General features: G+C 42.5%; 2 protein-coding genes and 1 long non-coding RNA gene across 8 annotated transcripts; 2 read left to right on the forward strand and 1 right to left on the reverse strand.

Annotated features, from left to right (window-relative positions):
- Nucleotides 1–1,758: 1,758 nt before the first annotated feature.
- LOC124692031 lies at nucleotides 1,759–6,470 on the reverse strand. 6 transcript variants are annotated; one of them, XM_047225330.1, is made up of 5 exons: nucleotides 6,205–6,470; nucleotides 5,986–6,053; nucleotides 5,264–5,394; nucleotides 4,218–4,349; nucleotides 2,394–3,194 (listed from the first exon to the last, which is right to left on the reverse strand). In XM_047225330.1, the coding sequence occupies exons 1-5, from the start codon at nucleotides 6,252–6,254 to the stop codon at nucleotides 3,186–3,188; spliced, it is 390 nt and encodes a 129-aa protein (XP_047081286.1). In that variant the 5' UTR covers nucleotides 6,255–6,470; the 3' UTR covers nucleotides 2,394–3,185. The 6 variants fall into 6 exon arrangements, 2 of the variants coding, with proteins under 2 accessions (XP_047081286.1, XP_047081285.1); XR_006999271.1 differs by adding an exon at nucleotides 1,759–2,044 and having other exon boundaries at nucleotides 3,051–4,349; nucleotides 5,264–6,053; nucleotides 6,205–6,467; XR_006999269.1 differs by having other exon boundaries at nucleotides 2,394–4,349; nucleotides 5,264–5,877.
- A 15,503-nt stretch (nucleotides 6,471–21,973) lies between these two features.
- LOC124692032 (aminopeptidase M1-A) lies at nucleotides 21,974–30,938 on the forward strand. Its single transcript, XM_047225331.1, has 19 exons — nucleotides 21,974–22,307; nucleotides 23,581–23,726; nucleotides 24,195–24,297; nucleotides 24,940–25,126; nucleotides 25,236–25,329; nucleotides 25,782–25,935; nucleotides 26,746–26,850; nucleotides 26,930–27,046; nucleotides 28,232–28,345; nucleotides 28,599–28,781; nucleotides 28,900–29,179; nucleotides 29,266–29,387; nucleotides 29,472–29,569; nucleotides 29,653–29,830; nucleotides 29,921–30,035; nucleotides 30,131–30,198; nucleotides 30,281–30,358; nucleotides 30,448–30,522; nucleotides 30,624–30,938. Exons 1-19 carry the CDS (start codon nucleotides 22,074–22,076, stop codon nucleotides 30,804–30,806), a joined length of 2,634 nt encoding a protein of 877 aa, XP_047081287.1. The 5' UTR covers nucleotides 21,974–22,073; the 3' UTR covers nucleotides 30,807–30,938.
- Nucleotides 30,939–32,195: 1,257 nt separating this feature from the next.
- Nucleotides 32,196–33,448, forward strand: LOC124686836. The gene is made up of 2 exons (XR_006997955.1): nucleotides 32,196–32,575; nucleotides 32,899–33,448. It is a non-coding gene; the product is annotated as an uncharacterized LOC124686836 (long non-coding RNA).
- The last annotated feature ends 38,641 nt before the right edge of the window (nucleotides 33,449–72,089 follow it).

Consider the following 72,089-nt stretch of genomic DNA (forward strand, 5'->3'; position numbering starts at 1 on the left):
TAGCAAGAGGTTTGAGTGTTTTCTTCCAAAATGGAAATAAAAAAATGAATCGTTGGAAATAAACATTAAGGATTCAAACCCTGTGAATCAAATGACTTCCACAGGGAAAAAACCCTTACAATTCCAATTCTTTGAAAATCAAATCCAACGGACAAACGAGCGAAACCACATAATCCGAAAGCGAATCTACCGTACTCGTCAGCCATTCCGGCGTAGGAATCGGTGCCACCGATTTTGCTGCAGGTTTGGGTCGCAGGAATCTTCCCTAATAGTTAGTTTTCTCCCTTGAACTATAAATAGACTTTCTTCTTTCTTGAGAAGGTAAGGTTAATCATTTCATTTGCTCTCTCTCATACTTAATTGTTAAACCTCAAAAGTTTACTTGGTTTTTGTTCCCTCCTATGATTCTTGCATCTTGTTGAAAGATTTAAAAGAGGGGATCTAGGTCTACAATCTTCACCAATCAATTCCTCCTCTAAGAAGGGGAATTCATTAGATCTAGATCTTGGAATCATTGTTGATTTCCACCTTTATTCTTTCTCTATAATTTTTTTCTAGCATTTGTTGTTTTGGTGGGATTTGAGTATAAAAGATTTGACCACCTTTGGCTCTCCATATCGATTAGTTTGAGTGAGAGAACGTGAGCTTGTTACTCTTGGAGAGTGATCTGCTAGTTGGCTTGGCGATTGGTGTTCCGGTAACCTTTTTGTGGACGATTGTGAAGGGATTTGGGCTTCTCCTTGATGGAATGTGTGAAGTGGTTGTGGATCTTGCCATCTCCGGAATGGAGCAAAAGCTAGCCATAAGAAGAAAAAAATGTCTTTATCCTTCGTGGTATTGGCTTGGAGAAGAAGTGAGCAACCGGCTGTATGACAACACGATCCTCTCGCTAGCTACCAATTTTAGGGCATGTTTCTCCCGACCTCTACTAGTTGTATCATTGTGGTTTCTCATGTGGCACTCCTCTACCGCTCCCCACTATCATCTCTTCCACTTGTTGCCATTTTCCTTAGCTAGGTCAAAACCAAAGCCTTCAATCATCAAGTCCACAAGATAAGGCGACCACATACCCATTTCTCATAGTCGTGTGTGCTCATACAAGCACACATGCAACATATCGTGTCTAATGTAGACTAGCAGGAATGGGCGCGGCGGCACGCCGCGCCGACCGTGTAATTTGATGGTGTTAATAATTTCAAGGTCACACTTGAATTGATAAAAGTTATAAATATTTTATTGTTTAAACAATGTGTTTCAAGATGGGTGATAACGAAATTTGATACAACATACATTGAAATTATGTGCATAAAAAGTTGATCATGAGAAATTTGTCTCATGAGTAAATAAGAAGCACCAAAAAGAGGGAGAGACTAAGTCTGCTAACAATAACTGGTACTGCATATTGATCATCATATTGTACGTAAGCGTGACACGCCTGTGAAGATGCATTGGTGGTTGTAAGGAGTTTTTTTTTGTAGGATCGGTTAGTCGTGACACATAGTAGGGAAAATCCAGTTATAAAACAGAAGTTAGCCTATCATATTAATATATACTTGAAACTCAATTCTATAGTTCGCGGAATTGCTTGGTCCTTTTTAGTAATGTGATAAGCACTTCTTAGATACATCAGTGTATCATATTGAGAGCCAATAAACACACACAATGATGCAAAAAAAAAAAAAAAAGCTTCGTTCTCCACTTCATCTATGATATTTTCATTAGTAGTAGACAAACGAATGGTCATATCCTTAAAATAGATTGAAGCAGAATTCTCATACACCTTGGCATACCAATATGCTTTTCAAATACCATTTGGTCGTTGCCCACTCACATCATGCTTTATATCAGGTCTTAGCCCACCAATAAAACAACTCATCAGGAATGCTTCCTGTAGATAAGGATGGTCTCTTTTCACCAACTGCACACATTCCTCAAATTTCTCTATGTAGTGTTGGACAGAAGAGGTTTGCTGTAGATTTTTCAACATCTCGACTGCTTCATTTGCATTGGCTTGAGTAAACCGGTCAGCAATCATCTGACAGAACTGTTGCCAGCTGATCATTTGCCAGGGAATACATATATGCGAAAGGATACCAAAGTAGTAAAGAAAATATTTGGCATAGTACAAACATTTTATAGTATAAAGGCAGTGTGGCGCACCCGTGGATGATATCAATGTCTGGGAGAGATTAGTAGTGGCATTGTTAAACCCTTTTATGTAAAACAGTAATAGTGACTGGCCAGTTATTTTTGACATTAAGAGAACCCAAACCCTTTCTGGCACGTATTCCAACCACTTTTGAAAGACGTATTCCAGCCCAAATGGCATTGCATAGCACTTCTGTAATTACTGACATGCTTCCAGCAGCAGGTTTTACGATATAAGGATATAATTGACAGGCAGAACAATACCTAGATGAAAATAACATGACACATATGTACATGATAAGTTTTTTCTATTAGTTACCTAGCAAACATACATGATTAATGTCACTTACATGGAATAAAAAAATTCAACAATCTTTGTGTTGATTCAGATGGAGTAGATGTCTTTACAACCTGAATTTCATCTTTAAAAAATACAACAGGAACTAAAATCAACCGCCTGCTTTGAAAGGATCCAGCTATCAACAAAAGAACTTCTCAGTTTAGCCATGCCAGTCTAGCAACAACACTAAAAGCACTTCTCAGTTTAGCCGTACCAGTCTCGCAACAACAGTCGCATTAAAAGGACCGGACCTTTACTTGTTGATCGTTCGGAGCCAAACTTGCTCTCTTGTAGCCAATCACAACTTCAGAAGACAGACTTCACGAATTTGTATTCAAGTGGTCAACTGAATCTATTATTATAACATACAGGCTGGTGATATTGCCATAAATATGTTCTTGAAAACATTGATGAGTCGTTGAAAAGTCAGAAATGTATTGTTGAAAAATTTGAAATGAGTCGTGCTTAGGCTCCATTTTTATCTTGCTGAGAGTAAAAAAACTTTAAAGTGAAATAAATAATCACACAGAGTTACATAAATGTGAGTTTTTAACCAACTCACTTGTTTGGATCTTCACTGTTAAGGCCAATCTGGCGAGAACTCTTGGAAAAAAGTTCAGGGAGAAACCCAGTGTATTTGAATGAATGGTGGAGTTACCTCAAAAGACCCACAGATAATGACACATTGACACCACAATTAAAGAACCTGCAACACCATTGCTATATAGTCAAGAACACTTCGGCACACTGTCTTTATGCTCCTAAATGTTAGAGAGAAAATCATTAAGCCAAGGTTTCATCTATTACTTGTCAGACCAGAACGTTATACTCCTCTGTTACTATGAAGAGCAAATATGCAGTACATATATGTATAATCAGACAGGGTCTAAATATAGTGCCATTAAATGAATTTTTACATCTCCCTTTGTGAGATCATCAAAATGGCCTAGAACAGTGAGAGTGAGATATGTTCCTACAGAGGCGCATGATCTAAGTACTTGTATAAATAAGCATAGAGGAGCATAACCAGATAGCAGACTATATGATCATATACCATATACATAATGAAATAGTAATGTTACCATTTGCAAATTGCAAAATAGAAAATTCTGAGCGTAAAAGCCATGCTCACAAAGGAATTGAATGAAAGAATAATAGAAAGAAGAATAAGGACTTTATGACATAACAGAAGGGTGATGCGAAGAAAATGCATGCCTGTTTTTTTATGAAACCTAAGACTTGTATCTCAAAGTTTTTAGCCTCTAACTGTTTGCTAGGAGGCCTTATGGAACAAAATATAACTGTTCGCTAGGAGACCCAAACAATGCTAGAAGGCCTTCCTACTGATCTATAATATAGTATGGAAAGTCATTAGAACTAAGCAACGTTCTAAGCCATGTGTCTTGAAAGATGGGTTTGCACGTAAGGGAGGCTAGGAGAATTATGCGACTGACCCTGGGTAATTTTGTATGTACTTTTAATACTAATCTATTGATTAACAAACTTCTTATTTTCATAGCTATAATTTGGTACCATTGTACAGTAGGCCGGCAGTTAGTGCAAACATGTATGGAACCGAGCGGCTTAAGTATTTTAAAATTGCAGTCCGTGTATCGTAGAAATGATTATATATTAAGATGGAGAGAAAAATTGTGAAAGTATGAATGAAAACATCTGTACCATATATGTGCCCAATAAAGTACAAACAAATAACCAGGTTTCGGGGGACCTTGCTCAGACACGGGATGAACGGCGGGCAAATGCGGCGACAGCGAGGCCACGGTCTCCCAGCTCGGAGGCGGCAGACGCAGCGGCAACATAAGTAATTGGAGGCATCACAATTCTTAAGTGTAAATAAATCCTGTAATTGAACATATTACGGAAAATTCTCTTAATTCTCGCATGTGGAACATATAAAGCAAAGTAAGAATTAGTGGAGCTAATAACAACAGAATATGTGTTCTTGCATATTCCCTATCATTTTTTCTGTGAAGACAATAACCAAGGCTGCAGTGCACAATATTCACGTGGATTATCTATTCCTAGAGGTGAGTTAACCACCCTCATGGGCCATTCTGCTTCTTGCAATAATTGGTTTCGATGAATTTATCTTTCTTCTTAGCTGATCATCTCACTAAAATAATGGTTGAATATCTGAGTTCTCCCTTTTAATTTCCCAGTTTCTATTTCTAGTTATCTCAACATCACGTGATTTCGATATTCATGTTTGACAGTTATCACCAAGGCCATTTTCTCATGTTGGTGGGCTAATCAAGGTTATTTCATTTGTTCATGATCAAGAACCTGTATATATATTCTGGGGCTCTTTCTCGCCTTTGTACATCCTATGTTGTATGGTTGCAGCATGACATAACTGCTTATATCCGACATGGCACTGTAAGAATCTGCACACCTCTTTTACATATATTAGATCCCGGGGTTTCTTTGGTTGCCCCAAATCTAAATTGGTACCAAGCAATTTCTTGTATTTTTTCATCATACCTCTAAGTTGTTTGTACCAAGCAATTTCTTGCATTTTATGTTATACAGCTAGAATCCGTTGCATTGTTTCTGGTGCATTTTCGTTTCAACAGAACATTGGCACGCCTAATTTCTAGTTGCCATGCTGTCATTTGCAAGTGTCATGTTAAGTGGACCGTACATAAACCAAACATTGTTTTGTAAAAAGGAAATATAGCAAGTACCACTATACGACTTCACACCAAAATGCTTAAGCTCGAAAAGTATCACAAAAGTAAGAAGATAGTGCATTACCTGAACAAAGTCAGGTGAAAGGAATTCCAAACTTCGAGAAACATTCTTTCTGCCTGAACTTGTCCTCCAATAGAGTATCAACAAATGCATTGACACTTCGTATGAACAACCATAGCAGGAAGGTAGTGAAGCTGCAGAATACACACACAGATGGTACAACAAAATACCAATTAAATGGACAGCTTTAGAAAAAGCTAATGTATCGAAGCACAAGCTCGAGCATAGTATGATATAATTATGAAACATTAGTTCTTACCCTTGTGTCATTACGTTGTCAAATTCTCGGGCAGAACTATGAATCACTGTTCTTGAGAACAACATTAAACTGTACATATACCTATCGCACACAAAAAGCAAAGCCCTCGCATATCCATCACAAAATTCTAATCCACAACAAGTAAATTATGTTTAACACATGACTTAAAAGAAATCAAAGAAAAGGGAAAGAGATATAGAGACATCACACATGTACAGCATGGGCACGCTACTGCCGCTCGCATAAACACTATTTCCCAATGATATTAATTCCACTCTTTTTGTAGCAAGCAAACCATTAATCTTGCCAGCTGCAGCTACACTCGTGTGACAATTCAGCCTAGAGGCAAGTAGTTTAACTACAACAAGAATAGAGGAAAAGAGCAACCAAAAAAAATGGATGTTAGCACCTGTGAGGCATTCTATCAAACATGTTCATTGCACCTACACCAACAAAGGAGTAGTACCTTTGGTTGTGCATCTGTGGCGTTCCCATTTCTGTTGGTGCTTTAGACAAAGCTGGCACAGTATGGAGCTGCAAACAATCACGAGAGAATCAATTGGGCAGAAAAAGATTAGGGAAGGTGGAGCGAGCCAGCTGCCGTTGAACACATATAGTAAGAGTCTTCCTGTCTAATTTGGGGATGTAGGAAACGGAATCCACCGCCAGCGGCCAGAGATCTCACCATGGAAGATTCCCAATTCTTTTTTGCTCCGACTCGCGCCAGCAAAGCATCACAGGACCTTACTCCGCTCCTCCTCCTGAGCTCGTCTGCGGCAGGTGTGGCAGAGCCGACGGCCTCCTGTCGGAGTCCTTCCAGCAACGCGCCTCCTCCTCACGGCTCATACTCGTTGGCCGCGAGGTGGAAGATTTTACGGCGTCCTGGTGCCGTCCTCCCCGCGACGCGCCTCCTGGTGCTCAACGGAGGCGGTTTCACGGGCCGCCGCCGCCCTGCTCCTCGTGCAGCCTCGCCGCCTGCTCCCTGAGCGCGGCCTTCTCCTTGCGCAGCCTGTCCGCTTCCGTCGTGGCCGCATTCTTTATCAACCCAAGGATGTGGCTTGGTTCCTTGCGCCGGACCGACGACCGCCGCCGTCTTCTGCTCCAAGAGGACGCCGGCCCACTCGTCCGTCGTGGCTTGGGCGAGACATGGCGCCAGTTCGTGCCTGGCCTGCTGGTCCTGGTACGCCTGCGCCCCGGAGTGGATGTCGCCGCCGGCCGGACGTCGCAAAGTAGGCCTCGAGATTGCAACGACCGGCCTCCGGAAGATGCAGCGGAGCGCGTCGAGCGGCTACCCCGCGCATGGCATGGTGTGCCGGCCGCGCTGGCTGCCGTTGGGCGAGGACGCGTTGGAGGCCGCGGAGCCGACGACGTGTCGCCCACCGCTTCCACTCGTTTTGTGCGCTCTCCATATCGTCGCCGCCGGACAAGATGTGAGACAAAGAGGAAAGATAAGAGGAAAGGACTATTCGAGAAAGCCCACGCGTGCTGCAGAAGGGCGAAAATTTAGTCAAAGCATTCCGAGTTTCTGACCGCACCGCTCAACTGCTGAGGCTGACGACGTGACGGCACATGTAATAAAACCGCTAGAAACACCCAGGCCTAGAACACCACAAGAAAAAGCAGTTCGAATCAACACAGACAAAAACTGCAAGACGTCCCCATAACTTCACACCAAGCAATAACAGAACACACTATACCACGTGTCAGCACGGGAAGTACACCGAAAATAAACCTAAAAATCTGAGAAAAAAGATGTTTGTTGCCGAATAATATAGTAGTTATATGTTTATGTTGTATACATGTGTTACCTTCTATGTTGCATGTGTGTGATGATTTTTTGCCGTGATTTTTTGCAATGATCGGGATTTGTTTTGCACTAGACAAAAATGTGTTGCATTATGTTTCTGAAGTGTTGATATTTTTTTTGGCACTGTGTTTTCACATGCTGTGTGTCGAGGCGGTTCCTCGGCAATGCCCACCATGAGGGGCTTGGGTTTTTAGAGAAAGGCGATGACGGAAGTTCCGGGAGCGAGGCGGTACACGACGTATTCAGGTTCACGTCCCCACGGTGGAGGATCGCTACGTCCTGCTAGCAATCCACTATATGAATATATGGGTACAGGGGGCCGCCATAGGCGGAGTTGTTAAATCTAGTCTAGTTCTAATCTGTGGGTTGTGATGTCTAGGCGTGTCGCCCTATGTTTTATGTTTCTCATTGTGTGTCCCTAAGGGGTGCCCCTGCCTGGCTTTATATATCAGCCAAGCTAGGGTTTACAAGAGTCCTAGTTGGATTCATATTGGAGTCTTCTTTCCTTGTAGTCCAAGTTGAAGCGCGTGTAGGTCCAGCTTGTCGAGTCCCCGTGCTGGTCCACCTTCATAGTTTGCACCGGGTATAGCAATGTCGAGTACCCAAAGGGTTATGCCCACGTCAGTAGCCCCCGAGTGTCTGGCCGAAGTGAAGCTTCGGGCAGGGACTAAAGTTGTCTTCGCCGAATGACTTGATCATCTATTGAATCTTGTGCTTGATGTAGAGTCGAAATCACTTTTGGTCGGGTGCGCGAAGCGCTCCCGATGGGAGTAGCCCCCGAGTCTATGGGCGGCTGTTTTCAGCCACGCATAGACTCAAGTTGTACTACTCGTAGATCTTGATTGTTGATGTCGACGTCTTCAACTTTATTCTTCTTTGTTGGCGAGGTTGCCATATTTTTTATCGGGTGCGCGACTAGCGCTCCCGATGGGAGTAGCCCCCGAGCCTGTAGATAAATATGAAATAGTTATGTATAGGGTGTAAAAAATGCTAAGTCAAATACCGTACATGTCCTCGCGTTTCGAGAACATGATGCCGATAAGTCTGATGATTTCACTGATAGGGGAGTTGACGATTTGGATGATATCCCAGAGGAGCCGATGATTTGGATGATGGCCCAGAGGAGCCGATGATTTGGATGATGGCCCAGAGGAGCCGATGATTCAGATGATGGCCCAGAGGAGCCGATGATTCAGATGATGGCCCAGAGGAGCCGATGATTCGGATGATGGCCCAGAGGAGCCGATGATTCGGATGATGGCCCAGAAGAGCCGATGATTCGGATGATGGCCTAGATGAACCGATGATTTTATCGGGTGCGCGTCCAGCGCTCCCAATGGAAGTAGCCCCCGAGTCTGGGCACTGATGCTTGCAACCGTGAGTAGACTCAAGTTGAGCAACCCGATGTTTATAGTTTTCTTCAGGTGCCGTTGACACATTGTTGTTTATTTCAAGGGGCAAACCGCACCTTCAGCATCGTTGATGCCATTGTTCGTAAGTTTTTCGGTAGGTACATATATATGCACTTTTACCATGTCAATGCCGTTGGCAAATTTTGAAGGAGCAAATCTTAATTGCCCGTTTAAGCGTATGTGTATTCGTTGGTCAGCAAATTGTTTGAGTGATCAGTTCGTGTTGCAGGTCTTGCTAAACCCGTTGTATGTGCAACTTTTCTTTCAACCGATGTATGTTCTGACAGCAGCTCCCGACTGTATCGGAAGCACTAACTCTGCCGATGAGCCCGTTGTTCTTTGATATTTCCATAAGTAAAATATCGAATGTGGGTTGTTTTATATGTATTTCCAGACTCTTGCTATTTACGGCGCTCGTAGAGGCATCTGTAGCAGAGGGAAAGGTCGGCGTCCTTGTTTGTTTCATGATCCTTGCTATTTGCGGCACTCTTTGAGGCATCTATAGCGAAGGAAAAGAGCAAGGTCCCCGTTGCTTCATGATCCTTGCTATTTGCGGCACTCTTTGAGGCATCTATAGCAAGGGAAAAGAGCAAGGTCTTCGTTGCTTGATGCGTGTAGTTGACACGTCCGTTGGGAACCCCAAGAGGAAGGTGTGATGCGCACAGTAGCAAGTTTCCCTCAGTAAGAAACCAAGGTTTAATCGAACCAGTAGGAGTCAAGAAGCACGTCGAAGGTTGATGGCGGCGGGATGTAGTGCGGCGCAACACCAGGGATTCCGGCGCCAACGTGGAACCTGCACAACACAACCAAAGTACTTTGCCCCAACGAAACAGTGAGGTTGTCAATCTCACCGGCTTGCTGTAATAAAGGATTAGATGTATAGTGTGGATGATGATTGTTTGCGAGAAAACGAGTAGAACAAGTATTGCAGATTGTATTCGATGTAAAAGAATGGACCGGGGTCCACAGTTCACTAGACGTGTCTCTCCCATAAGATAAATAGCATGTTGGGTGAACAAATTACAGTCGGGCAATTGACAAATAGAGAGGGCATAACAATGCACATACATGATACGATGAGTATTGTGAGATTTAATTGGGCATTACGACAAAGTACATAGACCGCTATCCAGCATGCATCTATGCCTAAAAAGTCCACCTTCAGGTTATCATCCGAACCCCTTCCAGTATTAAGTTGCAAAACAACAGACAATTGCATTAAGTATGGTGCGTAATGTAATCAATAACTACATCCTCGGACATAGCATCAATGTTTTATCCCTAGTGGCAACAAGCACATCCACAACCTTAGAACTTTACATCACTCGTCCCAGATTTAATGGATGCATGAACCCACTATCGAGCATAAATACTCCCTCTTGGAGTTAAGAGTAAAAACTTGGCCGAGCCTCTACTAATAACGGAGAGCATGCAAGATCATAAACAACACATAGGTAATAGATTGATAATCAACATAACATAGTATTCTCTATCCATCGGATCTCGACAAACACAACATATAGAATTACAGATAGATGATATTGATCATGTTAGGCAGCTCACAAGATCCGACAATGAAGCACATGAGGAGAAGACAACCATCTAGCTACTGCTATGGACCCATAGTCCAGGGGTGAACTACTCACTCATCACTCCGGAGGCGACCATGGCGGTGAAGAGTCCTCCGGGAGACGATTCCCCTCTCCGGCAGGGTGCCGGAGGTGATCTCCAGAATCCCCCGAGATGGGATTGGCGGCGGCGGCGTCTCAGTAAGGTTTCCCGTATCGTGGCTCTCGGTACTGGGGGTTTCGCGACGAAGGCTTTAAGTAGGCGGAAGGGCAACGCGGGGGCCACACGAGGGCCCCACACGCCGGGCCGGCGCGGCCAAGGCCCGGGCCGCGCCGCCCTGTTGTGGCGGCGCCTCGTGGCCCCACTTCCTTTCCCCTCGGTCTTCCGGAAGCTTCGTGCAAAAATAGGACCCCGGGAGTTGATTTCGTCCAATTCCGAGAATATTTCCTTTGTAGGATTTCTGAAACCAAAAACAGCAGAAAACGACAAGCGGCTCTTCGGCATCTCATTAATAGGTTAGTGCCGGAAAATGCATAAATACGACATATAATGTGTATAAAACATGTAGATATCATCAATAATGTGGCATGGAACATAAGAAATTGTCGATACGTCGGAGACGTATCAGCATCCCCAAGCTTAGTTCTGCTCGTCCCGAGAGTGTAAACGATAACAAAGATAATTTCTGGAGTGACATGCCATCATAACCTTGATCATACTATTGTAAACATATGTAATGAATGCAGCGATCAAAACAATGGTAATGACATGAGTAAACAAATGAATCATAAAGCAAAGACTTTTCATGAATAGTACTTAAAGACAAGCATCAATAAGTCTTGCATAAGAGTTAACTCATAAAGCAATAAATCAAAGTAAAGGTATTGAAGCAACACAAAGGAAGATTAAGCTTCAGCGGTTGCTTTCAACTTATAACATGTATATCTCATGGATAATTGTCAACATAGAGTAATATAACAAGTGCAATATGAAAGTATGTAGGAATCAATGCACAGTTCACACAAGTGTTTGCTTCTTGAGGTGGAGAGAGATAGGTGAACTGACTCAACATAAAAGTAAAAGAAAGGTCCTTCAAAGAGGAAAGCATCGATTGCTATATTTGTGCTAGAGCTTTGGTTTTGAAAACAAGAAACAATTTTGTCAACGGTAGTAATAAAGCATATGTATCATGTAAATTATATCTTACAAGTTGCAAGCCTCATGCATAGTATACTAATAGTGCCCGCACCTTGTCCTAATTAGCTTGGACTACCGGGATCATCGCAATACACATGTTTTAACCAAGTGTCATAAAGGGGTACCTCTATGCCGCTTGTACAAAGGTCTAAGGAGAAAGCTCGCATTTTGGATTTCTCGCTTTTGATTATTCTCAACTTAGACATCCATACCGGGACAACATAGACAACAGATAATGGACTCCTCTTTAATGCATAAGCATGTGGCAACAATTAGTGTTCTCATATGAGATTGAGGATATATGTCCAAAACTGAAACTTCCACCATGATTCATGGCTTTAGTTAGCGGCCCAATGTTCTTCTCTAACAATATGCATGCTCTAACCATTAAAGTGGTAGATCTCCCTTACTTCAGACAAGACGGACATGCATAGCAACTCACATGATATTCAACAAAGAGTAGTTGATGGCGTCCCCAGAAAACATGGTTATCGCACAACAAGCAATTTAATAAGAGATAAAGTGCATAAGTACATATTCAATACCACAATAGTTTTTAAGCTATTTGTCCCATGAGCTATATATTGTAAAGGTAAAGAATGGAAATTTTAAAGGTAGCACTCAAGCAATTTACTTTGGAATGGCGGAGAAATACCATGTAGTAGGTAGGTATAGTGGACACAAATGGCATAGTGGTTGGCTCAAGGATTTTGGATGCATGAGAAGTATTCCCTCTCGATACAAGGTTTAGGCTAGCAAGGTTATTTGAAACAAACACAAGGATGAACCGGTGCAGCAAAACTCACATAAAAGACATATTGTAAACATTATAAGACTCTACACCGTCTTCCTTGTTGTTCAAAACTCAATACTAGAAATTATCTAGACTTTAGAGAGACCAAATATGCAAACCAAATTTAGCAAGCTCTAGGTGTTTCTTCATTAATGGGTGCAAAGTATATGATGCAAGAGCTTAAACATGAGCACAACAATTGCCAAGTATCAAATTATTCTAGACATTTTAGAATTACTACATGTAGCATTTCCCGATTCCAACCATATAACAATTTAACGAAGAAGATTCAACCTTCGCCATGAATACTATGAGTAAAGCCTAAGGACATATTTGTCCATATGCAACAGCGGAGCGTGTCTCTCTCCCACACAATGAATGCTAGGATCCATTTTATTCAAACAAAACAAAAACAAAAACAAACCGACGCTCCAAGCAAAGCACATAAGATGTGATGGAATAAAAATATAGTTTCAGGGGAGGAACCTGATAATGTTGTCGATGAAGAAGGGGATGCCTTGGGCATCCCCAAGATTAGACGCTTGAGTCTTCTTAAAATATGTAGGGGTGAACCACACGGGCATCCCCAAGCTTAGAGCTTTCACTCTCCTTGATCATATTGTATCATCCTCCTCTCTTGATCCTTGAAAACTTCCTCCACACCAAACTCGAAACAACTCATTAGAGGGTTAGTGCATAATAAAAATTAACATGCTCAGAGGTGACACAATCATTCTTAACACTTCTGGACATTGCATAAAGCTACTGGACATTAGTGGAACAAAGAAATTCATCCATCATAGCAAAAGAGGCAATGCGAAATAAAAGGCAGAATCTGTCAAAACAGAACAGTCCGTAAAGATGGATTTTATCGAGGCACCAGACTTGCTCAAATGAAAATGCCCAAATTGAATGAAAGTTGCGTACATATCTGAGGATCACGCACGTAAATTGGCATATTTTTCTGAGCTACCTACAGAGAGGCAGGTCGAAATTCGTGACAGCAAAGAAATATGTTACTGCGCAGCAATCCAAATCTAGTATGAACCTTACTATCAAAGACTTTACTTGGCACAACAATGCACAAAACTAAGATAAGGAGAGGTTGCTACAGTAGTAAACAACTTCCAAGACTCAAATATAAAACAAAAATACTGTAGTAAAAACATGGGTTGTCTCCCATAAGCGCTTTTCTTTAACGCCTTTCAGCTAGGCGCAGAAAGTGTATATCAAGTGTTATCAAGAGATGATGCATTGACAGCGGGGTTTGGAGTTTTCTCAACTATGCATTGTATCTTATCTATGTAAGTTTCAGAGGCTCCCTTTTCATTACCCTTAGGCTTGCTACTCTCATCAAACAAATTTTCAGGAACAATCCAATGAAAATTCTTTTCTAGTGCCTCGCACATTCCCAAGAGCTTGCAAGGTATCGATGTTTTAATATCCCCCTCATAATTAACTTTATTAGTGTACTTTTGTCTATCTTTTTCCATCTTCTCAAGGGTGCTAGCAAAGTTTGTATAAGAGCCAAGCATATTATATTTAGTAAAGACCTTTCTAGTTTCTCTTGCTACATCACCAAATTCTTTAAGAAGGGTTTCTAGGACAAAATCTTTCTTTTCTCCTTCTTCCATATCACTTAGTGTAAGGAACATATGCTGCATTACAGGGTTGAGGTTAACAAATCTAGCTTCTAACATGTGTACTAAAGAAGCAGACAGCAATTTCATAAGTAGGAGCAAGTTCTACCAGGTGTCTATCTTCAAAATCTTCAACCGTACTAATATGAGTGAAAAAATCTTCTATATTATCTTTCCCGAGGATAGACCCTCGCCCTACCGGTACATCTTTAAGAATAAACTAAGGATGAAACATGATGAAGTAAGTAAAGTAAATGCAAGTAACTAATTTTTTTGTGTTTTTGATATAGAGTGCAAGACAGTAAATAAAGTAAAGCTAGCAACTAATTTTTTTGTGTTTTGATATAATGCAGCAAACAAAGTAGTAAATAAAATTAATCAAGACAAAAACAAAGTAAAGAGATTGGATTGTGGAGACTCCCCTTGCAGCGTGTCTTGATCTCCCCGGCAACGGCGCTAGAAATTTGCTTGATGCGTGTAGTTGACACGTCCGTTGGGAACCCCAAGAGGAAGGTGTGATGCGCACAGTAGCAAGTTTCCTCAGTAAGAAACCAAGGTTTAATCGAACCAGTAGGAGTCAAGAAGCACGTCGAAGGTTGATGGCGGCGGGATGTAGTGCGGCGCAACACCAGGGATTCCGGCGCCAACGTGGAACCCGCACAACACAACCAAAGTACTTTGCCCCAACGAAACGAGTGAGGTTGTCAATCTCACCGGCTTGCTGTAACAAAGGATTAGATGTATAGTGTGGATGATGATTGTTTGCAGAAAACGAGTAGAACAAGTATTGCAGATTGTATTCGATGTAAAAGAATGGACCGGGGTCCACAGTTCACTAGAGGTGTCTCTCCCATAAGATAAATAGCATGTTGGGTGAACAAATTACAGTCGGGCAATTGAGAAATAGAGAGGACATAACAATGCACATACATGATACGATGAGTATTGTGAGATTTAATTGGGCATTACGACAAAGTACATAGACCGCTATCCAGCATGCATCTATGCCTAAAAAGTCCACCTTCAGGTTATCATCCGAACCCCTTCCGAGTATTAAGTTGCAAAACAACGGACAATTGCATTAAGTATGGTGCGTAATATAATCAATAACTACATCCTCGGACATAGCATCAATGTTTTATCCCTAGTGGCAACAGACATCCACAACCTTAGAACTTTCTCATCATTGTCTAGATTTAATGGATGCATGAACCCACTATCGAGCATAAATACTCCCTCTTGGAGTTAAGAGTAAAAACTTGGCCAGAGCCTCTACTAATAACGGAGAGCATGCAAGATCATAAACAACACATAGGTAATAGATTGATAATCAACATAACATAGTATTCTCTATCCATCGTATCTCGACAAACACAACATATAGAATTACAGATAGATGATCTTGATCATGTTAGGCAGCTCACAAGATCCGACAATGAAGCACATGAGGAGAAGACAACCATCTAGCTACTGCTATGGACCCATAGTCCAGGGGTGAACTACTCACTCATCACTCCGGAGGCGACCATGGCGGTGAAGAGTCCTCCGGGAGATGATTCCCCTCTCCGGCAGGGTGCCGGAGGTGATCTCCGAATCCCCCGAGATGGGATTGGCGGCGGCGGCGTCTCAGTAAGGTTTTCCGTATCGTGGCTCTCGGTACTGGGGGTTTTGCGACGAAAGCTTTAAGTAGGCGGAAGGGCAACGCGGGGGGCCACACGAGGGCCCCACACGCCAGGCCGGCGCGGCCAAGGCCTGGGCCGCGCCGCCCTGTTGTGGCGGCGCCTCGTGGCCCCACTTCCTTTCCCCCTCGGTCTTATGGAAGCTTCGTGCAAAAATAGGACCCTGGGCGTTGATTTCGTCCAATTCCGAGAATATTTCCTTTGTAGGATTTCTGAAACCAAAAACAGCAGAAAATAGTAACTGGCTCTTCGGCATCTCGTTAATAGGTTAGTGCCGGAAAATGCATAAATACGACATATAATGTGTATAAAACATGTAGATATCATCAATAATGTGGCATGGAACATAAGAAATTATCGATACGTCGGAGACGTATCATTGCTTCATGATCCTTGCTATTTGCGGCACTCTTTGAGGCATCTATAGCAAAGGAAAAGAGCAATGTCCCCGCTGATTACCATCCATTGCAGCACTCGTATTTTCAGAGGCTGTTAGATGATAACTTCAGGTATAAGAAGTCTTCATTTCCTCTTGAATTCCAATACACCAGCGCTCCCGATGGGAGTAATAATTCCAGCACACCGGCGCTCCCGATGGGAGTAATAGTCTTTATATCTTCTTGAATTCCAATACACCGGCGCTCCCGATGGGAGTAACCGCAATAGCTCGAAGATATTCCAGGAGCCCCCGAGTAACACCAGCGCTCCCGATGGGATCGCATCGGGTCGATATTAAATAAGATGATATCCATTGAATATTCCAGATGATGAATCCACCAACCCGAGAGTGCATCGGGAGGAGATATATCCAGAGCTGAAGAAGATAAGTCCATCGAGTAATCATAGATGATGGAGAAAATAAATCCACTAATTCGGGGAAAATAAATCCACCGAGTAATCGAGAGTACTGGAGGTAACGATGTAACGGCGCCTCCCCAATCATCGGGTGTGGCGAAAGGAGGAGGAACACTTAGTTCTGCAGGCGCAGTCGAAATAATTGCACCATCCAAGATAATCCATGCGGCAGGCGCAGCCGAAATAATTCCGCGGCCAGAGATAGTCCATGCGGCAGGCGCAGTCGAAGAAATTCCGCGGCCAGAGATAGTCCATGCGGCAGGCGCAGTCGAAAAAATTCCGCGGCCAGAGATAGTCCATGCGGCAGGCGCAGTCGAAGAAATTCCACCGCCCAAGATACTCCATGCGGCTGCTAGATGACATGGCCGATGAAGAGGACGCGGTTGACATGGCCGATCCGCGGCGGGTGAGCATCCGAATATATCGGGTCCGTAATGTCGGGTCCGCGGCAGGCGAACCCCCGAGTAAGAAGAGTGCGCGATGGCGGGCGCGGTCAGCCGAGTAGGGCAGTCGACGGGCGAGCTCCCGAATATATCAAGTCCGTGATGCAACGAGCGAGCCCCGAGCGTGGCGACTGTGCACGGTGAAACAGTCGAATCTTGTTCTGATCTGCAGTCATTACAGCGCAAAAAACTGTGCACAGATAATAATACGAGCCGAAAGATATTTGGCGAAGTAAATTTTACGAGTAATAATTAATTGGAAAAATAACATCTGATATTTTTGTATCGGATGGTCGTCGCTGATGAACTCGGATGGCTTGATCCATGCAGGGGAGTAAGCACCCGATGTAATCGCGCGGCGCCGGACCGAAAGCTTATTCCGATCTCGTGCGACTGCTTTTCTTCGAGTGCTTCGGATTTCTCTGGGGTTGCTTCGAGCACGTAAAAGGTATCTCACACGAACACTTTTCGTTTCGTGCCTGCGTTGCTCACACAACCGCAGCGGCGCGACGACAACAGCATCGGCCTGATGCTTTTTTTCCTTGTTGACGAAGTGGTTATCTGGATGCGATCTGAGGCAGCTTGAAGAGGATTTGCTCAATTTGCCAGCATACACTTGAGAATTTCCTGGACGCCTCTATCAATGCTAGCTTGGTTTTGAGTGCTTCATCTGCAAGACATCATCTCACCGATGCAAAGCGCGTTTATTCCGGGTAGGCTTATCACGGATAATGCTTTCATGGCGTTTGAGTGCTTCCATGCAATTCAAAGTAATTCAGCTGATCGGTCCAAGTTTTGCGCCTATAAATTGGACATGGCCAAGGCTTATGACCGCGTGGATTGGCGGTATTTGGAGGGTGTTATGGCGAAGTTGGGCTTTCACAGCACTTGGATACGGTGGATTATGCAGTGTGTCACCACCGTACGGTATTCTGTTCGCCTCAATGGACATGCGTTGGACACCTTCACGCCAACACGCGGGCTGCGCCAAGGCGATCCGCTCTCTCCATACTTGTTCTTGCTTGTGGCCGATGGTCTCTCTCGACTAGTGCAGCGAGAGGTGGAGGATGGCAGACTACATGAACTGAAAATCCGCCGACGAGCTCCGGGCATGTCTCATCTTCTATTCGCCGATGATAGTCTCCTTTTCTTCCAAGGTTCGGTGCAGCAAGCCTTGGTGGTTAAGAACATTCTGGACAAGTATGAGCATGCTACGGGACAATTGGTGAGTCTTGGCAAGTGTTCGTACTGTACAGACGACGGGTGCCTGATCAAGTGCAAACTGAAATAAAGCAAATACTACGCTACGATATAGAGAGCTTTGAGGAAAAGTATCTAGGCCTCCCTGTACCGGAAGGACAAATGCGCAAGGGCAAGTTCAAAACTCTGAAAGAACGATTCCAAAAGAGGCTAAGTGATTGGGTGGAAAAGTACCTGTCAAGTGGCGGGAAGGAAGTGCTTATAAAGGCTATTCTGCAAGCCTTACCTGTTTATGCCATGAGTGTGTTTCAGTTCCCGGCGGGCCTCGTCGAAGAACTAAACCAAATGATTCGCGACTTTCACTGGGGTCATGACAGACGGCGTATGCACTGGCTATCATGGGACAAATTAACACAACCAAAGCTCTGTGGGGGAATGGGCTTCCGTGACTTCCGAGTTTACAACCAGGCTCTCTTGGTGCGACAGGCGTGGCGGTTGATTCAGTATCCAGATAGTCCATGTGCACGGCTACTGAAGGCGAAGTACTATCCAGTGGGGCACCTCCTTGACACTGCATTCATACAGGATGTGTCGGCGACATGGAAGGGTGTGATGCATGGCCTTGATCTCCTAAAGCGGGGAGCGATCTGGAGAATTGGCTCGGGCTCTATGGTGAAAATCTGGAGGGATAACTGGCTCCCACGTTCAGATAACCTCAAGCTGTCGGGAATGAAGGAGAGGTGTCGTCTCAAATGGGTAGCCCAGCTGATTGATCCAGTAACGAACACTTGGAATGAGGACCTCATTCGCCAATACTGCTTCCCTCACGACGCAGAAGCTATACTCTTGCTCAAGATACCGAGGAGGCAGTCAGAGGACTTTGTTGCTTGGCACCCGAGCCATCCGGCGTCTTTACTCGTCCGCAGCGCGTATCGACTTGGAATGCAGGCCAAAACCCAGGCATTGAGTCATGGGCAATCTAGCAACGAACCGGAGGGTGAACGGAGTATCCGGAACCTGGTATGGAAAACTCCCGTGCCTCGGAAGATCGGGGTTTTTGCATGGCGCCTCGCTACCGACTCGTTGGCCGTGGATCGAAAGCTTGCACCGACGTATCCCGCGTATCTTGCCAATATGCTCCATCTGCGGATCCGAGAATGAGGATGCCCACCATTCTATGGTGCGGTGTACCTTGGCCCGAGCCCTCCGTGATGGCATGCGGAGCGTCTGGTTGCTGCCGTCCGAGGAGGCCTTCCGATATACGGGACGCAATTGGTTTCTCCTTCTTCTTGACGGAGCTACAACAGCCATGCGTGTCAAGCTCTTGTTCCCGTTGTGGCGCACCCGGCATCACAGAAACAATGCGGTACATGGCGACGGCAAGGCTTCCATTGCAGCGTCCGTACCATTCCTTCGTAGCTATGTGGATTCCCTCCAGCCAGGGACCTCAAGCACCGGACCCTAAAGGCAAGTCAGCTATAGTGGTGAATAGGCCTGCACCTGTCATGGCAACCGAAGTGCCTTCGAAATGGCTAGCCCCCGGGCCTGGGTGGATCAAGGTTAATGTGGATGCCGGTTGGAACTCGCCTAATGTTCCCGGCGGAGCCGGGTTGGTGGTAAGAAACGATACAGGGCGAGTTCTGTTCTCTGCCCGGAAGACGTTGCCGCTGTGTGCTAGCGCGGAGGAGGCTGAAATTCTAGCTCTATTGGAAGGCATTAGATACTTAGCTGCAAATCCGCAATTCTCTGGAATTCTTGAAACGGACTGCGCCAGGATTGTTGCTGTTCTTTCCTCCCTGGACAGGGACCGTTCGTCGAACTGGAGCCTTTTCATGGAGGCACGAGCTATGCTTGCTTTGTTACCAGAAGTGAAGGTTTGCAAAGTGTCTAGGGTGAGCAATATAGTGGCGCACGATTTAGCGCAATTAGGCAAGAGTGAGTGTGGTGTGTTGCATGATAACGTCCCTCCCTGCGTGCTGGGTTCGTTCATGCGTGATTGTAAAACTTTGGTTGCCTAATGAATACTTAAAGCTCACCCAGTTAAAAAAAAAAATGCTAGCTTGGTTTTGGAAGATTCACGTGGAGCAGCAGCCGTTTCCTTGCAGATTCCATTGGTGAGTAGTAGACTACTTTTCCCAAGCAAATCATCCGGATGGATTTCAGCCGATGATTCGCGAACTAGATCGCAAGGCCTACCGGTGTAAAATTCGACCTCTAGATCCGATCAGCTGTGTGGGTCGTCATGTTGAATGTCTGGCATCTGTAATCCTCGGCCGCAGAACACTTTTGCAGCGCCAGTCAAACTTGATGTAGATGTTGATGAAGAATTTGACGGATCCCGCCCGGATAACGAAATCCAGTCATCGCGTTTCCCACAGACGGCGCCAATTGTCGAGGCGGTTCCTCGGCAATGCCCACCATGAGGGGCTTGGGTTTTTAGAGAAAGGCGACGACGGAAGTTCCGGGAGCGAGGCGGTACACGACGTACCCAGGTTCACGTCCCCACGGTGGAGGATCGCTACGTCCTGCTAGCAATCCACTATATGAATATATGGGTACAGGGGGCCGCCATAGGCGGAGTTGTTGAATCTAGTCTAGTTCTAATCTGTGGGTTGTGATGTCTAGGCGTGCCGCCCTATGTTTTATGTTTCTCATTGTGTGTCCCTAAGGGGTGCCCCTGCCTGGCTTTATATATCAGCCAAGTTAGGGTTTACAAGAGTTCTAGTTGGATTCATATTGGAGTATTCTTTCCTTGTAGTCCAAGTTGAAGCGCGTGTAGGTCCAGCTTGTCGAGTCCCCGTGCTGGTCCACCTTCATAGTTTGCACCGGGTATAGCAATGTCGAGTACCCAAAGGGTTATGCCCACGTCACCGTGAAAGGTAACAATGATATTACAAACGTAAAAAAAGGGGTTGAGCGAGAGGGTTAAATTCATTACTAAATTTTCATGGAACCAATAGTCGATAATCTAGTTTTGCAGGATTCTCCACCAGAAACAAGTCCAAAGGAAACTCCACGCCTTTATTGAAAAGAATAGTTAATGCCGGTAGGAGTGACAATGCAAGTAAATGAATGAAACAGATGATTGAGCGATATGTATATGGAATCTTTGAGAGTGGCAACTTATACTACAGTAGTAAACTTCCATAGTAACACCAAGTCCTAGACTTGGAAGACGTAACGCTTGCAAACGACCACTTGATTTGTTTTGTTTTTGGTTTCCTTTTATATTTGTCATAAAACAAGTAAACTAACAATTGTGATGAATTTGGGAACAAAAACAAGACGTTGTGGAATTGGTAAAACGTTTTCTTTGCATTGTTTTCACATACAATGAAAAGAAATGGTACAACTATATAAAAAACGTAGGAAAAAAAGGTCATACGGGAGGGGTGAATTGTTTAGCATGCTGACTGAAGTCTTCTTATGAACTTAGCACTGTCCTTTTCTCTTATATAGTAATCCATCCGTTCTAAATATTTGTCGCAAATTTAGATAAATATAGACTAAAATATGTCCAAATTTCGACGAATCAGGACAAGTATTATATTTATTATGGGCACATGGAGCATTTCTTAATCTTTTTTTTACTCTTTTATAACTGGATGGACGTATGGATAAGTTCAGAACTGAAATTCCCTGTCAGGACTCAGAATAGTCGATAATCTATTTCTTTCTGCCTATATCTCCACCGCAAACGTGTCAACTGAAACTCCTCGTCTCTATCCCCAAGACACAAACACAGCTGGTGGCGTGCGACTGTAGCTGTGCCGTGCAGCCTCAAACTCCGGAACCCGTTAAGCTCTGAAGAGATAGACTAGACTAGAGAGCCCCGCCCGCTATTAAATCTCTCTCTCGCCAAATCGCGAATCCAAATCGCAAAGCGCCTTCGTTAACCAACGCGCTCCGAGTCTCCGACGCTTCCAAATCTCTCTCTCCCTCAGACAGCAGCAGTGGCCATGGCGGCGGAGCAGAGCGCGGAGCAGTTCAGGGGCCAGGCGCGGCTGCCGGGCTTCGCGGCGCCGCGCCGCTACGATCTGCGCCTCGCGCCGGACCTCGCCGCCTGCACCTTCTCCGGCTCGGTGGACATCTCCCTAGACGTCGCCGCGCCCACGCGCTTCCTCGTGCTCAACGCCGCCGACCTCGACGTGTCCGCCGCCGACGTGCGCTTCACGCCCCACGGCTCCGACCAGGTACACCGCCCTCCCTCCCTGCCTGCTGCTTCTTCCTCGCGCCGCGCGCGCGCGCCTCCTACGCGGGTGGCCTGGGCCTGATCTGTTGTGGATTTGGAAGCTGGGGCGCGGGGATCGGCCCGATGGTGTAAGGCGGGGGTTTAGGGGCGGGTTTGTGGCCACTGGATTGAAGTTCCGGTCCCAGGTCGGAGGCGCCACTCTTAGCATTGGCCCGCTTGATAGGGGACCCGGGAACGAGATCGATTTCGTCCAGCTTATAATTTCCATGCGCACCGCCCACTAGGGCTTATGGGTTTACTTGCTTACAAGATACGCCTGAATCAAATTGGATACACTGTCTCTATGGAACGCTGTGATCTTACAGTTTCAGTGAGAGGTTTATGATTTGGTGAATTAATGGATCGTCATAAGTAGAGTTCCTCGGATTTGTTATGTGCCGTGGGTATGTGGTTTACTTTAGTTTTCGAGGAAGTGGTTTAGTTTAGTTATATATTTGCCTGTCCTTTTGTTGAAGCTTCAGTGACTTGAAGTAATAATTGTTAAAAGGTTTCAGAGAAAAAGTCCTCACACCTTCGAAATCAATGTGCAATTGAGACTCTAGATCAAGGTACTAGTTAGGGCTGTGTTTTCATGGGTAGATCTCTGACTGGAAAATTATGACCATGAACCTGCTTTCATATTAGGTAGGTGATCATGGTTATGATTAGGGTGGACAGAAAACTCGAAATTCACAATCCCCTTGACTCATGAGAGTCTTGGCGCAAACTCATTTCCTTAACAGGTCCAGTTGAGCAATGTTATTTTTGCTCCTTATAATAGGGAGCCTAACGAGCGAGTTACTTATGAAGTACTTATGGCACATGCCTATTAACTATAATTACCGCACATACCTATTAATATTAAGTACTTAAATAGTTGAAGTGCACCATTTCTTTCCCCAGTTTGATGATGCATATTACATAAAATAATACAAGCCTTTTCATGTTGCCCGCTGTATATGATTTTTTTTTCTTGTTTAACTTTTCGATCCCCAGTTTGTACATGGTCAAAAAGTTAACTAGCCAATCCAGCTAGCCAAACTTGGGCTTTTAGCGAACCGAGCCAAGCTAAACCTTTTGCGCATTAATATTAAAGCGAGTTCGAGTTGGCTTGTCTTCCAGCCCTACTCAGTATACTAGCTCTTTTAGGGTTGACAATGGCGTCGCGCCGTTGCAGTAATTTTTTGGAGCTTTATTCTATGTTTGTTCATGAATCATGATGGCTTTTGCATCAGGCGCTGTGTCCTGTGGAGGTTACCAATGAACTGAAGGATGAGATCTTGATTATTCGCTTCAATGAAGTGCTACCTCTTGGGGAGGGAACTTTGGCAATTGCATTTCTGGGAACTTTGAATGATAAGATGAAGGGTTTTTATAGAAGGTAATCATTTGGTGTCTTTAAGGCTATATATTACCAGATATATACATGCATGCACATTTTGCATCATCAGAAATATAGTGACACCAGACCTAAATTCTTACCTTATTTTGCATAACACAGTTTTGATAATATTTGGGAAACAAGACGACAACCATAATATATGTTACAAAAGTACATGATATGAAGAGGTAAATTAAGTCAACAGTCATAATGTGGGGGCTAAACAACGACAAATGGGTTGTAATTTCTCATAATTTCAAAAGAAAGATTGTAAAAGATAATTAGTATGGTGTTATTAGGGATTGAATATGCAAATTAGACATAATTTTCAGATGTTCAACTTAATTACATGAGCTGCTAGATTAGATTGTAGATTAAGATGGTTTGAGTGAAACTTTAACTCATAGTTTTTATATTGGTATAGAATATGTGAAAAAATCACAACATAATCTTCCGTTGTTTTCTTAGTGTGTATGAGCTCAATGGAGAGAAGAAGAACATGGCTGTAACCCAGTTTGAACCTGCTGATGCAAGGCGCTGCTTCCCATGTTGGGATGAACCTGCTTTCAAGGTTTATGCCTTTGCTTTTCACTACTTCATTTTTGTTTTTGGTGATACTCTATATACGGTTTTACTTCCATTGCATATGGGGAAAGGAATACGTGTATGGAGCAACACATGGTAACATAGACGTGAACACGCATTAGGATTCTTTTTAGTTAGCTTTTCATGACATGAATCTTGTGTGGCATCATATGTTCTGTTCTGGTTTGGCAGTTAGGATTTAACTTCATCGATGTCAATTGTATATACTGAACCTTTTCTTAACCTTTTCATAGCTTTGGATATGAACTGAATGGTAAATCCACAGGCTGGATGTGTATTCTTCAGCTCTACAGGATATGGACTCCTTGCATGTTATCTGATTATATACCATAAGATGAGCATTGTTTTATTTAGTGCTATTTATCGACGAACTACACCACAATGAGATAATGTATTGACTTATAGGGTATTTTATTTAACTCTTAATAGAGTAACAGTATAAACTGTACAATTTAGGCTTTTTAGTTTTTCAAAGAAGGCTAAATTGGGCACACATCAGTTCATCTATGTTTAGAATTGTACATCTTATGAACAGAAGGATGAAAGAGTAAGCTGCTTTAGATTATATAGAAGACACGTGAGTGTAACTGTTCCATTTACCCTGCAGGCTGTATTCAAAATTACTCTGGAAGTTCCTTCTGAGACTGTTGCTTTGTCTAATATGCCAGTCGTTGAAGAGAAGGTCAATGGCCCCACCAAAACTGTTTACTTCCAGGAAACTCCAATAATGTCAACATACCTAGTGGCTGTTATTGTTGGCATGTTCGACTATGTGGAAGCTTTCACCAGTGATGGTATCATAACTTCTCTGTTTCTTATCTTACCATCACACATCCTCTTAGCTCTCACCTGTTTGTAGTTCATGCCATGAATTTAATTGGCCTCATCTCCCTTCCTTTGCAGGTACTAGTGTTCGTGTTTACACACAAGTTGGTAAGAGTGCACAGGGAAAGTTCGCACTAGAGGTTGCTGTGAAGACACTAATCCTCTTCAAGGAGTAAGCTTTTGTCGTGTTCCAGCTAGATCTGATTTTTGCAAACCTAATAGTGCTATTCAGAAAGTTCTGTATTGAGTTACTATAACATTAAGATGTAAATAAAACTGTTATTGCACATAACTATTAAATACGCAAACATTGTGGACTAATGTAGCTTGAGGTGTTTGTGTAAATGCACCCTGTTGGGAACCCTGTTTTTTTCTTGTATATTCAGTATAACCTATCAGTAGACAGGTATGTAATATTGATTATGCAATGTTGGCCTTCTCTGTAGATGGCATTTATGACTTAGATAAGCATTTCAGTTATTGTAATATTTGCATGCTTTGATGACTTATCAAATTTGTACCCCTTCTAAATACTTCATAATGTGTGTCCTTGTATATATATTTGAGGATATGTTGATGCAACTGTTATGGGTTCAAGCTAATGATGGTTGTTTATCATGGTAGGTACTTTGCTGTGCCATATCCTCTCCCCAAAATGGATATGATTGCCATTCCTGATTTTTCCGCTGGAGCGATGGAGAACTATGGCTTAGTTACATACCGTGAAACTGCTTTGCTATTTGATGAGCGACACTCTGCAGCTGCTAATAAGCAAAGGGTAGGTTCTATGGAATTTTTATTTCAACTATTTGTACTTATAGCCTACCCCAACTTACTTGGGAAAAAGGCTTTGATGTTTATGTTGAACTATTTGTACTTAGCTGGGAATATGATTCTCCATCATCATTATGTATTTTATGATGACAGATCAAATCCATAACTCTTATAAAGCAAACCCCCACCAAGATTCATTTATGGTAGTCTATCTCTAGGCGCAGTCTACTCTATCCACGTCATCAAATATTAACAGCCGTCTGATTCTGATTATCACCCCTATTTATATTGATAATCAGCTGTCTGTTACTTTTGTCCAAGTTTTCACCATTCACGAAACTAACTTGGCCCATGTCCAATTTATGTTTTGAGAGATGTCCTGTACTGGCATACCCCGTGTCCATATTGCTTTCTTCTTCCCTTAAAGAAGGAAGAGACAAAAAGAACTGGGTCATAATAGTTATACCAAATAATATTTCTTCTTCCATCATAAATGTTACATCTGATTATCAACATATGCACAACTCCCATACGCTGCTGGTACTAAAAATCCAGCATAAAAAAGAAGTTACTTTTACATATAATTGCAATACCTATCTATACGGCAGCAACACGTGGGACATCCTTCTAGTTTATTTAATTGTTTTAGTCATACTGGACAATGCTGAACGCACAATATTTGCTTCGCGCCCGCCAATTTAGCAAAACAGGACAGAGTTTGTAAGCCATTTTGTAGGTACTGATTTAGTTTTCATATGCTGTTTGACGGCATCCTTCTGGAAATCATTACTTAATACCTTCCTTTTCTGTTCAGGTTGCAGTTGTTGTTGCACATGAGTTAGCTCACCAGTGGTTTGGAAATCTTGTGACTATGGAATGGTGGACACATCTATGGCTGAACGAGGGTTTTGCAACATGGGTAAGAAATTAACACAATAATATTGAGAAGTAGCATCAATTTTGTGTTTTTTGCTCATTTGATTTTTCTGCCATTGCAGGTATCTTACTTAGCTGCAGATTGTTTCTTTCCTGAATGGAATGTTTGGATTCAGTTTCTAGAGGAATCTACAACAGGTTTCAGGTTGGATGCTCTGGCAGGATCACATCCAATTGAGGTAACGATTATTTTATCCCTGTCAGCATGCTATGCCATAGCAAGCAGTAGACCCAATTTTTTTTCTTTAGATCCTCTTTCTACTTTTGGAATGATGGCCAATTGGCTGTCTACTTCTGTTGGTCCAGAAAATTTACATGGTTGCTATATATATTTCCATCACGTGTTGCATCAATGCAGTGAATCTTCTAATTATCTACTATGTCACACTGAAAGGTCGGGGGTTTTGGAAAATCACATCAATAGATATTTAGGAGATTTTGAACTACTCATTTATGCCCTCCTAAACTGATCGACCAGCTGACCCATCCTCAGTTCTGACCCGACACTGACAAGACCCTCATGCTACAAACGCCATGGCTACAAAGCTCCTTCTTGCTGCCAAGGTCGTCGCCACTCTGAGTCCACGTTGCCATATAGGAGTGCAGCATGCAGGCTCATTGGTGAGCTTAGCCATGCTTGATGCTTCTGCGTGCAGAGCTCCTTGATGCGTGCATGCAGGCACAGAGGAACTCAGGACTATCCCGCTGCCTTACTCTCCTTTGTGTCCAAAGACACAGTGGTTGGCCAGCTGGGTTGTAGCGCAGCAGCAGCAGCAGCAGCAGCATAATATAAGCATGTAATTTTGATTAGTGCACTGATGTGCTCCTACTCTAGCTTCTCGGGAGCTATTTTCCCCAACTTGATTCCAGGGCTAACACGGGTCCATGCCGCAGAGGGGCGTCTCAGATGGTGCAGTATGGCAGTAGAAGGCATGATTCTGCTCTGTGCAACTGGCCTGCTTAGAGTAGGCAGGAGCTGTGAGACCCCGCACTCCATTCCCTCTCTCCCTCCCGTGACTTGAAACTTCAGCTAGGGTTTATTATGACAAGTCATAGAAGTTACCTACCTTTGTTAGCTATGTGCTTCCCACAGTTTAATGAAGCATTTGGAGGATCGGGCCTGGGTGGTATTGTTCATCTACCAGTTGAGCCAGAGAACTAGCTTCAGTTCATCACTCCCCACATATTTCTGCTACTTTATTAAAATGCCGGAGAAAATGTATCAGGGCATATTATTTCAGAATTCTTATAAAGGCTGATCAGATTTTATTGAAATGATATGGAACTTTTCATTTTGCCAATTGATTACTTTATACCTTACCTTATCATGATGCGCATATGTGGCTTATTAACTATTATTTCAGGTGGATGTAAATCATGTTGATGAAATAGATGAGATATTTGATGCTATAAGCTATAGGAAAGGTGCCTCTGTTATTCGGATGTTGCAAAGCTATCTTGGGGCTGAGATCTTCCAGGTATGTTTTTCTTATTTCCCCCTCATCTTATTTTATCAGGTTTATCAGGTCATGGGATCCCGGACATATGATTACTTTTGGAGTTCTACTTACCGCTTGCATTATATCATCTTTTGCCAGAAGGATACTACTCTTATTTTCCTTACATAATTTGGATAGTTGGGTGGATTAAACACAATATTAGCTGTAACTGTATAAAGTCCATGGAACTTAAACTTTCACGTTAGTTTCACACTTTTTCATTGTTTGCTAGAAATCACTGGCTGCATACATCAAAAGGTATGCGTATTCAAATGCCAAGACAGAGGACTTGTGGGCTGCCCTTGAAGAGGGGTCTGGTGAGCCAGTGAATACGTTAATGCATTCGTGGACAAAACAGCAAGGTTATCCTGTTGTCAGTGTAAAACTGAAGGACGGAAAGCTAGAGCTGGAGCAGGTTGGCCATGGAGATCCACAAAACCCTTTCGACTTTGCATGATTTTATCAAATTTCAGAATCAAATTTAATATCTGGGTTGAGGAGTCCTGAGCATCTTTTGGTTTTGTCTCTTGCAGACACAGTTCCTGTCAAGTGGGTCCGAAGGAGTTGGGCAATGGGTGGTTCCCATCACACTATGTTGCTGTTCATACTCACTTCAACAGAAGTTCCTTTTCCGTGAAAAACAAGAGGATTTCCAGTTGGCAGGGCTTCTAGAATGTGAAAAGAATGACGAATTCTGGATTAAACTTAATGTCGATCAGACTGGCTTCTATAGAGTAAGCTATGATGAGGAACTTGCATCCCGACTTAGGCATGCAGTTGGGACCAACAAACTGAGCGCAGCTGACAGATATGGTAAAAAAAATTCATAGTTGCTCGCAACTTTATAAAGTCTTAACCTGTTCAACTATTCTTACATTATTATTACTTGATACATACAGGTGTACTTGATGACACATATGCCCTCTGTATGGCTGGTAAACAGAAGGTGGTCACGTTGCTGCATTTGATTGCTGCTTACAAGGATGAGACTGAGTATACCGTACACGCGCTCGCCATCGAAGTACTATTCTTTCTATACTAGTTGAACAATGTGTTTCCTGAAGTTGGTTCTGTTCTAATCATTTCCCCCCTCTTGGCTTCATAGACAAGTCTGAGAATTTTCGAGATGATGGCTGTTGCTGCACCTGGGGAGTTGGGTAATATGAAAAAGTTCCTAATCAACTTTCTTGAGCCATTTGCGCAGTAAGTTAGTTGCTCTTGCCGTTCTGTAGTGGAAGTATAGTTTATTGTGCAGTCTCTCCTAACCTCGCAGAAATCCTCTGCAGGCGAGTTGGGTGGGATGCTAAGAGTGGTGAGGGCCACCTGAATGCACTGTTAAGAGGTACACTCTTGACTGCTCTCGCGGAACTTGGCCATGAGGCTACCATAAATGAAGCCGTCCGCCGGTTTAATGTCTTTCTGGAAGACAGAGAGACACCACTCCTTCCTCCAGATGTCCGAAAGGTTAGCACCGTAACTGAATGCACATTATGCATATAGCTAACTGCGCAAACCATGTGTAGTCCACTTGTTAACTATCTTATTGTATTGTAGGCTGCATATGTTGCTCTGATGCAGACAGTGAGCAAATCAAACAAATCTGGCTATGAATCACTCCTGAAGATATACAGGGAAACTGATCTGAGCCAGGAAAAAGTCCGTGTGCTAGGTAACTTAATATTTCCATTTCATCAAAAGACTATTTGTAGGTGGCAATGAGAGAATTTTGGGACCTGACAATTTTTCTGATCCTTTTCTTGGAAGGTTCTTTGGCATCCTCTCCTGACTCTGATGTTGTTCTTGAAGCCCTGAATTTCCTGCTATCGGCTGAGGTAACAAACAAGCGATAAAAACGTTCTTGATGATAGAGTTAATTCTCAACCCAGCTGAACTCTTACATATTTGCATGCACAGGTAAGGAATCAGGATTGTATATTTGTGCTTCGGGGAGTGACTGCAGCGGCACACGAGGTGGCATGGACATGGTTGAAGGTATTCATGGCCATTTTTGCATTTCCTTTGCTAGCGTTGTTACTTCCTTTTTTGCTTCTGTACTGACTCGATTCCTTGCCATGGTTCAGGAAAACTGGGACTACATAGCAGAGACCTTCACTGGACACATTCTCACTTACTTCATCTCGGTCACAGTCTCACTGGTACATGTCTAACCTCTTTATGATGCTCATGCAAGCTGGCACAGGCACGACTAAAACTTGAAACATGCTTACATGAATCGAACATTGTTGATTTGTTTCAGCTCGCCACTGACGAGAAGGGTGACGAGGCAGAGGAGTTTTTCAAGACCAGGACCAAGGCAAGCATCGCGAGGACGGTGAAGCAGAGCATCGAGAGAGTGAGGATCAAGGCCAAGTGGGTCGAGAACACCAAGGGCGAGGCAGATCTCGGCCTTGTTCTCAAGGAGCTCGCTCACAAGCAGTGAGACGTCTAGGTAGTTGGAGCATATTCAATCCTCCTCCCTGTACGTGGTGAACTGGTGATGGTTTTCTCAAGCATTAAGATGTGCACTTTAGAAGGATTCAGTAATAAAGTGGGACTTATAGCTTTCGCTGAATGTTCTTGTTCACCTATTGCTGTCATGTTGTGGCGATCGAGTAGATGCGTTTGTCTGGGTGTTGTTGGGTATGATCTTTATCCGAATCTGTATATGCAGCTAGCGGCGGCGCTCGTTTGTGTATAGTGCATGGCGGCCACATGGTGTTGGCTGAGTGTCCTTGTTAGAAAAAAGCAGGTTGAGTACTAGTCCGGTTCGTAGAAGGAATCTGTGTCAGAGTAGGTTTAACATATCATTACCAGTAGCAACAAGAACCTCTTTGTTTGGGTAAAAAATAAAGAAATACTCAAACGATCGTTCCATCTTGGATCGGTCATGTCCGTTCTATCTTTGTTCCGGTCCGTGTCTAGCTACTATCCCGCGTCCCTGCGTCCGCCGCCACAAAGCGGTGATGTGGAAGAAGACGAGACGGCTTGGTGGGACAATGGGGAAGCCATCATCGACAGCGTCGCCTACATGATCGACGAGACCAACCACACGCCCGCTCGCTGCCCCTTCACCACGAGAGAGGGCAGCCCGGAGCAGCTACAGGTCACCTTCTTCCTCGCCCCGCCGCCGCATGTTTCCTACTTCTCCATAGCCTACACCAGCGGCGAGCCCACCCGGTTCGTCTACGAGCCTCGGATACTAGCCACGGCGGGCAATCTCGCCCTCATCTGCGCGAGGCACGGCCCCATCTCGCTAGGCAGTCCCACGGAGTACAACTTCTTCGTCTACCATGCCCCCACCCATGTCCACGAATCCCCCAGGCTAGGGCTGCTTCCCCACCCGGAGCCCGACCTGTTTCCATGGGACAAATACTGCTACTTCACCCAGGGCGAGGTTGGCATCCTCCGCTACCGCACCAGGAGCCAGAGACCCCCCTTCACCATCACCTACACTCCCAAAAACGACGAATACGATGCCTACAAAATCGCCACGATTTATACCCGGATCGAGGAATCAGGGATCACGGACTACGACCTCTTCATCTACGATTCCAAGACTGGGGCTTGGACCCGCGACGCTACTATTTTTCCGCAGGAGCCTCCTCGACATTTTAGTTCCGACAGGGTCGTCACCATCGCCGGCACCATGGTCTGGGTCGACCTATCGCAGGGCGTGATCCTCTGCGACTTGCTGCACGCGCCGCCCCAGGAGGAGGAAGGCCGCCCGAGGCAGCTTCGCTACATCCCGCTGCCCAAGTCGGTGCGGCCACTAGGCCCGCGCGAAACCCCATCCTTCTCCCGGGATGCCGCCGTCGTTGATGGCCGCGTCAAGTCGTCGCCCTTGAGATCGACAGAAGCTGCCCTGGCCGGTGGACCGCTGCTACGTGGAGCATGTCGGTTGGCGATTCAGAGTTTCGAAAGGACGGGGAGGTGAAATCTGCTGATATTGCCCCCTCCAATGCGTTGGATCTTAGGTCTTTCTTTGTTGGCCACCCATCTCTCAGCTCCTGCCATGGTGATGTTCTCTACCTCATGGCACTGTGGCCAAGGCTAGCCTATATGCACTTGACCGCGAGTCGATCGTGATTGCTGTTGACATGAAGAACATGAAGATGGGGCGAGTTGCGAAGTACACCATGCAAAGAACAGGCTGCATTATCTTCGCCTACATGCACACTACCATCTCCAAGTATCTCGCTCCACCACGAGGTATACACTCTGCTTTTTAACTATACTGAATCCTTTTAAACTTGATATGGGATTGCTAGCAGAAGAGCATTTATACGTGGTGTAGCTAGTGCAAACTCATATACTAGTTTGATATCGAACCCCCTGTTGAGTTTTGAAGATCACAACGATTTAATTCCTCCAGTTAACAATGAAAAATACTCGCCAAAATAACTCTTAGGAAACTCCTAGAAACTACGATTTGCTGTAGTCTACAAGGTTGTGCATTGTTAATATTGATAGCTCAACTTCGTTCTTTTTCACACCTAAGCAACCTATGGCTGCATTCCTCATTTCCTCTGCAGATTCAAAAGGTAACATGAAACGACGAGGGCAGATCTTGCTGGGATCCTTTCACAAGAAGCCGCATGTGATTACTTTCATGTCCGGGCATGGCGACGACCAAGTGGAAGGAGCGGGTGATCACATGTACGATCTGCCATCAATGAGCGACGATGAGGATAATATGGAATTGGGATAAGTCACTGCTTTTTCATAAGCTCTGAATATGGTAACAAGAAAAAAAATGGTATTATTGTGATGGCACACGCACAAGGGGAATCCTGCGCTATTGCCCAGATAAAGTACCCTCATGCTGAAAAGCTATATGGATCCTTCTTGTGGAAAGACTTACTTAAGCAAGTTGATAATTTCAGAGGAGTTTCAGTGGTTAAACCGGGTGTTGGTAATACTTTTCATTTTTGGGAAGATAAGTGGGTTCTATCTGATGCTGTTCATCCACTTAAGTGTTGAGATGTCCTAGAATATTCTCATTTGTTCGGAATGTTAATCTTTGTTCGGAATGTTAATCTTTTGGCTGCTCAAGTCTATGCTCATTCAGAGTTTCTGGATTTATTCCATTTGCCTCTGACCACATTCGCTTTTAAAGAGCTACCGGAGCTAAGGATCTGTTGAGTTCTAACCATTCGAGTGATCAAATGGATGTATGTGTATACAACTGGGGAGATAAATATATCTTAGCAAAGTTCTATGCAAAAAATCACAAGCATCTTACAATCCCTAAATTTTTTCACAGGCTTTGTAAATCTGGCTACATGATGAAAACTAAAGTTTTCAACTGACTTCAAAGGCGACATTGGCATGTCACGGATGATATACACATCGTGTCTGTGTCCTACCCGAGCTTATGAAGACAAATTTCGTTTATTTTCAACTGTAATTTCAGTCGACGTATTTTGAAGTATATTCAAATTGAGTGGCCTAATAGTGATGATCTGCAAATTGTTATTGCTGGTGCTAGAAGGAGTTTCGCCAAGGAATTCTTCATGGAAGTTCTTATAACAGCTTGTTGGCACATTTGGCTTCGGAGGAATGGGAGACTTTTGCTAGTTGAAGTTCTAATTTCATACATGATATGTCCATGCTTAGGCATATATATGATGAAGTACAAATACCATGATGATCTTATGGCGTGGATAACTTCTCTTCCATAACCTTGTAGAGTTTCTAGGTAGGTGCATAGTTTTATTTCTTTGGAGACTTCTTGTAATTTTAGTTTAATATATTAAATTTGTTGGGTTTTTTTTGCCTCGTAGTCCAGAGTCAAAAAAAATTATAACGCGTAGACGGTGTTTTCTGGCTCTTTTCTTGTGTTGAGTGTTGTGAAATCCGTACTATCAAGAGGGGGGGGGCACTGGGGATTGGTTGGAGAAATCAAGTTCACGTACACATACCCCAAATGCACCTCCACAACCATCCTACTCTTGGTCGAGAAAATTTCCCAAAATCTCTTTGTTGCATTCTTCTCTACTTACCCGGTAGTACCGGCGTACCAAGCGGTTGTAGTGCCAAACTCCTATTTGCGACACTATAGTTGGGCGCGCTAACAATATAACTCAACTCGGTAGCGCAAGGGATACTTCCGCTCACCTCTAGGAGCAGTAGTACCGGTCTCACTACCGATCCAGCACCTCGTAAGCTATTTATGAGTGCATAAAACCTTACGGTACCCCCTACCAGATCGACGGTAGCTTGGAAGTACTGCACTTTCTAGTTTTATTGAGTTTATCCTGTACTAGCGTTGGTGTGCCCAGTAGTGTCGCCTAGCACATATCAATAATGCCTGTGACGAAGGGATCAAAGAAGCGGTAGTACCGCTTATGTCGGAGACGCAACAATTAGATTTTGAAGGATCATATAAAAGGGAGAGCTTCCTCCCCAAGAGCTCTCTCTTGGTTTTTCCTCTCTCCTTCATTAATTCAGGTGCTTCATAGTCCTGGATCTCTCTACCTACCCACTCAAATCATCTCGTACCACGGGGGAGGGGTGGGTGGGGGGGGGGCTGTGCCCCCCTGTGTCCCTATAGGGCATGGAGTTACTATCATAACAACTATGCATGACAATACGTTTAGTACTTAATTCATCATTAGGGAAACATTAAACGTAAACTGATCATGTGTTAGAGCACCTAACAGAGATTATGAGATTAACTTACATGTATTGGAGGATTCTCGTGCTTGCTCGAAGCAGACATGGTGCAGCCCATGCCGTGGTTAATGAAGACGAAGTACACTTAGATGTAGTTGTCCAGAACGCCGCCGACACAACTCTCTTTGGGATTGCCGCCGGTGGGAATAGTCTTCCCGTCACTTCTGGCCTCCCTAGATCGGTAGGGTGAGGAAATATCGTGGATCAGTTGTAGCAGATCGTGAACTAGTCGTCATACGTTGCTACCTGCCTCCTCCCTTATATATGGTCCAGTGTGACAGGGATAAAAACCACCTGTTTGTTATCGATGCCCCCGATTAGGGCGTGTATGAGAAAAATTTGCCTAGGTGAAAAGGTCCTGACGATTGGTCCTATGGGCCCCACTTTAATTTGGCATTATGCTTTTGAATTTTCTCTTTTATCTGTTAAACTAACAGATCAACCCAACATTCTCCCCTTTGATCGTTAGTTTTAACCTCATTCGCCCATTCTCAATAGGAATGATAAACCAAAGTGAGGTGTTACAATGGCTAATGAAATGCTACTAAACCTCAACACTTATGGCATAACAACCTATCTCGAAATGGATAACATTTTACTTATTGGGGTGGTTTCTTTAGTGGTCCCTTTATTCCAGAATCATTTGGCTTCGAGTAATCTTATGCGGCAACATCCTCATAAAGATACTAGGTGGTAAGCCTTTCGTTAACGGATCCACAAAAAACATACAAATCATATTTATATGTTCAATATCAATAGTTTGATCCTGGATTCCATCTTTCACAATAATAAACATATTATAAATGGTCTTGGCAACACCATTTGACTTTGTTGTTACTCGCATAGAAGACTGTGTGTTCATATTGCAGTAAGTGGTTCTGAAATCTTGTCTACTACCTTAATTTCGGGAAATAACTTTTGACATACAACCTTCCATATAGCCTCTTAACATGCCACATAATTACTTGCATCATTTAATGATGCCATATTTGTTATTTTGGAGCTTTTCCACGATATAACTCCATAGTCGAGGGTGATGATGTGACATGACGTGGAAACCATAATATCCACACACCTCGCAAAACCAATATCTGACTAAGCCACACAATAAAAGGTTACCATACATGATATTAATGAGCATGCAAACTTTATTGCCATGCATGGGCTGCAAGATCTTTTTGATATCTTTTAAACTTGTTGTTTATTTGCCAATTATCCCGATCGTAAATAGGGCATATTCATTCTCGAATACATATGTTGCTTCTGACAACTGAAGCATAAGGAACCGACATTGTCCGATCAGTTTAGAATGGTTCCTTGGATAATTAAATGTCCACGTTATCGACCTTAACTTTAGTAGCAGGTGAGAGGAAGTACTGGTGCATAATATTTTTCTTTCGTACTCCATCAACCTATTGTTGGAGATATGCCCAAGAGGCAATAATAAAGTGGTTATTATAATATATCTTTGTGTTTATGATAAATGTTTGCATACCATGCTATAATTGTATTAACCGAAACATTGATATATGTGTGTTGTGTAAACAACTAGAGTCCCTAGTAAGCCTCTTGTATAACTAGCTTGTTGATTAATATATGGTCATGGTTTCATGATCATGAACATTGGATGTTATTAATAACAAGGTTATGTCATTAGATGAATGATATAATGGACACACCCAAATAAGCGTAGCATAAGATCACGTCATTAAGTTCAATTTGCTATAAGCTTTCGATACATAGTTACCTAGTCCTTCGACCATGAGATCATGTAAATCACTTATACCGGAAGGGTACTTTGATTACATCAAACGCCACTGCGTAAATGGGTGGTCATAAAGGTGGGATTAAGTATTCGGAAAGTATGAGTTGAGGCATATGGATCAAGAGTAGGATTTGTCTATCCCGATGACGGATAGATATACTCTGGGCCCTCTCGGTGGAATGTCGTCTGATTAACTTGCAAGCATGTGACTTGGTCACAAGAGATGACATGCCACGGTATGAGTAAAGATTAGTTGTCGGAGACGAGGTTGAACAAGGTATGGAGATACCGATGATCAAACCTCGGACAAGTAAAATATCGCGTGACAAAGGGAATCGGTATCGTATGTAAATGGTTCAATCGGTCACTAAGTTATCGTTGAATGTGTGGGAGCCATTATGGATCTCCAGATCCCGCTATTGGTTATTGGTCGGAGAGGAGTCTCGATCATGTCCGCATAGTTCACGAACCGTAGGGTGACACACTTAAGATTTGATGTCGTTTTAAGTAGATATGGAATATGGAATGGAGTTCGAATGTTTGTTCGGAGTCTCGGATGGGATCCAGGACATCACGAGGAGGTCCGTAATGGTCCGGAGAATAAGATTCATATATAGGAAGTCACTTTCCAAGTTTGGAAATGATCCGGTGCATTTATGGAAAGCGCTAGAATGTTCTAGAACCTTCCGGAAGAAATCACCATGGAAGGTTGAGTCCCGGTTTTACTCCACCAACCCCAACCAGCCAACCAAGTGGGAGGGTGGGGTCCATAGAGGACTCCACCTCCTTGGACGGCCAAGAAAGGGGGGAAAGGGAGGGTCCATGTCCCCCTAGGTTTCGTCCATATGGCAGTTTTTGAATTGGGGTCTTATTCAGATCTTTGGGCAAACCCTTGGGTGTTCCACCTATATAAAGAGGAGGAGAGGGAGGGGGCTGGCTACCCCAAGTTGGCCGCACCACCTAGGCCCCCCAGGCCGGCGCCCAAACAGCCCCCCTCTCCCAAACCCTAGCCTCTCTCCTCCTCCATCATCTCCCACAACGCTTAGGCGAAGCCTCCGCGGAGATCTCCACCGCCACCGACACCACGCCGTCGTGCTCGTCGGGATTCCGAGGAGGATCTACTACTTACGCTGCCCGCTGGAACGGGGATAAGGACGTCGTCATCAACACCGAACGTGTGACCGAGTACGGAGGTGCTGCCCGACTGTGGCACCATCAAGATCTTCTACGCGCTTTTGAAAGCGGCAAGTGATCATCTTCTGCAACAATGAGATCTAATCTCGTAGGCTTTGAAAATGTTCGAGGGTTAGTCTCATGATCTTTTCGTTGCTCCCATCTTCTAGATTGGATCTTGGCTTGTTATTTGTTCTTGTGGTTGGAAATTTTTTGTTTTCTATGCTACGAATTTGAAAAGTAAGGAGCTGGAATTTTTGTTTTCAGAAATAAGCAAGGTATGAGATATATGTGATATCTAAGACCTTATTGCAAGATGATAGAATATAATCAAGTGAGACTACATAAACTCATAAGTTTTATGGGAATGTACGAAGGTTGAAGACGCCAGGCGTCCCAATCCTCCAACTAGTTGGGCACTAACGATATTCACATATCCATGAAGTGATCATCCTTAGTATGCACCGTTGCTAAGACTCGTGATTTCGAAGCATCACGTGATGATCGGGTGTTATAGATTCTACGTGTGCATACAACGGGTGCAAGCCAGATTTGCACATGAAAATACTGAGGTTAAACTTTACGAGCCTAGCATGTACAGACATGGTCTCGGAAAGTTTTGATTTGATGGATAAAAATTATGAGTGAAATTGTTCATCACATTAAAAGGTTACTAATAGTGAAATCTGGAACACTTGTCATATGATCAACTTCAAAGTAAGAACCTCAAGGTTATTGGTATTTGACCAATGGACCTAGAAGTTATTGAAGGTGAAGTGTTTTATAAGAATGAGGAAAGCTAAAAGAGAAAAGTACAAAAGATATTTTGGCAGAAAGAAAGAAAAGACTAGAAAGTCTAGCTCAGGTGTATATAGATGATATACATGTTATGGATGTATTCCTTGTTTGGTCACACAATGAAATTCTTGGGTATTTGTACCAGATTGGTTGGTATGAGATGTCATACAATACAACACAATACAAGAATATGATGGCCTAAGTGACTGATAAGGAATATGGTAATAATGCACGTCTGAAACATAATAAAGTGTTATTATGTTTGTCGTTGGCATTCTACCTATCCCTTAGGATTTATAATAAAGAACTTAATAATTGTTATTTTGCTCTGGTCAAATGAAAACAATGATTTGTTCAAATTATGATCTTACTCCATGTACGATGGATAAGTTATTATAAATCTTAATGGTGAAAACACACATGCATAACACTGACGCTAAAATGCCATAAGGGAAATAATTTGAATTCCACTTATTTGTGGAACCACCATTTAGGTCATGTTAGAAAGGAACGCATGAAGAAACTCCATGCAAATGGATTTTTGGAGTCATTTGAGTTTTGAATCATTTGGCGCGTGCAAATCTTTTCTAAAGAGAATGACTAAAATACCGTTCATATGCCAAGAGTTGAACGGGCAACTAACTTAGTGGAAACATACATGATGATGTATATGGTTCACTGGGCATAGTTGTGTGCGGGAGATTCTTCTACTTTATGAAAACTTCCAACAATGAATTGAGTATATATATGTGGATATATTCGATAAGGAAGAAGTTTGAAACATTTGAATGGATTCAAATAAATTTCAGCATGAAGTGGAAATCATCGTAATAGAAAAGTCAAATATCTATGATTTGATCATGGTGGAAATATTTGAATTACGAGTTTTAGCGAACATCTAAGAGAGTTATGAAATTGTTCTACAACTCACGTTTATTGGAGTATCATAGTGATGATGGAGTGTCCGAGAGACGTATCCAAATCTGTTGGATTAATGATGAGATAAATTAATTGACGCCATTACATTTTTGTGGATTATGCTTTAGAGACTACCGCTTTTACACTAAATAGAGCATCATCATAATCCGTTGAAATGACACCATACGAGTTATGGCATGGGTATTAACCCTAATAGTCCTTTCTTAAATTTTGGTATGCAATGCATAAGTAAATAAGTTTACAATCAAAATTGGATGAATGTCTTTGTTGGTTATCCCAGAGAATTGATTGGGAATTCTTTCCACTATGGAGACAAAGACAAAAGTGTTTGTCGATGTTTCTTACTTATTTCCAAGAAATTGTTTCTAGCAAAGTATTTGAGTGGGAGGACAATGGAACTTGATAATGCTTATGAACCTGAGCATGATGATCAGAGTAGCGCAACATCGGAAATGGTTCCGGAAGCGGCCACGAAGATCATAGCTCCCATGTCTACAAAGTGTTATAGTCATGGATATCAAAGTACCTATTGAACCTTGTAGATATGGTTTACTTTGTGATCAAATAAATGATTTGTGGACAAAGGATTGTTTTGAACAATAATAAACCAACTACATACAAATAAGCTATGATAGGCCCTGACTCCGTTAAAATGGCTATGCGCCATGAAATCCAAGATAGGTTAATACTTTTTGAAAGTAAATGGATCTATAAAATTGATGGACTTGGATGAAATATCATTGAAGAAGCTCGACTTGTCGAAAAGTTGTTTACGACAAAGTTCAAAGAGTTGACTACGATAAGATTAGATCTTCCGTAGCGATGCTTATAGTCTATGTGGATTATTCTAGTAATCGCTACATATTTCTTTTATGAGATATGCTAGTAGGATGGAAAAATACATTACTTAACAGAAGTGTGTATTAAAGGTGTATAGAAGATACAACCAAAAGTTTTGCTGGTCCGTGGAATACTAGATAGGTATACGAACTTCAATTGGATGAAGTGAGTATCGCGGAGTTGGAATCTTCACCGGATGAAATAGTCAAAGAGTTTTTGATTTCATCAGAAATGATGAAGATGCTTGCATTTGCAAGAAATTAAGTGGGAGCGCTGAGACATATTTATAATACTTTATGTAGATGACATATAGTTGGTTATAAATGATGTAATTATGTACTTGATCAAAAGGTTTCATTGAGAATTAACTTCAATGAAAGGATATGAACTAAAAAATATTTAGTGTCAATATCTATGAAGATAGATTGAAACACATAATAAGTTTAAGTTAAAGTACATAGAATGAATATTGAAGTAGTTCAATATAAAAATATTAAGAAGGTGTTCTTTTCATGTGAAGGTTTAACAAGACTTGAGTGTATTTGACACTCGATGAGTAAAAACACATGAGTGATTTTTGATCACGAATAATATGTACAAAATCAGATGTCCTGTGCTAAAGTGTTATGAGCATATACCATAATGATTCATGTGATGATCATTGAACGACAGTAAGAATATCCCTGTGTGCTTTAGAAGAACCAAGGATATATATAGTTTTATATGGGGTAATGACAAACAAATCGCTGTGAGGTGTTACACCGATATTAGTTTGGTCACATATAAAAATAAAATTTCAATCTCAATTAGGCTAAGTGTTGTTTAAAAGGTAGCACAATGAGCTAGAAGATGTATATACTAGATTTAGATGAGTTCTAAATATTGTGACGGATTCTACAAAACAAGGCAGAGTATGTCATTGTTTTGACAATGATTGAGGATGTTAAGTCAAGAAGTTCTTTGAGAACTTGGTGTAGTTCCGATAGTCTCAGAACTTTGAAGCTATATTGTGTGTAACAATATTAGTGACATATTTCAGACCGCGGAATTAAGGTTCCACCAGAAGACCAAACATATTTAATGCCGACTCATTTGGAAAATGAATGATGCGTGAAGACGCAAATGAATTGCAAAATACATACGTTTCTGAGCATGTCAGATCCGTTGATTGAAACCTCTCCCCTGAGCAAAACATGATAAGCACCAGAAGGCCAAGGTGTTATATCTTTACAAATGTAAACTAGATTATTGACTCTAGTGCAAGTGAGAGACTGTTGGAGATATGCCCAAGAGGCAATAATAAAGTGGTTATTATAATATATCTTTGTGTTTATGATAAATGTTTGCATACCATGCTATAATTGTATTAACCGAAACATTGATACATGTGTGTTGTGTAAACAACCAGAGTCCCTAGTAAGCCTCTTGTATAACTAGCTTGTTGATTAATAGATGATCATGGTTTCGTGATCATGAACATTGGATGTTAAATTAATAACAAGGTTATGTCATTAGATGAATGATATAATGGACACAGCCAAATAAGCGTAGCATAAGATCACGTCATTAAGTTCAATTTGCTATAAGCTTTCGATACATAGTTACCTAGCCCTTCGACCATGAGATCATGTAAATCACTTATACCGGAAGGGTACTTTGATTACATCAAACGCCACTGCGTAAATGGGTGATCATAAAGGTGGGATTAAGTATTCGGAAAGTATGAGTTGAGGCATATGGATCAAGAGTGGGATTTGTCCATCCCGATGACGGATAGATATACTCTGGGCCCTCTCGGTAGAATGTCGTCTGATTAACTTGCAAGCATGTGACTTGGTCACAAGAGATGACATGCCACGGTACGAGTAAAGAGTACTTGTCGGAGACGAGGTTGAACAAGGTATGGAGATACCGATGATCAAACCTCGGACAAGTAAAATATCGCGTGACAAAGGGAATCGGTATCGTATGTAAATGGTTCAATCGATCACTAAGTTATCGTTGAATGTGTGGGAGCAATTATGGATCTCCAGATCCCGCTATTGGTTATTGGTCGGAGAGGAGTCTCGACCATGTCTGCATAGTTCACAAACCGTAGGGTGACACACTTAAGGTTTGATGTCGTTTTAAGTAGATATGGAATATGGAATGGAGTTCGAATGTTTGTTCGGAGTCTTGGATGGGATCCAGGACATCACGAGGAGGTCCGAAATGGTCCGGAGAATAAGATTCATATATAGGAAGTCACTTTCCAAGTTTGGAAATGATCCGGTGCATTTATGGAAGGCGCTAGAATGTTCTAGAACCTTCCGGAAGAAATCACCATGGAAGGTGGAGTCCCGGTTGGACTCCACCAACCCCAACCAACCAACCAAGTGGGAGGGTGGAGTCCATGGATGACTCCAACTCCTTGGCCGGCCAAGAAAGGGGGGAAAGGAAGAGTCCCTGTCCCCCTAGGTTTCGTCCATATGGCAGTTTTTGAATTGGGGTCTTATTCAGGTCTTTGGGCAAACTCTTGGGTGTTCCACCTATATAAAGAGGAGGAGAGGGAGCGGGCTGGCTACCCCAAGTTGGCCGCACCACCTAGGCCCCCCCAGGCCGGCGCCCAAACAGCCCCCCTCTCCCAAACCCTAGCCTCTCTCGTCCTCCATCTTCTCCCACAACGCTTAGGCGAAGCCTCGCGGAGATCTCCACCACCACCGACACCACGCCGTCGTGCTGTCGGGATTCCGAGGAGGATATACTAATTCCGCTGCCCGCTGGAACGGGGAGAAGGACGTCGTCATCAACACCAAACGTGTGACCGAGTACGGAGGTGCTGCCCGACTGTGGCACCGTCAAGATCTTCTACCCGATTTTGAAAGCGGCAAGTGATCATCTTCTGCAACAACGAGATCTAATCTCGTAGGCTTTGGAAATCTTTGAGGGTTAGTCTCATGATCTTCTCGTTGCTCCTATCTTCTAGATTGGATCTTGGCTTGTTATTCGTTCTTGCGGTAGGAAATTTTTTGTTTTCTATGCTACGAATCCCATCACCTATGTCATCATAATAGAAACAAATACTCCTTTTGGACATATATCTTGGTGAACATACATAAAGTATTAATCATTACCGAGATCATTTATATCATACTTGGAAGATTGTAATCTCTTGGATAGCCAATAAGATTCAATTTACATAAAGTAGTGAAGCTTACTCCCCTTCGTCTTGAGGTACTATTGTAACATTCTTTATTTGATCCTTTCAAGATTTTCTCAGAGTCATATTTAGTTTTGTAGAGCCATATACGGCCTACCATTATTTAACCGATTCAGGAAACTTTACTAAGTTTTATACATCACTAAAACTTCATATTCATCCTACATAGCTAAAAACCACTAAGATTAATTTTCACACACAATTTTTATCACATGAAAATGGTTGAGACTCAACACAAGTTTTGCATTAGCGATTGCATAACTCTCAACCTACCTGATGCATATGAAAAAAGATCTAATGCAATTCTCCTAAAGATTTATGCTCATAAGTTCTAGGTTCCTGATGATCAGTTTACTTTGGAGAACATGGCTCCAAAACCTTATAACACTTCATTTAAGTTCTAAATCAGAACACCATTGGGCAGAAGGTGAAAAAGAACTTGATGAAATGTGGCACATAATTATAAACGACGTTGGTCAGAATTACAATTATAAGCCACATGGTATCGACAAACTCGCCACTTAAGTAAAGTATGGCACATGATTATTATAAACGACATTGGTCGAAATACAATCAAACCACATGCTACATCATAATTGACATTATACTCGCAAACTTGTAACTTTACCATTCGTATGTAATTCATATGGTCATAAGGGAGTAAGTACACATTATCATAAATACAAGGAGTTAGAACATTAGTGTGATTTTTATTGGCTCTCCAAATAAGACTTCTCGGTGGTTCCATCTTACTCAGAGAATGAACAAACACGTTGATCATTGTAGTGTAAGAAAACAGAATGCCATATCCCATATTAAGAGAGACAAGCCATTCCCCCTTCGAAATATGGTAAACTTGACCACAATTTCGACGAGGTCTCATTATTCAATTCTCTTACATCTTAATTGTGCCATAGCACACATCAGTATTACAAATTATTCATTCACAAAGGACCTAATTTTCTTACCGGATGGAGAGACTTATATCATATGATGGCATTATGAAGAACAATTTTTTCATATGAAGAAGTAAAATGTCTTTGAATGCTTTAGTCTTCATTGTCCTGATAGCAAAACCCTTGTACATTACCGAAAAATGGATATCGTCTTTATGAGCATATTATAAAATATTAAAGGTGAATAAAACTTGAAATAATCGGAATCAAAACAAGTTTATTTGTTGCTCTAATCTGTATCACCATTGGGCTGAAAATAGAAAAAAACCTTATTATCCAAAACCAACACATGACAATAATCAACGTTGGTCAGAGTATTGTCATATACCATGATAACATTGGTCATAAAATATCGCTAATCAAAACTTCTCGTTGGTCTGTTTTAACTAGAGAAACGTAGAACCACATCATGATCAGTAAACACATTTGCTAAGTCAATAGCTAATATTAACATAAGGAATCATTATAACACAATCCATTATGATATTTAACATAGGGATTCATGATTCATTGCTGATAATTTTTCCATTAAACTTTGACACTATAATTTAATCACATTAATCAAATGCATCAAAGTTGTAATTAAATCTTTCATTCGTACAAATAATACCATACATTTTGGACATTGACATCATAAAAATGACATCTCACTGATGAAACATTTGAGTGACATCAACAATGAAAATGAAATTATTCTCCAAATAAATTTGGACATCAAATTACTTTAAGGTTCACCAAATAACAATTTGGTAAGCAATAATAGCCAAATGAAAGATAACACATGGCAATGATATTAAATATCACATTAAATTCCCTAAACAATGACTTTCTTATTTAGAGAATTAACCATAATTTCACCAACATCATTATGAGCCAACATTACCTTTAATTAGTCCATGTCAAAAGACATAAAATTCACCAACATAAACTTTAGCACAATGACTCAACATTATTAGGTCGCACTGTCCAGTGCGGAAAACTGAACCAAGCGGCCATCAACATTCTTCTTAAGGTGGCCTCTGAAAGGATCGTATGCTGCACCTAGAGGGGGGTGAATATGTGCTAATTAATTTTTAGTTCTTTTTCAATTTAGGCTTCACACAAAGGTAAATTCTCTAGATATGCATCTATGTGAATTTACCTATATGACAAGATCAACTACTAAGCAAGATATAGGTAGACAATATATAGGGAGCTAATAAGGATAGAGGTAACCGAGAGTGGAGCACGCGGAGACACGGAGATGATTCCCGCAATTTATTCCTTTTGAGGGGAAGTACGTCTACGTTTGGAGGAGTGTGGTCGCCATGAAAGCCAGACCAACGCCACAAAGGCCTCACTTAGGTCTCCTGTGAGTAACACCACAAAGGCCTAGCCCACTTCCACTAAGGGATTTCCTCGAGGAGGAAATCGGGCCTTTACAAGGTTCTTGGGAAACACATCCACAACTGAATTGGAGGCTTCCAATATCTGTAACAACACAACAACAAAAACAAGAACAAAGCAACCACAAACAACTAGGGTTTCCAAAGAGGAACACTAGCAAAGGGACCCTCAAGCATATGAGGGGGAAATGCAAATCGCTTCGGTGAAGATGTAGATCGGGGTCTTCTCCTTCGATTCTCCAAAGATCAAGAGCTTTGGATGGTTGGAGGAGATCTAGTGATTCTTGTGTTTCTTGAAGTGGCTCTAATGCTGGACGGACTTGGGCAGAATTGAGCAGCTTGAGCTAGAGGAAGAAGGGGGGTATTTATACCCCTCCCAAAATCGAGTCGTTCGTTCGGAAATTTGGGGGCGGATTATCCGGCCTAAGTAAGGGCCGGATTATCCGCCCCCCCCGGATTATCCGGCCTCCCGGAAATGTCCGGCCAAATATCAGGCCCGGATCCGGGGGCATACCGAGAGCTCGGCCGAAAAGTCCTTAGCCGTTTTTCAGGGGCCGGATATTTTTAAAATATCTGACCCCGGAATATCCAGCCTAGGAAAATTTCCCTGCTTCCTTTTCTCTTTTTTCTCCACACAAATTCAACCACATATATATTCTGCACTATATCAGCGCACATTAGTGTATCACATATATTGTCATCAAACATTCAAAACTATAGTCCGAGAGATGTTCTTTCAATCTCCCCTTTTTGGTGTTTGATGTTAAAATATAGATTTGCAATAATATTACTAGAAGGAAACCGTCATGTTGGCAAAGAATAGAGGCACTCCCCATACATGTGTGCATATAAGTAATTTACATTTGAATACAAATGCACTACACATAGGTACGAGATGCCTCAACACAAAAGATATCCGACATGAACAACACAAGAGACATAATCACATATAGTTGAGACAAAGTAATAGATGTCATACCAATATGGTGATATAGAATACCGAATACCTTAAATCACACACCATATCATAAACTTTGGTCTCAACATATAGAATTCCCATAATGAATTCCGAAAACCTTAACAATATGTCTCACAACCACACATGGAACATAGTTTTAAACAACAAAGCCAAATAGTTCAACCATACGCACAAACGATAAGAAAGAGGACACAAGCAATAAAAGAAGGGATTTCTATTTTCGTGCCCTCGGTTCCTTAGTTGTACTAAGTTTCCGCAGCTCCTTAGTTTTTCCTCAGTTTTCTCCATGCCCTTGTCGGAAACCCGCAGAAGAAGCTTAGACGGGAGGATTCCCGTTTAGTTTACCGTTCCGTGCTGACGTGTGGGGCCGCATCGTGTGGGGCCATGTCGTGTGGCGCTGCTGGAAAGGGACCGCGTGGGACAGGACGAGACCGTGTTTGGTCATTCGAGCGGAGCGTGGGCCGCAGCGTGTGGGACCGTAGAGTGTGGAGCCATGTGGATCCGGGACGTGGGCACGAGTGGTTTCTAATGTTTCGCCTAGATTAGCAGTTTTCAATGCACATTTTTCCTTTCTCTCGCTCGATCTCATTCATTCTTGATTGCCCAAATTGGTAGCAAATCTAGAGCAGCTTCTCCTTCTGTTTTTAACGCAATTCATTTCTTTATGCCTTCATTTTTACCTTATCAGGTAGGAAATCTAGGGCACAAATCTAGAGAAATATAGGATAAGCTGCATACAACAACCAGCATAGCATAGATATATTCACGACAGATCCATCAGTACTACCGATAGATCCCTAGATCCAACATAAGCTACATTTTACATGAATTTAAGCTGCTCTACAGATAGAGCAGTCACATATAGAGAGTGCAGTAGGCACGTTCAACGCCTCCAGGTAGCGCTTGTGACTCGCTTGGAGGCTGCGCAGGTGAATCCCAAGTGCTTTGTGTTGGGCCATGAATGCATGCACGTTCACGGTCGTTCCAACTCTAGTGCCGCATCTGCCAATGGATCCATCATGGTTCACCATGCAGTTGAAGTCGGTGGCGCGGAGCTTCTGTTGCAGAGGGGGCACTTGTAAACGCCTCCAGCAAAGTGGCCATCGTAATGGCCGGAATGCAGCCTCCTGAGGAGGTGACGAGTCTTGGTGTGGAAGGACTCGTCGTCGCTGTCGACGTCGCTGCTCTGCACCTGTCACGTAGCACCAAAGATCGTGCAAAAAACACGAAGTCAATTGCAACTATGATGGAACAGAGAGTGAACAAAAGATCATGCATTATAATATGGGCACGAAAAAAGAGGTAGCCTCAGTTACATTGGACACACTTATATCCGGGATTTGAGTCGGTAAACCAAAGATCATGCACAACAAATTTGTACACACCAATTGTTCACCGACCAAACCACTGAATCAATTTGTGCCCAATATTCATCATCATCGGCACAAATTAACCGGATGGGATTGATTCCTCACATAAGTTAACCGAATCTTAAACAAAAGCAAATCACAAACAATAATAACGCAAGATCTAACACAAAAGGATTGAACTAGGAACAGACGAACCCTAATAACGCTAGATCTAACACAAAAGGGATGAAATGGGATAAGAACAAGGGAACAAAGGGTTACCTCCGGCTCGTCGTCGATGATGCTGGTGTCGTAGGGGTTCTCCGGCGCGACGTACGGCACTGGTTCGTACGGGTCCCAAGCGATGGGGACCTAGACGGGGGCGGCGGCCGATGCGCCGGTGGCTGATGCGCCGGCATCTACGTTGGAAGGAGCCACGGGGGCACTGGACAGGGGCGGCGGCTACATTGGAAGCAGCGACGGGGGCCCGGACGGGGCGTCAGCTACATTGGAAGCAGCCACGGCGGCCTGGACAGGGGCGGCGGCCGATGCGCCGGCGGCTACGTTGGAAGCAGCGACGGTGGCCTGGACGGGGGCGGCGGCGGCTGATGCACCAACAATGGGCATCTCATTCTTCTCCATCGCCGGCGGTTTTTTCGGGGTTTTTTCTTCTGATGTGGAGAAGATGATGGGATAGGAGAGACGGTTGCAGTGAGAATGAGAGAGTGGGCGGCGTCGAGGGAGAGAAAGAGGGGCTCTGTAAAGACGAAGGTGGCGTGTAGCGCAACACGCGTCCGCTATGCACGGCTGCGGCGTGCACCGCGACACGAGTCTAACCCTAGAACGTTTGGTGTACTCGGTTAGAACCTCGGGCCTTATACGAAATTTTATACGTACTCAGTTTTCCCCTCGAGTACTTACACTTGGCAAGTGCAATATACTCAATTTTACCCTCAAGTAGCTGGTCAATAGAGAGTCAACAAATCAGATTAACATAGCTAATTGAGTCATTTCATGCGCAAAAAAACAAAAATAAACATAGTGGCACCTACTCATGGAGTTTTCATACACAACCTGCCCCCTAGGAAACCTTAACAAACATAGATAAATCCAGTTTTACCACAAATTTTCACTTTCTCGGAATCACTAGTAGCTATGAAGATGCATGGTTTTCCACTCAAACCCCTTTGCAAAACATCTTTCCCAAAACATAGTTTGTCTAAATGAGGCCATAATTGTCACACTCATATATATTTGAATTGCAAATAATTTGATGTAGCCCAATATGAATTATATTGTACGAAACACACATTTTTCATTTTGTAATTCTTTTGTTTGAATCCCTTAGTCTATTTACTATTTACGTGCCCTTGCTTTCTTAGTACTACTTAGTTTTGCCCTCAAGTACTATCACAAATGCTCACAGAAGCCGAAACTTATCTCGATTGGTTGAGCCGTTGTCACACGGATCGACTCCACCAACCGTTGATCCACTGATCTAACGGGCAATATACCCCTCTCCGTCTCTTCGTGGCCACCCCCCTCTCTCTCTCTATCTCTTCGTGGCCACCCCCTCTCTCTCTCTCTCAGTCGGTGGACAGTGCCACCCCTCTATTTATGTGCAATAACGAGTTTGCCACGTAACTATATTCCCTCTATTTATGCATTATTTTCCATGATCTATTTAGGCATTACTTTTCACGGTAAAATGATAAACCATCACGAATTTGCACACGTTGTTGAGATATAAGCCCCCACAACGGTCATCTCTACTTTAATTTATGGTGTAAACCCCACAACGGTCATGTCTACCTTAATTTATGGTGTAAACCCCACAACGGTCATCTCTCCCTTATAAACCCCCACAACGGCCATCCCTCATGTCAATAGGTTCTGCCTCTCTCTTCTTCGTTCACATACACTTGATCCATTGCCATGGCTTCCACGTCTCAGATGCCGACCGGAAGGGGAAGGTGAAGGGGAAGGGGAAGGGGAAGGGGAAGGGGAAGGGGAAGGGGCGGCCGGGGTGGTGGATCATCATCATTGCCACCACCACCGTTAACACTACCATTGATCATAGAGGAGTTCTTCATCGTCATCAATGAAGACCCTTTGGCCAAGAATGTACGTACATGTTCCCACATATATGATGCATGTTCTAAAAAACCTTTAATTTCAAACGATCGGCGCTCGATCTCTTTGCGAGCACTCCCAAAAAAGTTTGCGGACTATCTTGACGGCCAGGAGCCTGCTAAGGTGTATCTGCGAACAGCTGACTGCGGTCCTCGTCTCTGGACCGTGGAGGTCCTATTTGACGGACAATGCCGGATATACCTCGACAAGGGCTGGGAGAATTTCGCCATCGCGCACGGTTTGGATTTCGGCTGCTTCGTACACTTCAAATCTGAAGGCGATGATGTGCTCGCAGTGAAGGTGTTCGACGGAACAATGTGCAGGAAGTACTACTACACGGACGACGAAGATGCGACGATGAAAGCGACGACGACGTGAAGCCATGCATCCATCCCCTTTAGATAAGGGGATTATGACCAAGAATATATATGTAGCTTCGTATGCATCGATTTAGAGATCTATCTATTTTCTATATAATAATATCGCCATTTCCACCATGATTCGAGCACCACAACCTCCAAACGATGCCGATGCCGATATCGGCATGGTCGGAAACGGCTATGCTCGCTGCCACTGCTAGGTCACCGTCGGGATGCACCTTCAATCCCGTCCCCTCATTTGATCACTGACACACCAGAGATACCGCCGAGGCCAATGACGAACGTACATGTTGATGCCAATGCCGAACATGCACGCCGATGTGGGCACGACCACGCCGCCTCGCTATGCTGGACGCCTCAGACCACCGCGAGGTGTTTCCCTTCGCCACCACACTCCCCTAGCACCCATCTCTACATTGCTCGCATTCGTGTCCGACACCGTCAGTCAAAGTGTTGAGGTAGTTGTCGATGTCCTCGACCATATCTTCTCTTCTTTGCATGATTAAACGTGTCTACTTCATATCTCTGTAAAGCGTTTGGTCTCGCCTCATGCAGTTCTTTGTGGACATCGATCTCACCTCGACACCACTGCAGGCCACCTCCTCCGTGCCATCGGCTGTAGAGCTCCGTTTAAAAATCTAATCCTACCCGTGTATTGCCCCTTACGTCGGTGTCATGGCCCCACTTGTCATTCGATATACCGAAGCCCCACTCGTTCGTGTTTTGGTCGGGGATACGGTGATGCTAACGAGTCAAACAAAGATGGATGGTCCGACGTGTCTTTGCGGGCTCTACGTGGCCCCACTAGTCGGTAGATAACGGTCAAAGTTGTTCACCCGTCGAGCAAACGGCCGTTCCAACACTTGTGAGGGCTTCGGACAAGGGCTTGGGCAAAGCGAGGAAAAATTAAGCGAGCTGGGAAAATTAAGCACAACTAAGGACCCGAGGGCACGAAAATAGAAATCCCATAAAAGAATGGTAAACGCATATGCTTGTGCCCCACCCATGCAAAGCCCGTAGAAGTCCTAAATAGAAAACTTCTCCCCCTTTGGCATCGAAACACCAAAAAGGGAAAAGAGCGATGCTACTCGTCCCATGGAGATCATTCGGAGCCCGTCTCGGACTCATACTCTTCAGCACTCGTCGGCAGGCTGGTGGAGAGTCGCGAGAGATGTTGCTCCTCCGAAGACCACTGCTCGATGTCGGACCACCGAACACGAGAAGAGTGCCACCCATTGTAGGCGGGGTGAACAGGAGGCTGAGGAGGAGGACCTTGCTCACCAGTGAGCTTGTGTATAATAACCGCCTAAGTATGCTGTATATCTGCGTGCTGACGGCTGGCCTCAAAGTTCTCCTTGTGAATCTCGATGTTCATGCACAGGACATTGCGCTTGAACCAGTTGAGTTTCTTCACTTCCCTATGAGCAACAGAGCGACCGGGTGCACTGGGCACTAGAGAGAGCATCTCTCATAAATGAACCGGCAACTGGGGTAGGCTGGGGCAGCTGTCTTCCTCTTGATGTAAGCCTTCTTGAACTTGTGATTCACAGATGGAAACTGACTCATATCTTCCGCCATAGCAGTGTTATTGATAAGAAACTGAATGTAAGGAGCATATGGCATAGAAGTCCGGGAAACCATGGCATCAAAGATCTCACGAAAGATATAATCCATGACATCAATGGTGAAATCTTTGCTCTCATCACCATCCTGTGCACACTCAAAAGCAAGACGAAGGAGGTCCATGAGTGCACCCCGAAGAGCATCATTGTTCCCACCACTTGGAGCAATGGTATCCACGAAGAAGCAGAGCAACCGACCATAGATAGAAAGCGATCCGGTGATAGTGCCAACAACTCCATTCTCGTCGTAGAGATAATAGAGCACATCCTTGTCCGTGCGGCGAGGACCATGAAGACGCCGACCACCTTCAAAGGGATAGCCAAGAAGCTCGGCAAACCTGTGGAAAGAGGCCTCACGGGGAGAAGAGCCGGACATCCATCGCATGGTGCGATCCTCGTCCTTCTTGAATGCCGGAGTAGCATAGAATTGTTTAATCGGAGGAATATTGAAGTCACACTTGGACCTTCATTAGCTTGTGCAATCCCATCCGCTCGGTAACCCAAATGGCATCCTCAAAGTGATCATTACGTGAGAGAAGGTCCACATCAATAGCTTGCATTGGCCTCACCTTCTTCATGGGTTCATAGATGTCCTTGTAAATGAAAATTTGCTCCATGCACCAAAAGTGAGGATCCTCAATGTCCAGCTCCCGCTCGACATCCTCATACCAGTTCTTACTGTCGAGGGCAGCATATGTAACAATGCTCATGTTCTTGTAATTCACCCTTGTTTCCTTGACTTTACGCCTCGGATTGGCGGACTTCACGGGAGCGGTCGGACTCAACTCATCACTTTTCCGAGAAGCCCGAGGGCGCCTCCGAGAACCACCACCTGTGAAGTGACATAGAGGGATAGCATGTAGGAGAGTAAGCTCATAAGTCATGTATTGGTACGGTAGTGTACTATATATGCATAGTAGGAGTCGATAAAAGTTTAGACAAGGTCGATCGAGAGAGACTGCAATGGCAACAACTCTCCAGGTCGGATAATCTGGTGTCCCCAAGGGGCGGATAATCCGGCCTGGCCGGATAATCCGACCACGGGGGGCCGGATAATCCGGACCTGCGAATCTGCAACAAACTCGATCAAATCCTAGTCTAGCACAAGATCAGCCTTATAGCATGTAAATGTAATACTCTACACACGATTTGGAACAACTAGACATCATCTCAACCAAGAAAATAGCATATACAATTCATAAAACCTAGTGTTAGGGATTGTGAGTCATACCCTCATCCATTGGAGGAACCACTTGGTGGAGATGAGAGCTAGGGAGGAGGAGAACCCGATCTGGCCAACAACGTTGAGAGGGGGCGGACGGGGAGGCTCCGGCAAGGAGAGGCGTCTCCGACGACTGTGGGGAGAGGAAAGAGAGGCGTGTGTGTGTGTGTGGGGGGGGGATTGGCTGTTTGCAACCTCCCTCCCCGCGTCCTCGGCCAAATCCCACGCAACCGGCCCAGGCCGGATATTCCGGTCCAAAAAGAGGGGCGGATAATCCAGCCGGGCCGGATATTCCGGTGCATGCGGAGGCCGGATTATCCGGTGTTCTGGAAAAATTCCAGAACATTGGAAATCTGACCTATCTTTGTTGGGTATTTGCATATAACCATATGTGATGCAATATAATATCACGCCATATATAGGATGCAAATTGACCAATAAGATGAGACAACCAAGAACATCCGACCGATGACACACAAACTCCAAGTTTTTACCAAAACATGACTTAAGAGCAAGATGGAAATGACTATAGATGAGTGTAGGCTTGGGTATAGATAGTACAAACTGGTAATGGTACATGATCACTCAAGTTTGCAGGATATGAGCAAATAAATGCCAAACTAGAGTGATTTCCCATAAGAACATATGTCAAATAAAGTCCATTAAGATCCAAATAACACCAACTCTTCACAAAGAAGAGTGTGGTGGCCTAGGCCACCATGTATGAGTGTTATGGTATGGCAGCGCAAAGATATATCTTGGGCCCAAGGCCAATACTCGTCACTGAAGCTCACATATTAGCACATGATATAAAGAGAATGATTGCTTACTATCGACATTATGAGGGGGGGGATAGCTGAATATTTAAACCGCACCCCCTATCTCCATGCCCACATCTAAACCAAATAAAGTTTTGAGAAGACGGTGTGTTTGCAAGATGGTCAAGCTATACTCCTCGAATCAATGATATTTAGCTCATTCCTCAAATGACAAAACTTTGCTTCATCAAGAGGCTTCATGAATATATCAGCGAGTTGATCTTTGGTTGGAACATAGCATAGCTCAATATCAGCACTGGCAACATGATCCCTAATGAAATGATTCCGGATCTCAATATACTTCATTCTTGAATGTTGCATCGGATTATAGGCAATCTTGATGGCACTTTCATTGTCATATAAAAGAGGCACTTTGTCACAAGTGACACCGTATTCCTTTAAAGTTTGCCTCATCCATAACAATTGAGTGCATCCACTTGCGGTGACAACATATTCGGCTTTGGCGGTGGAGAGAGATATACAATTTTGCTTCTTAGAAGACCAACATACCAAGGACCTACCAAGAAATTGGCAAGCCCCGGAAGTTGATTTCCTATCATCCTTGTCTCCCGCCCAATCCGCATCCGTGTATCCATTAAGAAAGAAACTTGAGCCTTTAGGATACCAAAGACCATATCTTGGGGTATCAACCAAATATCGAAAGATTATTTTGAGAGCCATCATGTGGCTCTCTTTAGGAGAAGCTTGATACCTTGCACACACACCAACACTCAACACTATGTCCGGTCTAGATGCGCAAAGGTAAAGCAAGGATCCAATCATGGAGCGATATACCTTTTGATCCACCTCTTTACCATTGGGATCTAGTGCAAGATGACATTTCGTAACCACTGGAGTGGCTACACCCTTCATTTATGTCATCTTGAACCTCTTGAGCATGTCTTGGAGATATTTTGCTTGATTGATGAAAGTCTCTTCTCTCAATTGCTTGATCTCAAAACCAAGAAAGAACCTCATCTCTCCCATCATAGAAATCTCAAACCTATCGGTCATAAGCTTTGAAAATTCATCATTGAAAGCTTTGTTAGTAGAGCCAAAGATAATATCATCAACATATAATTGGCAAACGAAAAGCTCCCCATTGACCCTCTTAGTAAAAAGAGTGGGATCGATTAACCGATCATCAAACCCACGGTCTATCAAAAATTCTTTAAGGTGCTCGTACCAAGCTCTAGGAGCTTGTTTGAGACCATAAAGTGCTTTATCAAGCTTACAGACATGGTTAGGAAAGTCGGGATCCTCAAACCTCGGGGGTTGCTTAACATAAACCTCTTCATGCAAAGGACCATTAAGAAATGCACTTTTCACATCCATTTATTGTAACTTAAAATTATGATGTGATGCATATGCAAGAAGGATATGGATGTACTAAAGGCGAGCCACAGGAGCATAAGTTTCTCCAAAGTCAATTCCTTGAATTTGAGAGAAACCTTGAGATACCAATCTTGCCTTGTTCAATTCCTCACAACAATTCCAAACTCATCTTGCTTGTTCTTGAATATCTATTTAGTGCCTATAACATTGCGGCACTCCTTTGGCTTTTCTACTAAAGTCCATACTTTGTTGCGCTTGAAGTTGTTGAGTTCACCATGCATAGCCTCCAACCAATCCGGATCTTCAAGAGCTTCAAATACTTTCTTTGGTTCCACTAAGGAGATATAAGATGATGATTTCTAAAGCTAACCAATTGCCTTCTTGTGGAAACTCTTCCTCTTACATCACTTATGACCTTATCATGAGTGTGTCCAAGAATTTCTAAGTTCCTATCTCTTCTTGCAAGACGATGGGCCTCGATCTCCTCCTTGGTTCTTCTATCCTTGGAGGTATCACTTGATCAACTTGATCGTTTGGGTCCCCGTCTTGACCATCAACTTGAGCTTCCTCAATTTCTTGAGAGTGCTCAACATCATGTGCTTGATATTGGACATTATTCGGTGAGAGGAGAATATTGAATGGATACTCAATGGATCCATCATGAATCCTTGGTTGATCTTGTCCTTGATCTTGCACACTAGAGGGAGGGTCTTGTTCTTGTTCTTGGGTTGGTGCATCATTATCTTCAAGAGATGGAGTTTGTTGATGTTGTGAAGTTGAGGGCTCCACCATAGTAGAGCATATTCCTTCCCGAGACACCACACCGTGTCCCTCAATGGGGCGGAAAAATCCTACACCCATTCTTACTATGGCATCTTGAGGTATTTCATCACATGCACAAACATCAACTTGCCCCACTTGGGAGCCATCATTTTACTCGAACTTCACACTACAAGATTCGATGATAATCCCGGAGGATATATAAAAGACTCTATAAGTGTGAGATTCGACACCGTAACCAACAAATATACCCTCCAAAGCTTTAGGAGCAAATTTAGATAAACGAACTCCTTTGATTTTATAGAAACACTTACACCCGAACACCTTGAAGTATGAGATATTAGGCTTGTTCCCGGTGAGTATTTCATATGGAGTCTTATTCAAGCCCTTACGGATATAGAGCCGGTTAGAAGAGTGGCAAGCGGTGGAGATGGCTTCGGCCCAAAAACTATAGCGGGATTTGTACTCCGCCATCATAGTCTTGCCATATCCATAAGAGTATGTTTCTTCCTCTCCGCAACACCATTTTGTTGAGGGGTGTATGCAGCAGAATATTGATGTCTTATCCCCTCATCGCTAAGAAAATCATTGAGTGTGTAGTTCTTGGACTCGGTGCCGTTGTCACTTCTTATTGCCAATATAGAGAGGTTGTGTTGAAGTTGCACCTCGGTGGCAAAGTTAATTAAGATTTGTTGAGTCTCATCTTTCTTCTTGAGAAATATACCCAAGTATATAATGAATAGTCATCGACAATCACCAAGCAATGTTTTTCCACACCAAGACTTGCATGAGTGGTAGGACCAAAGAGATCCACATGAAGGAGCTCCAAGATCCTCTTGGAAGAGATAATAGTCTTGCTTGGGTGCGAAGAGTCATGCATTTTTCCTTCAACACAAGCCCTACAAACACGATCTTTGGCAAAAGAAACATTGTCCATTAGTCCAACAATACGGTTCCCCTTGTGAAGACTTTGCAAAGTTCTCATGTTGACATGGGCCAAGCGGCGATGCCACAACCAACCCACATCCGCCTTTCCGAATAGGCACATCGCACTTGATGTGGTGGCCCCCGAGAAGTCCACCACATATACAAGTTGTTTTCGCGATACCCAACGAAAGCGAATTTTAGAGTCTTGCTCCACAAGAGGACCACAATATTATTATCAATAAAGACAGCGAAACCCATCTTGCCAAGGGCGGAAACGGACAATAAATTGTAACCAAGGGTTTTGACAAGCATGACATCCACAAGAGTAATGTTGTGTCCAACCACAACCTTTCCAAATCCCAATACCTCGGATGTTGAATTATCGCCAAAGGAGACGGTGGTTTCATTAAAGTTGGGCCTTAACTCCTTGACGAGATTCTTGCCGCCGGTCATATGACTTGTGAATCCACTATCAAGCACCCATTTTGAACCTCCAGCGGCATATTCCTACATGAGATCAATTCTTGGATTTAGGTACCCATTTTCAATGGGTCCTCTTTTGTTAGCAACAAGGGTCTTTGGGACCCAAATAGACCAAGCAATGTGTAATATCCCAGGTTTAGAGGCTATAAAATGAGAGAACACCAAAGTGTGCATTGCATTCATGCATAGAAAATCTAGGGAATTTTCACGCTTTCAAATAAAACTTACCACAGTAACTGAAGTTTCACTTGACTTGCTGCAATTGAAGTAGATCGTCAAGTCAAGCGCTATAAACTTCACTGTGATCTTTGCTAAAACCTTGTTTTGGGTAAAGATGATTTGATCTATGGACTAGATCAAATGGAATTAGCATTACACCAAACAACACCTTAACTAAGGGTCAACTATAAGATCTTATCAAAGATCTCAACATGACATTCCTTACAAAAATACATGAATAATTATTTAACTATAAATCAAAGAACACAATTAAAAAAGAAACTATTATTTACTTATCTTTTCCATGTATTTTACAAAATAAATACTCCTACCATGATTCACATGGTGTATCTTTTCAACTACAAGGCTTGAATCCATGTCTAGGACAATCCTACTAGTTCCTTATTAAACCTTGACCATTCCAATATTGTTTCTCCAAACTCATTTCCATTAAACCTGAGAGAAAGGCGAGGATCATCTCTATATGTGTACACCATCCATTGAGTAAAACCTAGGTTGACACTTAAACCTTATCCAAGTGAGGTAATTGTTGATACTAACCAATGCTACAAGAAATATAAGTCAAGTACTAAACCCTACTTGACCTAGCTAACAATTGATGGTAAGTAAGAACCTATTTTACTAGTGATCCAAGAGAGGCAAGTGTTGTGATCACTACAACTTGGTAATGATCATAAACCCTAGAGGAACCCTACCTATCCAAAAGAGTTCAAGCTACATGTGTATACTCAAGTGTATTGACTTATACTTGATCTTGGAGAGGAGAACCATGATTCCCTAATGAACCACTGATACGTCTCAAACGTATCTATAATTTCTTATGTTCCATGCTACTTTTATGATGATACTCACATGTTTTATACACACTTTATGTCATTATTATGCATTTTCCGGAAATAACCTATTGACGAGATGCCGAAGAGCCAGTTGCTGTTTTATGCTGTTTTTGGTTTCACAAATCCTACAAAGGAAATATTCTTGGAATTGGACGAAATCAACGTCCAGGGTCTTATTTTTCCACGAAGCTTCCAGAAGACCGAAGGGGATACGAAGTGGGGCGACGAGGCGCCGCCACCATAGGGCCGCGCGGCCAAAGGGAGCCCGCGCCGCCCTATGGTGTGGGCCCCTCGTCGGCCCTCCGACTCGCCCTTCCGCCTACTTATAGCCTTCGTCGCGAAAACCCCTGTGCCGAGAGCCACGATACGGAAATAGTTCCGGAGACGCCGCCGCCGCCAATCCCATCTCGGGGGATTCGAGGAGATCGCCTCCGGCACCTGCGCGGAGAGGGTAATCATCTCCCGGAGGACTCTACATCACCATGATCGCCTCCGGATTGATGTGTGAGTAGTTCACCCCTGGACTATGGGTCCATAGCAGTAGCTAGATGGTTGTCTTCTCCTCTTGTGCTATCATGTTAGATCTTGTGAGCTGCCTATCATGATCAAGATCATCTATTTGTAATGCTACATGTTGTGTTTGTTGGGATCCGATGAATATGGAATACTATGTCAAGTTGATTATCAATCTATCATATATGTGTTTTTTATGTTCTTGCATGCTCTCCGTTGCTAGTAGAGGCTCTGGCCAAGTTGATACTTGTAACTCCAAGAGGGAGTATTTATGCTCGATAGTGGGTTCATGCCTCCATTGAATCCGGGACGAGTGACAAAAAGTTCTAAGGTTGTGGATGTGCTTGTTGCCACTAGGGATTAAACATCAATGCTTTGTCTAAGGATATTTGTGTTGATTACATTACGCACCATACTTAATGCAATTGTCCGTTGTTTGCAACTTAATACTGGAAGGGGTGCGGATGCTAACTCTGAAGGTGGACTTTTTAGGCATAGATGCATGCTTGGATAGCGGTCTATGTACTTTGTCGTAATGCCACGATTAAATCTCATAGTAGTCATCGTGATATGTATGTGCATTGTTATGCCCTCTCTATTTGTCAATTGCCCAACTGTAATTTGTTCACCCAACATGCTATTTATCTTATTGGAGAGACACCACTAGTGAAGCTGTGGACCCCGGTCCATTCTTTTACATCTGAAATACAATCTACTGCAATACTTGTTCTTTCTTGTTCTTCGCAAACAAACATCATCTTCCACACTATACATCTAATCCTTTGTTTACAGCAAGCCGGTGAGATTGACAACCTCAACGTTACGTTGGGGCAAAGTACTTTGATTGTGTTGTGCGAGGTTCCACTAGCGCCGGAATCCACGGTGTTGCGCCGCACTACACTCCGTCACCAACGACCTTCACGTGATCCTTGACTCCCTACTTGGTTCGATAACCTTGGTTTCTTACTGAGGGAAAACTTGATGCTGTACGCATCACACCTTCCTCTTGGGGTTTCCAACGGACGTGTGCTTCACGCGTATCAAGCTAAGTTTCTGGCGCCGTTGCCGGGGAGATCAAGACACGCTGCAAGGGGAGTCTCCCACACCCAATCTATTTACTTTGTTTTTGTCTTGCTTTACTTTATTTTATTTACTGCTTTGTTTGTTCTCTATATCAAAAATACAAAAAAAATAGTTACTAGTTTTACTTTATTTACTGTCTTGTTTGCGTTCCTTATATTAAAAACACAAAAAAATTAGTTACTTGCATTTACTTTATTACGTTATCATGACTAGTGCTTTGTAGTCGTTACTCTATCACCGGAGGAATCGATCTTTATTTTTAAACAAGGGAGTGAGGAGAGTTTTAAGGAAGCTTGGTCTAGAATATTTGATTCTTATAGTAAAACTGAACCTAAAATGACTCTAAGTTTGCTTCTTAGTAACTTTTATTTTGGGCTTATTCTTCGTTATAGATATGCCTTAGATGCTGTAGTGGGAGGAGATTTCCTTCACTTGTGATGGGGATCAAGCTTTTAATGCCATAAGAAAAGTGGTTACATCATCTAGCTCCGCTAATAATTTTGATTCATCTCTTGCTAGCATTCATAATAGATTAAACACCCTCGAGACAAATATATCTTGTTTAAAAGAAGGGTACAACCAGATTCGCGAATATTATGATTATGTTCCGAGTAAGTTTTGAACCTTCAATGTGGGTTCCTACTATTAAAGTTGCTATTTGTGGTGAAACTTTTCATGCCCGTTGTGATATTATGTCTGAGTTTTGCCTTATGCCTAAAAGAATTTATGAATCTTTGACACTTTGGGAACTTACTGAAGGAGGAGAAGGAATAACTCTCACCGATAACTCTGTTATAATTCCTAAGGGTATAGCTGAAGGTGTGTTCACAACCTTTCTTGGAAGAACGGTATCCACTGATTATCTCGTTGTTGAATGTGTAGGGACAGGACAAATCACGCTTGGAAGGTCCCTGCTGAAACTCGTGGGAGCAATCATAGATGTGGGGAAAGGCACTCTAAATTTTACCTCTACGCCCGGATGCGGTCATGTATTCCCTAAATCAAAGAGTAGGAATAAGAGTAAGAAGGGTAAGCGCAAAGCCCCTGGTAAGAATGTTAATGCTTCATCTCTTGATAATACTTGATTCACACTTTACGCGCCTAGGCGAAAGGCGTTAAGAAAAGCGCTTATGGGAGACAACCCATTATTTTACTCCTGCACTTTTGTTTTATATTTGAGTCTTGGAAGTTGTTACTACTGTAGCAACCTCTCCTTATATTTATTTTATTGCATTGTTGTGCCAAGTAAAGTCTTTGATAGTAAGGTTAATACTAGAATTGGATTACTGCGCAGAAACAGATTTCTTGCTGTCACGAAATTTAGCAGCCCCGTCTGTAGGTAACTCAGAAAAATCTGCCAATTTATGTGCGTAATCCTCAGATATGTACGCAACTTTCATTCAGTTTGAACTTTTTCATTTGAGCAAGTTAAGTGCCCCTGAAAAATTCGTCTTTACGGACTGTTCTGTTTTGACAGATTCTGCCTTTTATTTCGCATTGCCTGTTTTGCTATGTTTGATGGATTTCTTTGTTCCATTAACTTTCAGTAGCTTTGTGCAATGTCCAGAAGTGTTAAGAATGATTATGTCACCTCTGAATATGTGAATTTTTGATTATGCACTAACCCTCTAATGAGTTTGTTTTGAGTTTGGTGTGGAGGAAGTTTTCAAGGGTCAAGAGAGGAGGATGATACAATATGATCAAGAAGAGTGAAAAGTCTAAGCTTGGGGATGCCCCCGTGGTTCATCCCTGCATATTTTAAGAAGACCCAAGCATCTAAGATTGGGGATGCCCAAGGCATTTCTTCTTCATCGACAACTTATCAGGTCACCTCTAGTGAAACTATATTTTTATTCCGTCACATCTTATGTGCTTTACTTGGAGCGTCTGTATGTTTTTGTTTTTGTTTGTGTTTGAATAAAATCGGATCCTAGCATCCTTTCTTTGGGAGAGAGACACGCTCCGCTGTTGCATATGAACACATGTGTTCTTAGCTTTACTTTTAATGTTCATGGCGAAGGTTGAAACTACTTCGTTCATCGTTATATGGTTGGAAACAGAAAATGCTTCATGTGGTAATTGGTATAATGTCTTGAATAATTTGATACTTGGCAATTTTTGTGCTCATATAGATCATGTTTAAGCTCTTGCATCATGTACTTTGCACCTATTAATGAAGAACTACATAGAGCTTGTTAAAATTTGGTTTGCATGATTGGTCTCTCTAGAGTCTAGATATTTTACGGTGAGGTGTTTGAACAACAAGGAGACAGCGTAGAGTCTTATAATGCTTGCAATATGTTCTTATGTAAGATTTTGCTGTACCGGTTTATACTTGAGTTTGCTTCAAACAACCTTGCTAGCCTAAGCCTTGTATTGAGAGGGATTACTTCTCGTGCATCCAAATCCTTGAGCCAAAAACTATGCCATTTGTGTCCACCATACCTACCTACTACATGATATTTCTCTGCCATTCCAAAGTAAATTACTTGAGTGCTACCTTTAAAATTCTATTCTTCTTCTTTGCAATATATAGCTCATGGGAAAATAGCCTTAAAAACTATTGTGGTAAAGAATATGTAGCTTATGTATCTTATTTCTTATAAGTTGCTTGTTGAGCGGTAACCATGTTTCTGGGGATGCCACCAACTATTACACCTTTGTTGAATATCATGTGAGTTGCTATGCATGTTCGTCTTGTCTGAAGTAAGGGTGATTTATCATGATCAAATGGTTTGAGTATGCATATTGTTAGAGAAGAACATTGGGCCGCTAACTAAAGCCATGAATCATGGTGGAAGTTTCAGTTTGGACATCAATCCTCAATCTCTTATATATGAGAATATTATCTGTTGTTGAATGCTTATGCATTAAAGAGGAGTCCATTACCTGTTGTCTATGTTGTCCCGGTATGGATGTCTAAGTTGAGAATAATCAAAAGCGAGAAATCCAATGCGAACTTTCTCCTTAGACCTTTTTACAGGCGGCATAGAGGTACCCCTTTGTGACACTTGGTTGAAACATATGTTATGCAATGATAATCCATGTAAATCCAAGCTAATTAGGATAAGGTGCGAGCACTATTGGTAATCTATGCAAGAGGCTTGCAACTTATAAAGATGTCTTATACATAACACATATGATTTATTACTACCGTTGACAAAATTGTTTCTATGTTTTCAAAATAAAAGCTCTAGCACAAAAATAGTAATCCATGCTTCCCTCTGCGAAGGGCCTATCTTTTACTTTATGTTGAGTCGGTTTACCTACTTCTTTCTATCTTAGAAGCAAACACTTGTGTCAACTGTGTGCATTGATTCCTACATACTTGCTTATTTGCATTCATCATATTACTTTGTGTTGACAATTATCCATGAGATATACATGTTGAAGTTGAAAGCTACTGCTGAAACTTATATCTTCCTTTGTGTTGCTTCAAAGCTTTTTACTAAGAATCTATTGCTTTATGAGTTAACTCTTATGCAAGTCTTACTGATACTTGTCTTGAAAGTACTATTCATGAAAAGTCTTTGCTATATGATTCAGTTGTTTAATCATTGTCTTTACCATTGCTTCGAATCACTGCATTCATCTCATATGCTTTACAATAGTATTGATCAAGATTATGATAGCATGCCACTTCGAAATTATCCTTGTTATCGTTTACCTACTCGAGGGCGAGTAGGAACTAAGCTTGGGTATGCTTGATACGTCTCAAACGTATCTATAATTTCTTATGTTCCATGCTACTTTTATGATGATACTCACATGTTTTATACACACTTTATGTCATTATTATGCATTTTCAGGCACTAACCTATTGACGAGATGCCGAAGAGCCGATTGTTGTTCTCTGCTGTTTTTGGTTTCAGAAATCCTACAAAGGAAATATTCTCGGAATTGGACGAAATCAACGCCCAGGGTCTTATTTTCCACGAAGCTTCCAGAAGACCGAAGGGGATACGAAGTGGGGCGACGAGGCGCCGCCACCATAGGGCCGCGCGGCCAAAGGGGGTCCGCGCCGCCCTATGGTGTGGGCCCCTCGTCGGCCCTCCGACTCTGCCCTTCCGCCTACTTATAGCCTTCGTCGCGAAAACCCCGTGCCGAGAGCCACGATACGGAAATAGTTCCGAGACGCCGCCGCCGCCAATCCCATCTCGGGGGATTCAGGAGATCGCCTCCGGCACCCTGCCGGAGAGGGGAATCATCTCCCGGAGGACTCTACATCACCATGATCGCCTCTGGATTGATGTGTGAGTAGTTCACCCCTGGACTATGGGTCCATAGCAGTAGCTAGATGGTTGTCTTCTCATGTTGTGCTATCATGTTAGATCTTGTGAGCTGCCTATCATGATCAAGATCATCTATTTGTAATGCTTCATGTTGTGTTTGTTGGGATCCGATGAATATGGAATACTATGTCAAGTTGATTATCAATCTATCATATATGTGTTGTTTATGTTCTTGCATGCTCTCCGTTGCTAGTAGAGGCTCCGGCCAAGTTGATACTTGTAACTCCAAGAGGGAGTATTTATGCTCGATAGTGGGTTCATGCCTCCATTGAATGCTGGGACGGTGACAGAAAGTTCTAAGGTTGTGGATGTGCTTGTTGCCACTAGGGATAAAACATCAATGCTTTGTCTAAGGATATTTGTGTTGATTACATTACGCACTATACTTAATGCAATTGTCCATTATTTGCAACTTAATACTGGAAGGGGTGCGGATGCTAACCTCGAAGGTGGACTTTTTAGGCATAGATGCATGCTTGGATAGCGGTCTATGTACTTTGTTGTAATGCCCTGATTAAATCTCATAGTAGTCATCGTGATATGTATGTGCATTGTTATGCCCTCTCTATTTGTCAATTGCCCAACTGTAATTTGTTCACCCAACATACTATTTATCTTATTGGAGAGACACCACTAGTGAACTGTGGACCCCGGTCCATTCTTTTACATCTGAAATACAATATACTGCAATACTTGTTCTTTACTATTCTTCGCAAACAAACATCATCTTCCACACTATACATCTAATCCTTTGTTTACAGCAAGCCGGTGAGATTGACAACCTCACTGTTATGTTGGGGTAAAGTACTTTGATTGTGTTGTGCAGGTTCCACGTTGGCGCCGGAATTCCTGGTGTTGCACCGCACTACACTCCGTCACCAACGACCTTCACGTGATCCTTGACTCCTACTGGTTCGATAACCTTGGTTTCTTACTGAGGGAAAACTTGTTGCTGTACGCATCACACCTTCCTCTTGGGTTTCCCAACGGACGTGTGCTTCACGCGTATCAACCACAAGAAGGTCAGTACTTTGATCATTACAAATTGGGTAATGCTCATAAACCCTAAGGATCTATATGAGTGGGATGAGAGAAATAATTAAGAGAGATTGGGAGGAATAGGTTAATCATGTTTAATACATGATCATGTCTTGTAAATTAAGATGATAAGTTAAACCTATATGATTAATAGATTTCATCTATCACATGAAATAATAGGTATATCACTAGTAGTTAACCCCAGGCCAATCCTCATGCCTTGAGTGTAAGAGTAATGTCACTGACTAAACCTTGTTTATCCAAACACTAGGGATAACCCTAGCATTGCCTTGATGCATGAATCCTAACTAAGTGAGGAGAGTAACCTTAGCCAATAAAACATGATCAAAGCTTATGCTCATCTTGGTTGTGTACCACTTAGGTGATCACAACTAAAACACTAGACCTCATTTGGATTTTAATCCAAGTACCTTGCTTAGTTGCCCAAATGGAATATTGTGTCACAGTTGAACCATCACCTTAGCAAGTGAGTTCACCATGATGAGTATAGGATCTATCCTAAATAATTTAAGCTAAAGCTTGTTAGTTAAGAATTGGTGATTATAGAGTTTATCTCCCCACTTTTCTTAAACCCTTAGAAACAATTATCCACATAAAATCATGAACGAATCCCATCCTCATTACCATTCATTTTAAACTCTAGCCATAATTATAATTTATGTGAACCATCCATATTGTTAAGTACTAGCAAAACCTAATAATGTGTTCACCATGCATCTGTTATAAATTTCAAATCATTTGAACAGGATTGGTTCCTAAATTAAAAAGGAATTGAGATAAATATTTAAACCCATATCTATTTTAATTATATCTCACTAAAACACCAATTTAATTAAGTATTAAATAATTGTGTAAACAACAAAACTATGCGATAAATATGATCATCAAGTTATACTTATGATTCAGATATTTAATAACCTCGCAAGAATAAACGAAATTCAAATTTGAGTCAAATAGCAAATTCAAAAACAGAAATTTAAAAGAGAAAAGAGAGGGAAAAGCCTACCTGGCCGTGCAACCCAGCAGCAGCCCACGTAGTTGGCCCAGCAGAAGACCAGGAATAGCCCATCCCAAATCTAGATACCGTTTTGTTTCTTTAAAAATCGTGCAAAGAGAGAAGCCCTCTTCTTCTTCTTCTTCTTCTTCTTCTTCTTCTTCTTCTTCTTCTTCTTCTTCTTCTTCTTCTTCTTCTTCTTCTTCTTCTTCTTCTTCTTCTTCTTCTTCTTCTTCTCTTCTTCTTCTTCTTCTTCTTCTTCTTCTTCTTCTTCTTCTTCTTCTTCTTCTTCTTCTTCTTCTTCTTCTTCTTCTTCTTCTTCTTCTTCTCTTCTTCTTCTTCTTCTTCTTCTTCTTCTTCTTCTTCTTCTTCTCTTCTTCTTCTTCTTCTTCTTCTTCTTCTTCTTCTTCTTCTTCTTCTTCTTCTTCTTCTTCTTCTTCTTCTTCTTCTTCTTCTTCTTCTTCTTCTTCTTCTTCTTCTTCTTCTTCTTCTTCTTCTTCTTCTTCTTCTTCTTCTTCTTCTTCTTCTTCTTCTTCTTCTTCTTCTTCTTCTTCTTCTTCTTCTTCTTCTTCTTCTTCTTCTTCTTCTTCTTCTTCTTCTTCTTCTTCTTCTTCTTCTTCTTCTTCTTCTTCTTCTTCTTCTTCTTCTTCTTCTTCTTCTTCTTCTTCTTCTTCTTCTTCTTCTTCTTCTTCTTCTTCTTCTTCTTCTTCTTCTTCTTCTTCTTCTTCTTCTTCTTCTTCTTCTTCTTCTTCTTCTTCTTCTTCTTCTTCTTCTTCTTCTTCTTCTTCTTCTTCTTCTTCTTCTTCTTCTTCTTCTTCTTCTTCTTCTTCTTCTTCTTCTTCTTCTTCTTCTTCTTCTTCTTCTTCTTCTTCTTCTTCTTCTTCTTCTTCTTCTTCTTCTTCTTCTTCTTCTTCTTCTTCTTCTTCTTCTTCTTCTTCTTCTTCTTCTTCTTCTTCTTCTTCTTCTTCTTCTTCTTCTTCTTCTTCTTCTTCTTCTTCTTCTTCTTCTTCTTCTTCTTCTTCTTCTTCTTCTTCTTCTTCTTCTTCTTCTTCTTCTTCTTCTTCTTCTTCTTCTTCTTCTTCTTCTTCTTCTTCTTCTTCTTCTTCTTCTTCTTCTTCTTCTTCTTCTTCTTCTTCTTCTTCTTCTTCTTCTTCTTCTTCCTGGAGGTCGACAGCACGACGGCGAGCTCAGGCCACGTCCCTCGCCATGGATAAGGACGCCGGACGCTGCAGACGAACTCAGAGCCTCGCCAAATCTTCTCCGCGTCCGTCTGATCCTATTCGCGCCAAGATCCGTGGCCACATCACTCAACACTATCACCGTCGCATCTGTGCCATCTCCGGCGAGTTGTCGTTGTTTCCGAGCTTAACTCGGGCTATAAAAGCACGAGAAGATGCGCCCGTACCCTATCTATCTTCATCGCTTGTTCAATCCCTCTCTATATCTTCGTATCTCTCGATTTCTTCTTTGCACCAATGCATGCACCGACGGCCAGTTATCCAGTTAGCCGGCGTTGGAGGCCACCCCTTGGCTCGTGGAGTGGCCGAGGAGCTTCAGGAAGGCATGAGGACCTTCCTATCCAAAGGAATCGAGCCAGAGCATCATCAATCAAGCCAATCGACGATTTTCTTTCGACCGACCATCGCCAGAATCCGCGACGCCGTGCTCGTCTCCGACCACCCCAAGCCTCGAAAAGCCTTCCATCGACTCCAGGTTACTCTTGCGCACCTCTGGACCCCTCCAATCCTCCTTAGCATCGACGGTAGCTCGATTTCAAGTTTTGGCCGGCCGTCGCCTCCGCAGATCCTCATTGCGGAGCTAGCTCCGGTGACCATTTTGAGGGGCGCTGCCACCATTAGGGTCGCCATCGTCTCTCGACTCGAACGCAACAAGTAGGCCGTGCCGGGAGCCCTAAAACGCCGAGCCTTCATCACCTGGTCGCCGGCGATGCCGACGAGGGTGACGTGTCTGTTGGGGTTCATTGGTCTTTTGACTCGGTCCACGCCAACGTGGCAATCGACGTGGCCTATACCCCACCAGTCAGTGACTGTGGGTGTGTACCGCCAGGGTACGTTTAGAATTTTAGATTTAAATAAAAACCAATAAATAAATGAAACTTTGTAGAAATAAATAAATTTCATTTTTTCTCAGAAAAATATAAATAATATATCAAATGCTCACAAAAATAAACCCTACTCAATAAAAATATAATATAAAAATGTGTGTCAAAATAAAAATTCACTCATTTTAACCTTTAATAAATATGTCTTTCCATTTGTTTTAAATACAATTTGAATTCAATAATTAGTTAAGTCTCAAATTAAATAATAGTTATTCAATAAGTAAATAATATGTTAAGATTGAATTCTTTATCATATCTCATGAACTAAAATATTAGTGGCATTTCATAAACCCTAATTTGGAAATTACTATTTCCCATTTTCTTTAAATAATAATAAAACAAAAAAAATACTAAAAGCTAATTATTTTGGTAGTTCAAATTTTTTTTACTTAAACATTTTTAGTTAACAAGTTATTATTTTAAAACCTAATAATAACTATAAAACCTAGTTTCTAATAAACCCTAAATAGTAATTATCTTAATTGTTAAATCTCTTAAATAACAAAATGTTAAGGCTATTATTTATTTTATTTCAAAGTACTTAATCAAATTAACTATAGTACCAATGATTATTTTAAGAACTGTATCATAATTTAGAAACCCTAATTCTACTATAAGTAAGGACCTTAATCTCATCATTTCATGTGATCATCCCAAATTGTTTCAACTCTAAAACCCTAGTTGTTTATCCCATATGATCATATGAATTCCACTTTACCTATAGAATCTTAATGAACAACAAATGATTGCATGTTCATGATCTACTAGAGTAAGACCAACTCACATGAAGTTATCATTTCATGTCTTTATTTTTATTTAGTACCTATATGATCCACTAGTGCCACTTAGGGGCAAACCGTAACTTGTTATTCACCTATTAACACCATTGATTCCCATTCTTAGTATCACACCATTGAAATCAACCTCAAATATCATATCCTAATAGAACCATAGTGATCAACCATAATTCCAATCTTGAATAGCAATTCACTTTGCATACTCTTATTCAACTAAACCCAACTAAAGCAATAATAAACCACCTAGCTTAGAAATCTATTATTAGTAACTTAGTGAAGCAAATGAGAAGTTATAGTAAACCCTAACTCATAGCACCACCTTAATAACCTCCTTTGATACCTATAATCAACCATAGTATTAAACAGGTCAACACTTGCTACATATAGACCCATTCTACCTAAGAACCCAACTAGTCCCTATTAGTGAACTAAATGAATCCAATAGTAAACCCTAGAAGCACTTAGCTCCTATTTGTAGTAGCCCTTGTTCTTTATTAAACATGTTCTTCAAAAGTTATTCTTTTGAAGTAAATTTCAAGCAAACCATAGAAGCAAGTAGATCTTTCTTGGAATACTTATTATTTCTTAATTAACATGTTCTTCAAGAGTTATTCTTTTGAAGTACAAAATAAATATCATCAACCATGCACTATAGGACTTAAAGCTGACAACTGTTCTGTACATATTATTCAATTACAATTCCTGTGTATGTATGCTTGTTATGATGCATTACATCACTTGTTTATGCTATTCATATCACCAAACCTTAATAAGAACCTTGTTTGAGAACCATTCTAAAAGTGCAACACACCTTAAATAAATCTTTACAACTCACCAATCCTAAATCATCAAAGTTAGATTACACTCGGGATGATTGCATCTCATACTATGCATTATAGCATATTTTTCAGTTCTTTAAACATTGTCCTTACCGGACGATGGTGGTATTTTAGAATTTGGAGTTATCACGTATCGAAGCTTTTGCCTGCATAATCTTGCAGTCAAGAAAGGCAAGTTCATCGCTTGCTCATGTCATTTGATTATTTTTATCAAACTATATGCAAAGTACTACAGTTATCACTCCTGCATTGAAAATAAAATGTTACTTTTCCAATTATGAATATGACTATGTGGCTGGCAACGGAACCATGGTATGTGTTGATGGTGGAGGTTCCATTGCAAGGGTTCTAATCATTTAGGACTAATCACCAATGCCGTCTAGTGATTCTAGTGCCGTACATTTCGCGTTAACCATGAGATCTATAATGGCTCTAGAGAAGTCAGTTGTATCTTTCCCTCTCGCGTATCAACGGACTAGTGATAAGGGTTGCCTGTATCGGTCTATCTATTGGTAAAGGTGAGGACAGTGGTCCGTGACGGTCTACCATTATATATAGGAGAGGGCAGACTTATTAAAGGTCTATGATGGATTGTAAGGGTTGTCCGGGTCAGTCTATCTATGGTGTATAGGGCAGGGTATATGAATTGTTCGGAACTGTCTACTTTAATGGTATAGGTGAGAACAAATGCCTGAGCCGGTCTCTCCATAGATAAGGACATGACAGATTTACAAATGGGTGGCTGTGCGGGGTCGCGGAAAAGGTAATGATTGCCTTGGTTCTTATACCTGGCCTCACACCAAGGAAGTGTGGACGGGAAAGAATTCACCCGATTGGAACCAAGGATAAGTTCTCTTATGGGAAAAGTAACGAACCTCTGCAGAGTGTATCAAATTGTGGTTGTCACTCCTTGTTCCGGGAAGGGAACTACGAACGCGGCATGAAAGGAACTTCATGAAGTTCTGGTCAACCTGTGAAGACTGACGTGCATAGTTTTCCAAATAAAATAAACCTTTTGAAGAAATTTTTACGAAAACTTGCATTGGCCTATGACTTTCTGGTCTGTGGCTGTAGCTAGTGCATGATACACCTATTTCCTATTATGAACTTGCTGAGTACACTCGTACTCATTCCCTCCCATTTGAACCCCCTTATGAGATCAAAGTCACCGGAGGATAAACTACAGTGCA

The sequence above is a fragment of the Lolium rigidum genome, chromosome 2 (genome assembly GCF_022539505.1).
Source record: "Lolium rigidum isolate FL_2022 chromosome 2, APGP_CSIRO_Lrig_0.1, whole genome shotgun sequence".
Classification (NCBI taxonomy): Eukaryota; Viridiplantae; Streptophyta; class Magnoliopsida; order Poales; family Poaceae; genus Lolium; species Lolium rigidum.

What these genes read in the sequence shown, in the direction of transcription:
- LOC124692031 (XM_047225329.1), bottom strand. Translation starts at nt 6,254, where the DNA reads ATGCTTTGCTGGCGCGAGTCGGAGCAAAAAAGAATTGGGAATCTTCCA. An exon ending in AGAATTGGGAATCTTCCATG is followed by an intron (nt 6,054 to 6,204) that starts GTGAGATCTCTG and finishes GATTGTTTGCAG; the next exon opens with CTCCATACTGTGCCAGCTTT. An exon ending in TTTCACCTGACTTTGTTCAG is followed by an intron (nt 4,350 to 5,263) that starts GTAATGCACTAT and finishes GTTCAATTACAG; the next exon opens with GATTTATTTACACTTAAGAA.
- LOC124692032 (XM_047225331.1), top strand. Translation starts at nt 22,074, where the DNA reads ATGGCGGCGGAGCAGAGCGCGGAGCAGTTCAGGGGCCAGGCGCGGCTG. An exon ending in GGGATGAACCTGCTTTCAAG is followed by an intron (nt 24,298 to 24,939) that starts GTTTATGCCTTT and finishes TTTACCCTGCAG; the next exon opens with GCTGTATTCAAAATTACTCT. An exon ending in ATTTCCTGCTATCGGCTGAG is followed by an intron (nt 30,199 to 30,280) that starts GTAACAAACAAG and finishes TTGCATGCACAG; the next exon opens with GTAAGGAATCAGGATTGTAT.